General features: G+C 36.0%; 2 non-coding genes across 2 annotated transcripts; both read left to right on the plus strand.

Annotated features, from left to right (window-relative positions):
- Positions 1–35107: 35107 nt before the first annotated feature.
- Positions 35108–35214, plus strand: LOC141722322 (small nucleolar RNA R71). Its single transcript, XR_012575342.1, has one exon. It is a non-coding gene; the product is annotated as a small nucleolar RNA R71 (small nucleolar RNA).
- Positions 35215–48241: 13027 nt separating this feature from the next.
- LOC141722548 (small nucleolar RNA R71) lies at positions 48242–48349 on the plus strand. The gene has a single exon (XR_012575564.1). It is a non-coding gene; the product is annotated as a small nucleolar RNA R71 (small nucleolar RNA).
- Positions 48350–72089: the final 23740 nt, after the last annotated feature.

Below are 72089 nucleotides of genomic sequence, written 5' to 3' on the forward strand. Positions count from 1 at the left end.
GCATAAGCCTGGAGAATCTTTGGCAAAGCTTTTCATTTGTAGAACCAAAGATGATATCATTCACATAAATCTGAACTAGGATCATATCATCACCATGCTTCTTGTAGAAGAGAGTTTTGTCTATAGTGCATCTATTAAGACCATGTTTAAGTAAGAATTCTGAGAATGTATCATACCAAGCTTTAGGTGCCTGCTTTAGTCCATTTAGAGCCTTGAGTAGCTTGTACAAAAAATCTGTAAATTCTGGATCTTAAAAGCCAAGTGTTTGTTGCACATAAACTTCTTCTTCTAGCTCACCATTTAGGAAGGCGCTCTTGACATCCATTTGATACACTTTGAAATTTGAATATGCAGCAAATGCTAGAAAAATCCTTATTGCCTCAAGTCTTGTAACTGGAGCAAAAGTTTCATCATAATCAATTCCTTCTTCCTATGAGTAGCCTTTTGCGACCAACCTTGCCTTATTTCTGGTAACTATACCATTTTCATCCGTCTTGTTCCTGAACACCCGTTTTGTTCCAATTACACTTCTGTTCTTTGATGCAGGAACTAACTCCCAAACTTTGTTTCTTTCAAACTGATTCCGTTCTTCCTGCATTACAGATATCCAGTCAGGATCCATCAGAGCTTCTTCAGTTTTCTTAGGCTCTACTTGACACAAAAAGCATGTATGTAGGCACTCATTAGCAGTTGCACTTCTAGTTCTCACACCAGCAGTTAGATCACAAATAATTGCTTCTCTAATATGACTTCTATCCCACTTCCTTGTGTGAGTTTGTTGACTTGTGCCTTCATCATTTTCTTCATCATTGGTATGACTTGTAGATCTTTCTTCTCTTTCTACCTCTGAGTTTGTGTTATCAAATTCAGGTGTTTGAGATGAGCTTCCATTTTCATGATTTTCTTGTTCAGTAATCTTTTCATTCATTATCTGTTGTGCATTGACTTCATCTTTTTCATCAGAATCACTGTTAATGTTGAGGTTTTCAAATGTAAGGGCTTTAGCTTCATTATCATCAAGGCATTTCAAGCCTGGACACTTGTCATCATCAAAAGTCACATATGTGCTTTCCATGATCTTCTTTTGATCAATTACATAGACCTTGTAGGCAGTTCTCTATAATGAATATCCCTAAAAAATTGCTTCAAAAACCTTTGAGTCAAATTTTCCCACATATTCAGAGTTATCTTTTAAAATGTAACACTTGCTTCCAAACATATGAAGATGCTTTACAATAGGCTTTCTCTTAGACATGATTTAGTAAGGTGATTTTCCATGTACCTTGTTAATGAGATATTTATTTTAAGTATAGCATGCAGTGTTAACAGTTTCTTCCCAAAAACTTGTTGGCAACTTGGCAACTTGCAACATTGTCCTAACAGCTTTTACCAATGTTCTATTCTTCCTTTCAACTACCCCATTTTGTTGAGGTGTTCTAGCAGCTGAGAATTCTAGAAAAATGCCTTTGCTTTTACAAAATTCACTCAATGTTGCATTCCTGAATTCTGTTCTATTATCACGTCTTAATCTCTTTACACAATTATGATCTTCAGCCTATTTTTCTATCTTCTTGATGTGCTCAATTATGATGTGTGGAGTTTCATCTTTAGAGTGCATGAATTCTACCCAAGTGTATCTTGAGAAATCATCCACCATCACAAGTGCATATTCATTTCTTGAAATTGATAAGACATTTACTGGCCCAAACAAGTCCATGTGAATAAGTTACAATGGTGTACTTATGGAATTCACAGTTTTTGATTTGTGACTTGATCTTTTCATTTTTCCTTTCTGACAGGCTTCACAAACTTCAATTTGAGCAAACTCTAATTTTGGCATGTCTCTCACTAACTCTTTCTTGACCTAGGTGTTGATTGCCTTGATGTTCAGATGTGAGAGTTTCTTATGCCATAAGTTGTTTTGCTCTAGAGATGCCTTGATATAGAAGCAACAAATACCATCCTCATTTGTTAAGTCCAAGTCTGCAACGAACAAGCATCCTTTCCTTGCTCCTTTTAGAGCAACTTCATTTATTTTCTTGTTGATGAAAATATATTCTTCTTTGTCAAATAAAACTTTAAACCTTTGTGTCACACCCCCAACTTAACAAACAAAATTTATAACTACTACAATATTTAAAATAAGTAAATATAACTGAATCCAAGATCTTACAGTTTAGGGTTTGGAACAGCCCAACACTACCATCTATTACAATTGATTTTAATATCGAATCCTCACACAAAACTATCTCTTATTCTACCTGAGCTCGGACATACGCATCGGCGTCACAAGTCTTACGTGATGTCTGCTTGAATCTAACCATAGCTGCTAGCTGTAATATCAGAGTTAAAGCAAGGAGTGAGCCAAATGTTCAACAAGTGCTAAACAGTGCGATACGAAACATAAATTGAGATATATATTAAAGAATGACAATGCGAGGATATAACTAATAATAACAAGGGATGAAATTTTTGGTGATGGCATCATTTGCTTGAATCAAAACATTTTCAAAATCATAACTTAATCAAAATCATTTTATGACGCTACGGATTACAGCCGGTGATCAGCCGCGAAGTAATCCCGAACCTCGCTGGGTTCTAAAACATTAATGGGATCCCTAGGCAACTTTTAAGCCTACAATATAAGTGTGGAAAGGACTCGCGTCTCAGTCCAGATCCACTATTCAAAGAAAACATTTATCCCCCTTTGGGACTGAAAACCACATTTTAATCATTTCAAAAACTGATGCCGATTTATAATAAAATCTCTTAAGGAGTAAACATTTTTTATCAAGGGATTATAGATCATCTTTGAAACACTGGAAATATGTCACCAAATTTCAGGGCCATGATCCACTAGACTTTACTATATTAGGGTAATTGAAAGGTTTCCATAAACAAGAACTTTGACAAGGCGATTTAGCAAGGCTATTGGATAATATGAAAGAGTAATGCCAAACTAGGCTTAAAGCAATGGTTTTCGACAAGGTACAAGTACTAGAACATCAAGAAGGTAAGCTTCATGAATACTAGGGGTGTTAAGGTATGAAGAAAATGATCTTTAGCTCAAGGTATATCAGGATTGTTGAACTTTAGGGTAAGAAAAAGGGTTATCAATCAATTAAGAACAACTTTAAAGAATATCTGGCTTTTAGGTATCAAGGTAAAGTTTCTATTGGGGTTCGAACATCAGGGTGAGATGTCAATATTTTAGGAATCAATAGCATGTTAATCAAGAGGATCAATCAAGTATTATATCAAATCTTTATTTTATCATGGCATTCCAATTACTTTGATATATAGGCGTGATACGACTTTTGATCTACTTGCAATATGTACTTGAGGGTTCATGGCATTTCTATATAATACGAAGATAGATTTAAGAATCGCTTGGTTCAAGTATATCAAGATAACTCAGGATACTCGCATCAATATATATGAACTAATTATCACACATTTGCAGTGTAAATGAAATACAGGTTGAATCACTTGCCTTGAGAAAGGCTGGTCTGGTCTGGCTGGTAGGAGCAACTGGAAGCTTTACTAGACCTTTATGGCAAGTTTACCCTCGTCTCGAGATCCTACATAAATAATAATAACTTCATTATAATATATTCTCACCAACTCAACCTATTTACAACCCGAAATTAAACACAAATGGTACTTAGGCTTATATGCACGCAATTTTTAATCACCTTATAAATACAATAGTACACATAGACACATATACTCACATATCATATTTTAATATCAAATAATATCACACACCATAATGCAATACTAGGCTTGGATGATCTCGATCCCCAACTAAGTCACTTGATCGCTAAACTAGATAAAGTCTTCAACTTTTGACCTCCTAACTCGATGTGCCTTTAATAACCTATCCAAAACCTATTGATCCTCACTTGGGCCTTTCACTCTACTGGTTTTATGCTATCTTGCAACTATAGTTGTCAACCTAGGTCTCACTCATAAGTGCTCTAAGACTATATGATAAGTAAAAGTGCTCACTAAGGAAAATTTCAGAATGACATCTATGGTTTCTTGAGTGTATTAGACACTCTTAAACCACAAGTTTACCTCCAAAACTTCTACAATAGACTCTTCTGACCATAAGGCATCTCCCAAACTCGATAAGGCTCAAGGGCCTAGCTTGGGCCTCATTGGGCCTAAGCTTAAAGTCCATGGTTCCCCTATTTTTCTGGGCAGAAAACGCCCTGACTTGAACTAACTTGTGACACATGGTTCTAACTCAAATCTTATGAACTATGGATGTAAAAACTCCTCTGACACTCCCTCTAACTAAGGCCCAACAGGGCCTAATGAGGGCCTACCCATGACAAGGTCAAAACTTCCTATTTCTAAGTTGCAACGAAACTGTCCCCTGCTGGACAGATTTTGTGATTCCACTCGTGCACCCAACTAAACGACTTACAAACCTCCAACAAACACCTAAAACCTTTTATATACTCCTAGTTCTAGCTTCTGGTGGCTAGGGCCTCAAAGTACACAACAAATGCTCATTCAAAACTTCCCCATAAACTAGTGCATCAAACTTGGAAAATGCAAACACTAACTAATCTCCTTCCACCTTGACTCCCGCTTAAAAACCAAGCATCCAACCCTTACCAAATCAAACCTAGTGCATTAATGTCCTAAAATAGTGCCTCAACTGGAGGGGAGATCATCTATGCCCAAGAACAACAACATGCAACTAAAAATATAACATGCAACTCATGGAAACACTTAACAAGATTTCGGCTAAAGCATAAAGTTTAAATGCTTGCAAATTCGACTTGTACCTATTACTCATCCTTAATATTCATGAAATATATCTTCTCTTAACTATTAATAAGAAATTTATCATGGAAACAATCTATTTTAAGCACACATATTTCGAATTTATAGATTTTTAGACATAACAACATGATTTCGAAAAGAGTAGCATGCAAAACATGGTTGAACATCATTTTAATATCTTAAAACTAGCATGCATGGCTAAACATGAACATATAATGAAATTTCAGTAGCATGCAAAGGATTTTAAAGCATGGTTTCTCAATAAAACACTTATTTAACACATATATAAAATGTATCTCATAGAGAGCTCTTGAATTCACAAGAATCAAGAGTTTCTCTTTGGAGATCACACAAGAACTACACATGCAACCATGAAACTTCAACTCCCAAGTCACAAAACTCTTGGGAAGTATATAAAATGAATGTAGGTAGAAGATTTACACTAGGGAAGATGAGGAATGAAATGAAAAATGGAAGGGAGTGGGGGGATGGGGGCTTCGGCCGAGAGCAACAAGGGTGGGAGGGGAGGAGAGAAAAATGAGGTGTGTTGGAGTGTGGAGTGAGTGAAAATGACTTCTCCCACTTGGTTTTTGGTTTTATGCTTTTGGGTTGACAAAATAATGAGTGGAAGTGAGAATGTACAAAAATGACCTCTAGCTAAAGTTAGGCCACTTTGCATGCAAGGTTAGTGTGGTAATTTGGTAATCAACAAATGAGTTAGTGGGGTTGGAAAGGTCTTCTTTGCCCTTTGAGAGAATAGAAGGGTGATTTGCATGCAAGGGCTTCAATGTAATTTGCTAATTATAACAAATAAAATTTGTAAAGATTTATTTTTATAAAATAAAATACAAGTTCAAAAATTATAAAATTTATACCATAAAATAACTTGGATTTTTAGAAATTTTATAAAATCACTTTTGAAATTTGTGAACAAAATAACTTTTAAAAGAAAATTTCTCCAAGGTTTAGAATATTCCTTATAAATCAAAAATAAGGGAAATAAATAAACTCTTGCTTTAAAAAATCATATACTACATAAAGCAAATTTAAAATGTAGAAATTTTCATTCACACAACGTACAACCATTAAGTATATTTACATTCGGCTCTAATATTATACCAAGTCCAAAATTAATATTACATAAAATGTCGGTCGTAACATCCTCTCCCCTTTAAGGGATTCTGTCCCCAGAATCTAAGAGAACAGATGAGGACACCGGGAATGCATATCAGACTCTAACTCCCATGTTGATTCTTCGACCTTGGGGTTCCTCCAAAGTACTTTCACTAACTTTACCGACTTATTCCTAAGACTCTTTACTTGCCAGTCGAGTAATTTGACAGGTTGCTCCACAAATGACAGGTCTGCCTGGATTTTTACAGGTTCATATTCTATCACATGGCTGGCATCAGGATTGTATTTCTTAAGCAACGACACATGGAACACATTATGCACATGCTGATACTGAGGTGGTAAGGCTAACTCGTAGGCTACCTTCCCCAATTGACTCAAAATTTCAAAAGGACCTATAAATCTAGGTGCTAACTTCCCTTTCTTGCCAAATCTAGACAACCCTTTTCTTGGTGACACCTTTAACAAAATAGCTTCGCCTACTTGGAATCTAACATCCTTACGCGCTGGATCCGCATACTTCCTCTGTCTATCTTGAGCAGCAAGCAACCTTTTCTGAATTAACTTGACTGTCTCATGCAACTGTTGTACCAATTCTGATCCTAGAATCCTTTCTTCTCCTACTTCATCCCAACTTGTCGGTGATCTACATTTTCGTCCGTACAAAGCTTCGTATGGTGGCATGCCAATACTGGAGTGATAGCTGTTGTTGTAAGAGAATTCTACCAATGGCAAGTGATCATCCCAACTTCCTGCAAAATCGATTGCACAACTGCGCAACATGTTCTTGATTGTTTGAATTGTCCTTTCGCTCTGACCATCGGTCTGCGGGTGGTACGCCGTACTCATGTTCAACTTCGTGCCAAGACTTTCTTGAAATTGCTTCCAGAATCTCGAGTTAAATCGGGGATCTCTGTCTGAAACTATCGATACGGGTACTCCATGCCTTAGTACGATTTCACGCACGTACAGATGAACCAATTTATCCAATGACGACTTCTCATTAATTGGAAGGAAATGCGCCGACTTCGTAAGGCGATCAACTATAACCCATATAGCGTCATGTCCGGATTTCATTCGCGGTAGTCCGACTATAAAGTCCATAGCAATATTTTCCCATTTCCATTATGGAATCTTTAAGGGCTGAATTAATCCGCTTGGTCGTTGATGTTCTGCCTTCACTTTCTGACAAGTATAGCACTTTGCAACCCATTCTGCCACGTCTCGCTTCATATTTGGCCACCAAAAGTTCTGCTTTAAGTCTCGATACATCTTGGTGCTTCCCGGGTGGATTAAAAATCTTGAATTGTGGGCTTCTTGTAGGATCTCATTCTTCAATTCAGGTACATGAGGAATCCAAATTCTTGAGGAAAACCTTAGTATACCTTGTTCATCCCTTTGAGTGCCAATCTTTTCTCCAGTTAGCTGATTCTTTTCTTTCTCCATTATTTCTTCCTGACATTTCCTTATCCTTTCCACTAGTGTTGGCTGAAAAGTCATTGCACGACAAACTTCTTCAACTATTCCACAATCACAAAGTTCTGATCCAAATTTCTTAATCTCTTCAGACAGTTCCTTTGGTGTTGCCATCATATTCAACCTCTCCTTCCTACTTAAAGCATCGGCTACAACATTCGCCTTTCCAGGATGATAATTTATCGAACAATCGTAGTCCTTGATCAATTCCAACCATCTCCTTTGCCTCATATTGAGCTCCTTCTGAGTGAAAATGTACTTTAAACTCTTGTGATCCGTATAGATTTCACATTTTCCCCGTAGAGGTAATGTCTCCAAATTTTAAGTGCGAACACTATGGCGGCTAGTTCCAAATCATGCATCGGGTACTTTAATTCATGCGATTTTAACTGTCTTGATGCATACGCGATCACCTTATTGTGTTGCATTAGCACACAACCCAATCCTTTATGTAAAGCGTCACTAAAAATCACAAATTTTCCTTGGTCATCTGGTAGTACTAACACTGGAGCTGTTACCAATCTCTGTTTCAACTCTTGAAAGCTATCCTCACATTCTGCACTCCATTCGAACTTCTGATTCTTCCTGGTTAACTTAGTCAATGGCGTGGCGATTTTCGAAAAATCCTTGACAAACCTTCTATAATACCCTGTCAATCCTAGAAAACTTCGCACTTCCGTAGGTGTCTTTGGCCTCTCCCAACTCATAATCACCTCAATCTTTTCCGGATCTACTGTAACTCCTTCATCTCCAATGACATGTCCCAAAAATTGAACTTCCTTTAACCAAAACTCACATTTGGAAAACTTGGCATACAACTTATCTTGCCGGAGTATCTCCAATGCTATCCATAGATGCTGCTTATATTCTTCTTCTGACTTTGAATAAATAAGGATGTCATCAATAAATACCACTATGAACTTGTCCAAATACTTTTTAAATACCCGATTCATCAGATCCATAAATGTTGCCGGGGCATTAGTCAATCCAAAAGGCATTACTAAGAATTCATAATGTCCGTATCTGGTCCTGAATGTTGTCTTGGGAATATCTTCTTCTTTGATCTTTAATTGATGGTATCCTGATCTCAAGTCAATCTTTGAAAAGCACTTTGCTCCCTTTAGCTAGTCAAATAGGTCATCTATTCTTGGTAGCGAGTAGCGGTTCTTAATCGTCACCTTATTCAACTCCCGATAATCTATACATAGCCGCATACTTCCATCTTTCTTCTTTACAAACAGAAGAGGTGCTCCCCATGGCGACGTACTTGGCCGTATCACTCCTTTATCCAACAATTCTTGTAGTTGGCTCGCCAACTCTTTCATTTCTGCTGGTGCCATCCTATATGGGGCCTTTCAAACTGGTTCTGTTCCCGGAGCAAGGTGGATCTCGAACTCAATTTGTCGATCTGGCGGTAAGCCTGGTAGTTCATCTGGAAACACATCTGGAAACTCGTTAACTACGGGGATATCTTCTATGCTGGGGTTGCCCTTTTCTGAATCCACTACATAAGCTAGGAACGACTCACAACCTTTTCTAAGTAGCTTCTTAGCCTGAACGATTGTAAGAAACAGTTGCTCTTGCCTCTGTCCCTTAAATACTACCTTCTCTCCACTCTTCATCTTTAAATACACTTTCTTGGTCTTACAATTAATCTGGGCGTTATTCTTCCCTAACCAATCCATACCTAAAATTATATCGAACTCTCCCAACTTGAAGAGTATCAAGTCGGCTGAAAACTTATGCCCCGAAATATCAATCTCACACTTCGGACAGAATTGATTCACAGGAATCTTCTCTTGGTTCGCAATTACCACATTTACTACCTCGCTCATAATCATTTTATCATATTGAAGTTTATCAACAAAAGTTTCTGATATGAAAGATCTCGTTGCTCCCGAATCAATCAATACTTTAGCTTTGACATTATTTAGTAAAAGTGTACCTACTATCACCTCAGAGTTCTGAACAGCGTCCTTCATTTTCAAATCGAATGTCCTTGTTGTTGCTTGTGGAGTTGTTGTAGGTGGTGGAGGTAATGCCAATACCTCGGCTGGCACGCTTGCACTGGTACTTGCCACATTCATTAGAGCTTTGACTGGTCTGGTTGTCTTGCACTCCCTAGCTATGTGTCCAGTCTTTCCACACTTGTAACATGTAACTCCTGGCTTCGACATCTTACACTTGTTTGCCAAATGTCCCTTCTGGTTGCACCTATAGCATGTCATGCTCAGGTTATTACACACTCTGGGGTGCCTTCTTCCACAATGCTTGCATTCCGGTCTCTGAAATCTATTTTCTCCAACTTGTCCTTGGCTTGCCTGGTTGTTCCCCTTTGATTCTTTTCTTTTGCTCAAATTTCCCTTCTTTTGAAAATTTCCGCCCTTATGGAATCCCATCCTCTTTACATTCCGATCTTGTGAATTTCCGGCTTCAGACTTTTCTCCATAAAATGGAACCTTTCTCTTCTTGTTATCCCTTTCCTTTCTTGACTGCATCCCGTTATTCTCAGTCAGAGCAGCTTTCTGTACTACTCCCGCATAAGTATCAAGCTCAAACATAGCCACTCTATCTCTGATCCAAGGCTCTAATCCTTGTTGAAATCTCTTTTCTTTTTCCTCCTCACTGCTGGTATACTTTGTCACAAACCTTGACAACTCTGTGAATTTCTTTTCATACTCCAGTACAGTCATGTTCCCTTGCTTCAATTCAAGAAATTTAAGCTCCATCTGATTCTGCATGTACTTAGGGTAATACTTTTCCAGAAATAACTTCTTACATCTTTCCCAAGAAACTTGCTGAGTTGCTTCCATAGCTTATACTGATTCCCACCAATAGATGACTTCGCCCTTCAAGAAGTAAGTAGCATATGGTATCTTCTGATCGTCCCCTAACTGTACCAACTCAAAAGCCCTTTCCATTTTCTTAATCCATGTGTTAGCTATTATTGGATCAGTGGTATCATGAAATGCAGGTGGATTCACATTCTGAAAAGCCTTGAAAGTGACAACTTGTCGAGGTGGTACTGGTGGATCAGGTGGTTGGTGTGGTTCACGGTTATTTTGGTTTTGAAATCGTTGTTGAAGAGTTAGTTGTTGTTGAGCTATATCATTGGTTTGCTGTTGCAAGGTTTCCAGTAATCGAAGAATATTTGGATATGTGGTAGATGTGGTTGTTGGGTTCTTCTTTTTGGGTGGCATGATCCTGAAATAAGAGTTATGTCAAAACAGATATGAATGATGAAATAATTCGAGGGTATCGCATAGCATTCTTATTTACATATGAGGTCAAGTTTCAAATTAAACAGATATGGTGATGCATATAAAGACGTAAGATAACAGTTGATAGCAAATGGAATGATAGTGCATAATATTGGAAATCTAAAGGTCTCATTACATCAAGATCAGGATAAAGTCTGATTCTAGGAATAACATGCTTATTTAAAGGAAATAACTTGGAATTTCTATGAAGTCTGATAATACTACAACATGGAAGGTAGATAATGGAAAGAACTAAGGCTCCACTCCATCGGAACGAGGCTTGGTAGTCTTCTCCTCTCGAAGCGTCTTCACAATGCTCTAGAGCTCATCCGCCACCATCTGGATGATATACTGACTGGTACGGTCTCGGTGTGATGGCATTTCCTCAAGCTTGGTGTTGACGTACTGAACCAAAGTCTCAAGTCTCGCAGTCATCTGCTCCTTAGGCTTCCCTTCATAGTTTCGGCTGTCCGGATACACGTTCTTCAGTCGGTCTATCAGTCGGTCGTACTTGCCCTGAAGCATGTCAAACTCGCGCCTCAACTCAGCATACACGGAGAAAGCAATAGTGTCGTCTGACTCAGAGGATGTCGAGGAATGCGACCTTTGCTGACAAACCACTAAGATGAGTATTAATAATAAATTTACTTAACCTACTCTCTCGCATATTATCTATAACCTATACATATATCCTATAACCTATTTGGGCTGTCCAGGGACTCTAAACCGTAGCTCTGATACCAAAACCTGTCACACCCCCAACTTAACAAACAAAATATATAACTATTACAATATTTAAAAGAAAGTAAATATAACCGAATCCAAGATCTTACAGTTTAGGGTTTGGAACAGCCCAACACTACCATCTATTACAACTGATTTTAATATCGAAACCTCACACAAAACTATCTCTTATTCTACCTGAGCTCGGACATACGCATCGGCGTCACAATTCTTACGTGCTGTCAGCTTGAATCTAACCATAGCTGCTAGCTGTAATATCAGGGTTAAAGCAAGGAGTGAGCCAAATGCTCAACAAGTGCTAAACAGTACGATACGAAACATAAATCAAGATATATATTAAAGAATGACAATGCGAGGATATAACTAATAATAACAAGGGATGAAATTTTGGGTGATGGCATCATTTGCTTGAATCAAAACATTTTCAAAATCATAACTTAATCAAAATCATTTTATGACGCTACGGATTACAGCCGGTGATCAGCCGCGAAGTAATCCCGAACCTCGCTGGGTTCTAAAACATTAATGGGATTCCTAGGAAACTTTTAAGCCTACAATATAAGTGTGGAAAGGACTCGCGTCTCAGTCCAGATCCACTATTCAAAGAAAACATTTATCCCCCTTTGGGACTGAAAATCCACATTTTAATCATTTCAAAAACTGATGCCGATTTATAATAAAATCTCTTAAGTAGTAAACATTTTTATCAAGGGATTATAGATCATCTTTGAAACACTCAAAATATGTCACCAAATTTCAGGGCCATGATCCACTAGACTTTACTATATTAGGGTAATTGAAAGGTTTCCATATACAGGAACTTTGACAAGGAGATTTATCAGGGCTATTGAATAATATGAAAGAGTAATGCCAAACTAGGCTTAAAGCAATGGTTTTCGACAAGGTACAAGTACTAAAACATCAAGAAGGTAAGCTTCATGAATACTAGGGGTGTTAAGGTATGAAGAAAATGATCTTTAGCTCAAGGTATATCAAGATTGTCGAACTTTAGGGTAAGAAAAAGAGTTATCAATCAATTAAGAACAACTTTAAAGAATATCTGGCTTTTAGGTATCAAGGTAAAGTTTCTATTGGGGTTCGAACATCAGGGTGAGATGTCAATATTTTAGGAATCAATAGCATGTTAATCAAGAGGATCAATCAAGTATTATATCAAATCTTTATTTTATCATGGCATTCCAATTACTTTGATATACTAACATGATACGACTTTTGATCTACTTGCAATATGTACTTGAGGGTTCATGGCATTTCTATATAATACGAAGATAGATTGAAGAATCGCTTGGTTCAAGTATATCAAGATAACTCAGGATACTCGCATCAATATATATGAACTAATTATCACACATTTACAGTGTAAACGAAATACAGGTTGAATCACTTGCCTTGAGAAAGGCTGGTCTGGTCTGGCTAGTAGGAGCAACTGGAAGCTTTTCTCGACCTTTACGGCAAGTTTACCCTCGTCTCGAGATCCTACATAACTAATAATAACCTCATTATAATATATTCTCACCAACTCAACCTATTTACAACCCGAAATTAAACACAAATGGCACTTAGGCCTATATGCACGCAATTTCTAATCACCTTATAAATACAATAGTACACATAGACACATATACTCACATATCATATTTTAATATCAAATAATATCACACACCATAATGCAACACTAGGCTTGGATGATCTCATCCACAACTAAGTCGCTTGATCGCTAAACTAGACAAAGTCTTCAACTTTTGGCCTCCTAACTCGATGTGCCTTTACTAAACTATCCAAAACCTATTGATCCTCACTTGGGCCTTTCACTCTACTGGTTTTATGCTATCTTGCAACTATAGTGGTCAACCTAGGTCTCACTCATAAGTGCTCTAAAACTATGTGATAAGTGAAAGTGCTCACTAAGGAAAATTTCAGAATGACATCTATGATTTCTTGAGTGCATTAGACTCTCTTAAACTACAAGTTTACCTCCAAAACTTCTACACTAGATGCTTCTGACCATAAGGCATCTCCCAAACTCGATGTGGCTCAAGGGCCTAGCTTGGGCCTCCTTGGGCCTAAGCTTAAAGTCCATGGTTCCCTTGTTTTTCTGGGCAGAAAACGCCCTGACTTGAACTAACTTGTGACACATGGTTCTAACTCAAATCTTATGAAATATGGCTGGAAAAACTCCTCTAACACTCCCTCTAACTAAGGCCCAACAGAGCCTAATGAGGGCCTACCCATGACATGGTCAAAACTTCCTATTTCTAAGTTGCAACAAAACTGACCCTTGCTGGACAGATTTTGTGATTCCACTCGTGCACCCAACCAAACGACTTACAAACCTCTAACAAACACTTAAAACCTTTTATATACTACTAGTGCTAGCTTCTGGTGGATTGGGCTTAAATGTGCAGAACAAATGCTCATTCAAAACTTCCCCATAAACTAGTGCATCAAATCTGGAAAATGCAAACACTAATTAATCTCCTTCCACCTTGACTCCTGCTTAAAAACCAAGCATCCAACCCTTACCAAAGCAAACCTAGTGCATTAATGTCCTAAAATAGTGCCTCAACTGGAGGGGAGATCATCTATGCCCAAGAACAACAATATGCAACTAAAAATATAACATGCAACTCATGGAAACACTTAACAAGATTTCGGCTAAAGCATAAAGTTTAAATGCTTGCAAATTCGACTTGTACCTATTACTCATCCTTAATATTCATGAAATATATCTTCTATTAACTATTAATAAGAAATTTATCATGGAAACAATCTATTTTAAACACACATATTTCGAATTTATAGATTTTTAGACATAACAACATGATTTCGAAAATAGTAGCATGCAAAACATGGTAGATCATCATTTTAATATCTTAAAACTAGCATGCATGGCTAAACATGAATATATAATAAAATTTCAGTAGCATGCAAAGGATTTTAAAACATGGTTTCTCCATAAACCACTTAGTTAACACATATATAAAATGTATCTCATAGAGAGCTCTTGAATTCACAAGAATTAAGAGTTTCTCTTTGGAGATCACACAAGAACTACACATGCAACCATGAAACTTCAACTCCCAAGTCACAAAACTCTTGGGAAGTATATAAAATGAATGTAGGTAGAAGATTTACACTAGGGAAGATGATGAATGAAATGAAAAATGGAAGGGACTGGGGGATGGGGGCTTCGGCCGAGAGCAACGAGGGTGGGAGGGGAGGAGAGAAAAATGAGGTGTGTTGGAGTGTGGAGTGAGTGAAAATGACTTCTCCCCTTGGTTTTTGGTTTTATGCTTTTGGGTTGACAAAATAATGAGTGGAAGTGAGAATGTACAAAAATGACCTCTAGCTAAAGTTAGGCCATTTTGCATTCAAGGTTAGTGTGGTAATTTGGTAATCAACAAATGAGTTAGTGGGGTTGGAAAGGTCTTCTTTGCCCTTTGAGAGAATAGAAGGGTGATTTGCATGCAAAGGCTTCTATGTAATTTGCTAATTATAACAAATAAAATTTGTAAAGATTTATTTTTATAAAATAAAATACAAGTTCAAAAATTATAAAATTTATACCATAAAATAACTTGGATTTTTAGAAATTTTATAAAATCACTTTTGAAATTTGTGAACAAAGTAACTTTTAAAAGAAAATTTCTCCAAGGTTTAGAATATTCCTTATAAATAAAAAATAAGGGAAATAAATAAACTCTTGCTTTGAAAAATCATATACTACATAAAGCAAATTTAAAATGTAGAAATTTTCATTCACACAACGTACAACCATTAAGTATATTTATATTCGGCTCTAATATTATACCAAGTCCAAAATTAATATTACATAAAATGCCGGTCGTAACATTTTGTCTGCAAACTGGCTGACACTGAGAAGATTTACTTCAAGACCAGCTACCAATGCTACATCATCAATGAAAATATTTCCAGAAACAATCTTGCCATATCCCATTGTGAATTCTTTGTTGTTGTCTCTGTCACCAAGGGGCCACCTTTCTCCTCAAATTGTGATAGCAGGGCCTTATCACCTGTCATATGTCTGGAACATCCACTGTCTAAGATCCATATGACCTTCTTCATTTTTCCCGGCACACAATGAGTTTTAAGTGTGTTTAGCAACCCAAGCAGTGTTGGGCACTTTCTTCTTGTTAACTGATTTAGGAGAAGTAGAATGAGCTATTTCTGATAAAATAGAATTCATTGATTGTTGTGCAATTTCCCTATCTGTTGTAGACCCAATTTTTGTTTCTTTGAGGTCTATTCTCAGCTTGTGGCAGCTTTTCATCACTTTCAAGTTACAAGGGATGCAATCAAACTTATCACAGAATGAGTAGGGATCATTTGCATCTGCTTCATTGTATTTGTAGGCTCCTTTAACTGGCTTAATAACAACCTTTTTACAAAGGTGAGTTAGGTGATTCACAGAGCCACATTTCTCATATTTCTTTCTTTGAGCATCTGCAATATAAACAAAATTATTGCTTTTGTTTATCCCAATCTTCCCATTTCTATTTTTCTTCTTCTTTCTTGCATCTGCAACTTTTGTTTCTTTGACAGGTGTCTTCGAACCTTAGTTGTCCATGAGCTTCACTTCAGCTTTGGAAGATTGAGTTACTTCTGCATTTCTCTTCTCATTATCTTCATCAACAATTTCTTGCTTTATAATCAACTCTTCTTCACTGAAGTTAACTTCACATGCCTTGAACATAGGTGAAACAACCTCTTTCAGCATAGTTGGAACATTTTCATTTTCTGTTGCTTTTCCTTTGTCACCTACATCTTTCTTCTTACTGTTTAAGGCGTCATAATCAAGACCAATAGCAATATTTGCATATGGCTTGTTCTTCTCATAGTATTTTCCAACCAACTTAGATGCATTTTTGAAGGAATTTAACTTGACTTCATTCTTTTCTAGCTTCTCCCTTAACACTGCTTCAATCTCACTTGCACACTTGAGCTTGTTCTTTAGATATGCATTCTCTTGTTTCACAGCTTCAAGCTCTACCAACAGCAACTCAGTTTCTTGTTTCTCATTTTCAAGCTTCTCATTTATGTTTGTCAGTCTACTAACCTCTTCATTAGCAGCAACCATACTTGTATAAATGTAAAATATTTACGTGCTCATCTTTTCTACAATTTCTTTATATTGGCTCATATTTAAATCAATGGTGGTAAGAGTTGGTACCTGTGATTTTGATAAGGATGACTCTCCTTGTTCCAAGGCCATTAGTGCATAATTTCCAACTTCCCCATCTTCATCATTATCAAAATCATCACAACTCTTTCCCTCTGTAATATAGGCTTTGCTTTGCTGTTTCTTCAAAAGAGCTTCATACTTTGCTTCCAGTTCAAGATAAGCTTTGTCTTTCTTTGCTTTCTTGGGTTTCCTGCATTCTGTAGCAAAATAGCCTAACTCATCATAGTTAAAGCACCTTATCTTTGATCTGTCAACAGATCCAATTTTGTAACCATTCTTGCTATCAGATGTGTACTTCCATTTTCCTTTTCAGCGGTTGTCTTTGTTGAATGATTGTCCTTTAGCCTTGAAGAATCTTGGCTTCTTTACTCTAATGCTAGAGAACTTTCTTGCCAGATAGGCCATTGATTTATCTAGCTCATCAAGTTCATCCAGGGTGTAGAACGCATCATCTTCCAATTCCAGTATGACTTGTTCCTGTGAATCATTGTTCCTTTGCTCATCATTAGAGGTCTGATTTTCATTGACAATTAGAGCACTTGAACCATCTACAACATGCCCTTGACCAGCTCTTAATGATTTCCTTTGAATCATTTTTAATTCATAAGTTTTTAAGATTCCATATAAAACTTCCAGAGTTATTCTACTCAAGTCTCTCCCTTCTCTGATATTCTATTCCAAATGGTCAGGGAGTATAAGCAAAAACTTCAAGTTCACTTCTTCAGTTTCATAGTATTTGTCATACAGCTGCAAGTCATTTATCAACTTGTTGAACCTTTCAAATACATCAGTGATACTTTCTTTTGGCTTAGCCATGAAACCCTCATAATGTTAAATCAGTATCCTTCTTTGATTAGATTTAACTTCCTCAGTTCCTTTACAGAGTATTTCAATCTTTTCCCAGATCTGCTTAGCAGTGTCACAGTTGACAATGTTATTGAATATTACATTGTCAAGTGACTCTATTAGGATTAACTGCAAGCCACTATCCAGGGAGACTTTTTCTTTTTCAGGCTCAGTGTACTGAGAAGGATCTTTAGGAGCATAATGAGTTGGGATGACCATGTCTCCATCTGTAGATTCCTCAACTCTAACCATAGGAGTGAAGGGCCCATTTTTGAGAACCTAAATGTATAGTGGATTGGCCATCCTGATAAACTACAACATTTTCTTCTTCCAAATAATGTAGTTAGTTTTATCAAAAGTAGGAATTTTGATGCTACGGATTTTCTGTGTATTCATTCTTCCAATATCTTGAATCTATTTGCTTTCAGATTTTTCTCTAATACCACTTGTTACATAATGAATTACACACAGGGGGGGTGAATGTATTTTTGTGTTTTTATGCTTTTCTTCAAGTTTTTATGGTTGTGAATAAATAAATTAAATCTTGCAGTGAGATGTGTTAATACTGAAATTAAACAAGCAATAATAGTGAACATAAATCTTTCAAAACTCACTTAATTTTATATTAAAATTAAGAATGTTTTGCTACAAAATTTCTAGGCTCTTTGTTGCTAAAGAGCTTAGCTTCTTCCTTAAGAGAAAACAAGATTTTTCTGATCTAAATTCTTACACCTAACAAAGGACCAGTGTTAACTTTATATGATAGTTAACTACTGGTTTATACAGTGTATAATAAGAGATGTTATTCACTTTAGTAAACTGTCACAAATCATTCCATTTTAGGAAAAGTATATCTTCCATTTCTGGCTTAGCATATCTTTGCATACTGTGTTAACTTTGATCTTCCTTTATCAGTTAATCTTCACCCTTGATCTTGGACGCCTCAAGCTACCTTTTTTAGACTTGTCAATCCAACTGAGTGGATTGTTTGTTGATTGTTAATCTTGGATTGAACTGGTCTTCATTTTGTACTTTGAGTTTTACCTCGAGATCTCTAGTTTGATATATAGAGAACTTGACATCTTGATAAGTATATTTGTTTATCGAGATCTCTGATTACTCTATAGTTGCTTTGACTTGTAGAGGTCTCTGAGTTCTCTATAAGAGAATTTAGCTTGTTAATATCTCTTCACTTCATGTCTTCACTTTGGCTTATAGATATCTCTGAGTTCTCTAGTGACTAATTGACTTGTCGATAACTCAACGTTCTCTAGTGATATTGGACTTGTCAATATCTCAGAGTTCTCTAGTGATATTTGACTTGTCGATATCTCAGAGTTCTGTAGTGATATTTGACTTGTCGATATCTCAGAGTTCTCTAGTGATATTTGACTTTTCGATAACTCTGAGTTCTCTAGTGAAGAAATGACTTGTCGATATCTCCAATCTTCATGTCTTCAATTTGGCTTGTCGATATCTCTGAGTTCTCTAGTAGCTTTCCTGACTTCTCTATAAGTCATTCCAGAGTTCTCAAATGACTTCTCTATAACACTAAATCTGTGACTTGTAGAGATCTTGACTTGAAACATTTTTCTTAAAACAGATTTATTCAACTCCAAGCTTCTTCATAATTCTTCTGAGGCATGATCTTCTTGATCTTCTTCGAGATAGAATTCTTAGGCTTGATACTATTTAAAATAAAAAGACTCCAGTCTGCTCTATGACATTTTTACAGACTTTTAATATTACAATACACTATGCAAACTAAGATTACAATATAACTTACTTAGGGTTGTCAATTTGACTTAGTCTTGTTATTGTACAGGCATGTCTTGCACAAAAAAACTTTTGTAGAAAAATATCATGAAAACTTTTAGTAGAACAAGCATTATAATACTACACTGATGAAGAAAAATAATCAAAATAACTTTTAGTTGAAGAAAGGTATTTCCAAGGTCTTTTCAGAATCCCGCTCCGCTTCAGTAAATTATTGTTCCTTGTATGTCTTCTTCTCCGCATCTTTAATAATCGACTACCATTAAATCGTAATGGCTTTGTAAGATTTAGTCGTAGATATTGTTGTTCGCAAGTAGTGTGGCCACCTTGATACAATCTGAAGTCCCATTTAGCTTGACATAACCTGATGCCTTATCCAGCTTTGCCCAATCATCGTCATTGAGAACTAACATTCTAACATATTCACAGACATTACCTCTAGCAATCGAACTCAACTCTACATACACTTTATCATTCACTTCTCATCCATATACAGAACTTCCTCCTCAGACTCAAAACACACTCATATCTTTACATCTACTCTTTATATCTTAAGCAGAACAATAACCAACTTTCCAACATTTCAATATTACTAGGCCATTCTAGATCATACAAGAATCTTTACAAATCTTAATTCAATTACTTACTATCAAGATTCTTTAAATAGGTCTAACTCTGACCCTATCAAAATACTATTAATCTAATTTGATCTACTTACTAAAAACTAGACTATCAAGAATTAGGAATCACAATCTCTAAGACACTCAACTTAATCGTCTAATAATCTTAACTTAACCATTTAATATTCTTAACTTAACCGTCTAACTTGATTTTATTACTCTCACACCTATAGACTAGTCCCGGTTAGTCTTATTATACCTCTATGTGAGGTTACACAATATTTTTCTTTTGTATTAAACTTATTATTACAACCTATATTCTAATTTCAATAACTTATAACTTGTAACTCTAATACCAACTATGACGCCCCACAAATCTGAGGGTCTGGATTTGATGTTACCACACGAAAACACTTTTAAAACACTTTTTAAAACCTGTATTTTTGAAAAGATAATAAAAATCAAAGAATTTAAAACTTGGAAGCTTTAATGAAACATTTAAATGAAAAACAGTTGAACCCCCTAAAACAAGATCGCATACAGGTTACAGCATTGAAATTAGAATCAACCACTATTATTAATAAACAACATCCTTTACAACATTAGATCATCTTCGATAAGAAGAACCACTGATACTTCATTTATAAACCTGATTTACAATTGAATCTCAATAAAACCACTATATCTCGAACCATCCTCATCAATCTTTCGGGACCTTCTTGACATCTGGATAACTTAACCATTCTTGATCTCCATTTAGTTTTAGCCATAAATGCTATCGTACCCGAGCAACTCATCTTTAAGCCTTTCTGGAATGGTTAGAAGAAAAGAAAGGGTGAACAACAATGCTCAGCAAGTACCAATATAGTAATAACAATCAGAAATAGTTTACCAAGAATTCATAAGCTCGGAGTATTATACAAAAGGATTCATCAATATTTATATCAATTGGAAACTAGGAAATTTAATCGTTCAAAGGAATTATTGAACTGGACTTATCTCATTTTAACTAAAAACCAAAGGTTAGGCTGCTGATCAGTCACACACTAACCCCGAACACGGTACACAGCCATGTTCTCTATACTGGATCCAAGGCACACTTTGGCCTACATTTGACCACGAATCTGGTCCATATTTTTTATAAAAATAATCCAATTCTAATAATTCAATTCAATAAAAACATTCATTTCCATAAACAGAATCATAATCAGCAGATATAAAAGCTTTTAACTAAAACAACATTTGTATTTGATAATGAAATCCTGTATGAAAAAGTTTCAACTTTTTAATAACAAAGGTTTGGTATTTATGAAAAGAAATCAGGTATACAAAGGTGTGTATTCATCGAATGAAAGGAATGTGGTGATTTTGAAGTGGTATCGTATCGTAGGGTATGTATTCATAGGGTATGAGAAAGTGTTTGGCTTTTCAGGGCTTGAAAGAAAAAGGAAATTATAGGTTTCATTCTCAGAAGTAAAGGTTTACCATATGTAATTCACAACATAAATATAATCCATAATTTTGAAAGAAACATCAAAATCTTTGCAATATATATAAGAAAGGGATTTAGGAAACTTGCCTTAAATCCGATTCCAAACTCACAACTCAGTCTCATACTTCATACTTCATAATCTATGCATATCATAATTCACAGATAACCTCTGATTATATTCTATCTACAACATATCATTTCTTTCTCGACTTATTCCTTATTCGCTTTGTGACATCATTTGACCTTTTGTACGTCTTCGATATTGCACGTCTCGTCCAGATCCTTTACGAGAATAAGACAATACTATAATCATTAAACATTCTATCGATTTTAACTTATAACTATCAAACTTTGTATCTATAACCCTTTGCATATATATATCACGTATATCGATAAACACTTAACACATAATCAAAATTCAACTCATATAACTCCTTTAAACTTATCATATATCACTTCACGTAATCATGCTTTGACTCTAATATATAATAAAGTCCTTCTAAAATAAAGTCCTTCTAAACACAACTATTCTATAAATCAATACGAGTACAGATTATATTGAAAATCGGACATTATCTTGTCTATTTAATAGATTATCCCCCTTGTCATTCTATTTCAAACAACAATCAACCAACTAAATATGACTTCGCAACTCATCACATAATTCTCCAACACCAAACAAAACATAGTATCATCTTACTCAAATCATCTATCATATTTGTAAAACAAGAATTACATATATATTTCACATATTTGTTCATTTATAAGAAAATATATCACATATGTCTATATTACACATGCTTATGAACAAATATTCACATTTTAGACTCGGATATATTATCATATTAAAGTTGACTTTATAAGCTTCTATCCTATTTCGTTTCACTAAATTCTGAATTATAAATCAAAAGATATGTTCAAAACAGCTTTCCAACTCCCCTAACAACATATAACACACCAAATAGATAGCATACATCACATGGCACATGACTCAAATCGTCAAAACATTCGACTCGATAGGCTTAAACTGAAATCGTGTCCAAATAAGACTTTTCAATAAATACACGACTCAAAACTAACTTGCAACATAAAGGACCTTTCGAACCAAAAGGATTTGTGTCTCGAAAGTATTTTTTAATGAAAGCAAAATATTTTTTTGAGTCTAGACGCGTTCGTTTCGTATTAAACGGATGAACGATGTATTTATTACTAATAAAATAACAATAATTCAATTAATAATAAACTAATTAAATATTCAATACCTTTATATATTTTTAAAAGCTCAAAATAATTTTTAGAATATTATTTGGTTTAATTATAAATAATTACATTTTAACTTAACTATTTATAAATAAAATTAATTGATTGAATGAATTAATCAATTAATTAAATCATAAATAATTAATCAAAACAAATTATAAATAATTAATCAAATTATGATTTTTGAAAATAATAAAAGAAAATAAATTTTGAAATTAAAATAATTCAGTAAATTATTTAAAAATAATTAATCAAATTAATTTTTGAATTTAAAATCAATTTTTGGAATTAAAATTGAATTTTTATTTATTTAAAAATAAAATTTACAGAAACAGATTTTAGGGTTTCCTTTTTGCAGAATGGATCAAAAGGATATGGAGGTTGAAGATGACCGTAATTCTCAAGAACACCCAAGAATTCTGCAGAATCCGACGACCTTTCAAAAATCCGGTCGGCTCCGGTTAGACGCCAACAGGGGCAAAAAACACTCCTTTCGATCCGGTTTTTGCACCAAATCATTTTTAAATCAACCCCATTACTCAATTTCACGAACAAGCATCACAAAAAACCAACGTAGCTCTGATTCCAGTTAATATTAAAAAAAACCGGCGAATGAATCCGGCAAAAACACGACCAACACTCAACCTTTGATATCTTAACTATGCTAGATGTTTAGTAGAACATCTTAAAGCTCATAACCATTACAAACTAACCCAAGTAATTTAACAATCAACAATCAAGAACAACTCAGAGAATTAAAAACAAAAAAATCAATTTAAGCAAAATTCGAATTAACACTTCTGGTAATCGTTTGTTACAAGTAAATATATGTATCAATTGCAAATCACATCAGGAAGCTTAATCAAACATCAAAATCAATCAATAACCCCAGGAACAAAAAGCCCTAATTCAATTGAAAACATACCCTCAAGAACCCTCATTTTACCATCTGAGAATCAAACTCAATCTTGCACATGTTAGGGAACTCCAAATCACACATATGACCTATCAAAATGATCAGAATTCAATTATCTACAACATGCAATCATCAAATCATATCAAACACTTCAAAATTTGAAAACCCTAATTTAACCTTATTTAATTTGAATTTTTGTAAAAATTATAGAAAATTACCTATGATATTTACAGTGTTCTAGTTAGTATGGTTGCGTGGTATGTCTCGAGAGTTCGATTTGACTACTTTAGCGTTGAAATCTGACTTCCCTAAAACCTTCAAATCTTGGTTTGATTACGAAGAACGCGAAGAACACTTATCGGTTTCTCTCGATAATTATGAAATTTTACTGTATAAAATATTTATCTGTACAAAATAAAGTACGGTAAATGCTATTTGTAATTACCAGAAATTGGGAACCTGTTGGATCATACCGAATATAAAAAAATCCAATACTTAATAGCTAAGAATAAATAAAACTGATCCAAAAGGACCCAGTTTTAAGATAAATATTAAAACTGAACAAATTAATAAAGGTTTGGGGTTCCGAGCCCCCAGATGCACGTACTTTAGTAAAAACTAATACTTTAATCTAAATATATTGGATAACGAAAATATCTAGGTTGCACGTATATCGAGATAATAAAATAATATTTTAATACCCGTAAAATCGACCTGAAATCTTTAGAGATAAATCCGTACTCCGGATAGAAATAGTCAAAACACAGAAAGTGTTTGAAATAATCAAATTAAGCTAGAAATCATTTTTCCAGTAACTTTGGGGTACCATAAATGTTGAAACCGTTACGGTTAACGGATTTTCGAATACTCAAAATAATTAATATTAATTAGAAAAATTATCAAATACATCCGTAAATTTTTTATAAAAGCATGTAATACTAAATAAATATTTTGAAGAATATCCAAACAATAAATGACTCATTATGCGAATATAAAAATTTTAGACTCACATTTCTAACACATATAAACAACAATTTCAAGAAATCATTTAGCATAAAAATTCATTCAAAAATTCATATATATATACATATAATATTCACAAATGACCATAACTAATTATACAAAAAATAACACATGAAGCTCTTAATCGCGTAACAATTATATTCACATAACAATCATCTAGATTTTACAGAAACAATATCTGAAATAAATTTGGAAAGACACTCATACATCGATAATACAATAACCCGTAATTTAAATATAAAATTTTGAAAACTATATAAGCTGGAATAAAATATTAAATTTTATTCATTTCTTTTTAAGGAAATCACTTTTATAATAATAAATACATTTTGAAAAGTCTGGATCATTACATTTATCCTAGCTTCTTGATGGTTAGATACATACTCTCTAGGATTTTTAGCTTCTAATTCCATGCCTAGATATTTCAAACAATTCATTAAAGAAGATGATGAATAGTAACTTTCAAGAACTAACTTTGATTTCTTGATTTTATTTGTAAGATCAAGGTTGTTTAAGCTTAGGTCAAGGCTCTTATAGGCATTCCAAGATTCTTGTATTGTGTAGAAGCTCCAAGAAAGGTATAAACAAGCTTTTCCCCATTTGTTTTAAGTTATAAACTTGTATGAGTTTAGATATAAATGGATGTTTTGATGGTTGTAAGTGAATGAGAGGGTTAATCATGTATAGATGTATATATGCTAAGTTATTGTTGATTTATTGTTGGAGCCATGGATAATACTTGTTGGATTTGAGGTTCTTGATCATATTTTGATTTAGTTTAGTTGTAAAATTTGAGGTCTTGAGTTATGGTTGGATTGGAAATGTATTGATGTTGAGTGTTTGTGAAATTGGTTGGTTGATTGGTCCGTAAAATTGGAAATCGTTAAGTTATAACCGTCGTAATGCCCAATTTTCCAATGACTATTTTTGTGTATAATTTTTGGGCTCAAAGCCCTTATTGTTAAAACTCACCACTGCCATGATTAGCTAGATTATGTTTTAAGCTTCATTTTGATATCTAGATCGCGTTAATCGGATATACGATTTAGGAGAAACGATCATTTTAAGTAACAACGTAACGCGAACCCACCCCGGCATTTCAAGTAACTTGGAAGCTGTTTTTAAGACCCTTAAAAGGCTTGTCGGATCATGAAACTTTAATGTAAAGTGTCTAAGGCAGTTTAGTAAGGCCCTCGCGAAGGTTTCACGTTAAAATATTTAAGTGTAAATTTTCTAAAAATGTTGGAGCAGAGGGTGCACGAGCGAGTAATGTTAAGTAACAACTTGAAAATGAGCATTACTGTTTGTGAGAGTAAGCTTAGTTTTATAAGCGATCGAGGACTAATCTAGAGGCATGTTATTATTTATAGGTTATCACCGATCCTAGAAACACTACCACCCCCGAACATTCAGGTAAGTCTTCGAACCCTATTACTGTTGTTGTGATGATAACATGCTATACCTTGAGATAAAATGCATGATTGTTTGAAACATAGTTTTGGGATATAAATGCATGTATGATTTTGAATTAATTCTTATGACATATATGCATGCATGTTTTGAAAGTATGATATTTTGATAGTGACATACAACTGTTTAAAGTAGAGCTTATGAGCTACATAATACCTATGCTAGAGATAAGCTATATTTTGCGCATACCTTTAGTATACAATATACGATTGGAACTTTGTACTTTAAACCGGGAGGCGATGTTCCCGAGTATATTACGTATAGTTTCAAAAGCAAATAATCGAATAAGGTTGATTCGATAGTTTTAAATAGTAAATGAATATTATTTCGAATATTCTATTTATATTTTAATTACGATTAAAATATTATTATTGAATATTATTTTGAGTATTCAAATAAAGGTTTTACTTTGAATATTTGTATTATTTATTAAATGAATATTAGTTTTGAATATTCATTTAAGAACTTTTAACTTCGATTATTTTATTTAAAAATATTCTTTAATCATTAATATTTAAATAATATTATTTAAAGATTTATTCAATATGTTGAAAGTGATTTATATTATTTATATCCTTTTTCCTTAAACATTTTACGAAAAATGTTTTCAAACCTTATAAGTGGTTTTAAAAGTAAAGAGAGGATCCCAAACCCGTTTTCAGATTTGAATCTTCCTTTCGAATGTGATTTAAATACTCGCTCAAACCATGAGGGATCCGGCTCAGTGTGGTATTTTATATTCGCAACGAAGTTGCTGAATAGATAAAGAGAGTTTTGATTACTTGCCCAACATTCGGGAAGTAAGTCATGGAACAAGTTTAATCCATTAACAAGCATCGCTTGGAAAATATTGGTGAGTGATAAGTGGATTTGTTACGTATTGATTCTCAATGATCAGAAGAAGCTTAGGATCTGGCTGTTCGGGTGTCATCAGTAGTTGATGTGTCGTCAGGATTTGACACACCATCAGCATTTGGATGTCATCAGTATCTGGAGACAGTCATCTTAGAAGATTTGTTCTATTCCTTGTATTGTGGAGTAGATATCTTTTATATCTGAGTTATAGGACTTTATCTATTCAGTTGAAGATATGTATCAGTTTCGGTTAGCTTTTGATAATGCATATCTTAGATTGTTTAGTTGTAGTTGTGTAGTATACAAACATAGTTTAGGTCATCACATGGTGTATTGGATCTCGAGCCTCATACGACCTAGCAGCTCTCAAGAACATCAGTATTTCTTTAGAGAGTTTTTTAACAGTTTTTTATCAGATATATAAAAAGATATTATATTTTATTACTTGTTCGAAACATTTATACAATTGTATCCAACCCCCCTTAAACAATTATATATTTACTGGGCAACAATTGGTATCAGAGCAAACTGATATAACTTACAATCAGAAGCGATCTAAACATGTCTCTGAACAAATATGAAAGTATTAAAATCCCCATTCTGAAAAAGACTGAATATCCTACATGGAAGGTGAAAATGCTCATGCACCTGGAAGCTACAGATCCAGATTATCTCGATATAATTAATGATGGACCTTATATACCAACAAAACTGGTGCCTACAACTCCTACTATTGTTGAACATTATCAGTTGAAGGAGAAGAGTGAGTGGACACTAGAAGAGAAAGTAGTTGTGCTAAAAGATGCAAAGGTAAGAAACATTTTGCATAATAGTCTTGATTCTGTGATGTTAAACAGGGTTATAGCCTAAAAGACTGCCAAAGAGATCTGGGATGCTCTTGAAACTCAATGTCAAGGAACCATGGCCATCAAGAAGAACATAAGGGTTGTTCAGATTCAAGAGTATGAACACTTCGAAGCCAAGCCTGATGAAAGTCTCACTATCATCTATGACATATTTCTGACCCTGCTCAACAATCTTTCTTTAGTGGGAAAAGTGTATGATCAAGAGGATTCAAACACCAAGTTTTTGAGAGCCTTGAATGAAGAATGGGAGACTCAGACTTCAATCATATGACATCAGTATGATTTGGAAATAATTACTCTGGATGAATTTTATGGCATGCTGAGAACTCATGATTTGGAAGTCCAGCAAAGGGAAGAGAGGAAAAGCAACAAAGGAAAATCAGTTGCTTTGAAAGTGAATGATAAAGCTTCAAAAGAAAGGTATGTTGAAGTTGTAAGGAAGAAGTACAATCTGCCAGAATCAGATACTGATAATTCATCATCAAATCCTGATGATGATACTGATTCTGAAACTGATGAGAACATGACAGATTCTGATGTCATGCAAATGGCTGCATTACTGGTTAAGGGCTTCAAGAGGATGCAATTCAGGAAGTCTAAGAAGAATAGAAGCTTCAGGAAGAAGTTCACTGGAGGTGAAAGGAAGTCAACTGGAAGAAGAGATGGAAAGGACTCTAAAGCTGGAAAGGTGGACAGGACAAAAATCAAGTGCTACAACTGTGATAAACCTGGTCATTTTGCTATAGAGTGCAAGAAGACAAAGCATGACAAAGGGAAGAACAAAGCCCTGATTACATCAAGCAAGAATTAGATGGACTTATCTGATTCTGAAAATGAAGACACATGCTATGCACTGATGGCTAGCTTTGATGATCCTACTTCCTCTAAATCAAAGGTATTAACTCCTTTCTTCTCTTTTGATACTGAAGATATATCTGAATTGAAATCTATTCTTAAATTTCTACATAGTAATTTTAAGAATAAGACTCTGGAAAATGATAGACTTATAACTGAAATTGAGATCTTAAAATCTTGGAATATACAGTTAGAGTCTGACTTAATAAATCAGATTGATTTGAAGAAAGAATGTGAGAGAGCTACACATACAGTAAGGATCCTTGAGGCTAGATACAGTATGTTATAAAAAGATTTAGAAAATTAGAGGAAAACCCTTAAAGCCTGGACTGATTCAGGAAAAAGGTTCATGAGATGATCTCAAAGAAAAACTGGAAAGAATGTCTTGGCTATAAAGATGGAATTAAAGATATTGACATAGCAAATAAAATTTCCCTTAAGACTCATGTTAAGGTTATCTTTTCAGAAGCTGATGAACCTAAATCTATTTTTGAAAAGGGTTCAATATTAGGATCACAAGAAAAATTAGTAAGTAATAAATCTCAAAGAAAGGATATCAAGGAAACCATTAAAACTGTTAAGAAAGAAAAGAACATAGGACTTTTGTCTAAAAGACAATTGAAAAAGAAATTATCTGAGGTTACTGACAAACCTCAAGTAAAGAGTCCTAAAAGAAACAGGAATGGTAAGCAAGGTATTTCTAAGGATTATAATTATAAGGTTGTTCCCAATGCTCCTAAAAAAACTTGTTTTAACTGTGGAAATACTAATCATCTTGCCATTGATTGCAGGAGGAGTAAGAAAAAAAAACTGCTATTCCTGAGTCTGATGTTGGGGGTAGATCAGTATTTTATAAACCACAAAATCCTTGTTTTCATTGTGGTAGTAGTTGGCATTCGATTTATACTTGTAGTTCCTATCATAAGCTATATCACAACAATTATGAACCTTTGCCTAAATTTAATAAAGTTGCTTTTGTGCTTAATTCTTTTGGTTCTACTAAATCTGCTTCTGACAAGACAAATCCTGACAAAGGAAAAACTGTCAGAAGTACTCCTGACACACAAAGGCTTAGGTTGTCCAAAAAGAGGGCCCAACAAGTGTGGGTCCTTAAAAATGCTTCTAATTAATTATTCTTCTGATTGCAGGGTAACAAGAAAAATACACTTGTCTTAGATAGTGGATGTTCAGGACACATGACTAGAAATAAATCCCTGCTGTCAGAATTTGAGAGGAAGTCTAGCCCAGATGTATCTTATGGAGATGGAAATGTAGGACACACTCTGGGATATGGAAACTTGATAATTGGAAAGGTAGCAATAGAGAATGTAGCTCTGGTGGAAGGACTGAAGCATAATCTTCTCAGCATCAGTCAAATCACTGACAGAGGTTATCATGTGGTATTCTATAACTCACACTGTGAAGTTGTTCATAACAAGTCAAAGAAAATTGTTTTGATAGGATACAGATATGGTAACATATATGAAGCAAGGCTACATGAAAGTCTTGAGAAGGAAGATACTTGCCTTATCTCTAAGGCATCAGTAGATGAGAGATGGAACTGGCACAAGAAGCTCTCACATCTCAACTTCAATTCAATCAATGAACTTGACAAGAAGGAGCTAGTGTTAGGGCGAAAACACGCGCTAATATTCACGCAAGTATACGCGTTCGCAAGTAGTATAAGATATAAATCAGATTCATTCCCACGGAGACTGGTTTAGGTTAAGTTCAATTTATGCACCTATGCAACAATGTATGGTTATCGCTCAATGCTAAGACAAATAACAAATTGGATTTTTATTAAACTAAGAGATTATACTAAATAACATTAACTAAGAGAATTGAGGTTGAATTACTATATATGACAAACATGGAATTCTAACTTCATTACTACTTCATTCAATAGCCTTCTCGTTCTTAACCTTAGCATGTGATGGTGAAGACACTAATCAGATAACACGAAACTGATAAACGCCAACTTTCGTTGCACGAGTACCATTCTACCAGACATCCACAAAAGAGATAGAAGCTAAATAGGCACCAATTATATTGAGACCCTATATGTCTATAGAATTTGACAACATAACGGTTTAAGCACAAGTTATCTGTCTTAATTACGTAGGGCAAGTAAAACGGTTAGAGTTACCTACGAATCATGCATACACATACATGAACCTATGCTAGAATGGCAAGTTCTAAACCTCTATATTCACTGTCATTTCAATAGAGATTAACACGCTATCTTATATGTTAGCTACGCACATAAGACGAATAAGCACAACCAATACTAGGATATCAATCAATCACCACACACCAAGATATGGAAACAATTAACTATTGAAATTCATAAGTAAATCCGCTAGAACCCCATGACAACGATTAGCCCATAATCGAACTCATCGTCACCATGGGTTCCAATGAATGCATGGTATAAACAAGGTCTTAATAAACTAAATAATAATCAAAGTACGAATAAACGAGATCTAGGTTCAACAAGAACGAAAACGAGCATCCAAAGTTACAACTAATTCAAAGAATCACAAGTTGAAAACAAGATCTTCTTTTTCAGAGTTGTTCTGTGCTTCTAGGCCTTCTCCTTGGTATCCCAATCTTCCCGGATGATGAAAACCTTTTTTTTTAAGTATATATACGCCCCTAGTGGACCTGGACCCTTAAAATCGTCAAATTCTACTCAAAAAAGGCTTTTTCAGCGAAATCAGCGACCAGCCGCGCCCTGAGCGGGCGCTCAGCTCTCCTGAGCGGGCGCTCAGCTCTCTGAGCGGGCGCTCAGCTCTGCTGAGCGGGCGCTCAGCTACTGACTGGAAAAATATTCTGATGAATCTTGTTTTGACCATAACTTGAGTTCTACTCGTCAGAATTAGGCGATTCAACTGCCCACGCGAAGCTATTGAGATTCTCTACAACTTGACAATGGCCTTGGCTTCCAATTCTGATCACTTTTTATCATATTTCCTTTAAAAGCTCTTTTCTTCATTTAACTGATACCTGAAATGCAATAACACAAAAACACATCAAAATACCAACAATTTGAGTCCAAAACACCAATTTAAGCTTGTAATAAAACATTCCAAGTGGATATAAAATCCACTTATCACACCCCCAAACTTGAATCGATGCTTGTCCTCAAGCATAAACAGACTCAAAACTACAAAATAAACCTAATGCATGAATGCAACTACGTGAATGCAACTAAATAAGAATGCAATCGATCCCCTCAGAATAACCATAACCAAGTGAATAAACCAATGCCTCTAAGAATCCAATAACTTGAAACAGAGTTCAAATAAATCCCACAAACCAACTCACAAACCAGAAACGTGCGGGTGTGGATGCTTAACAGATATACTCTCGATACTAGATCAATAACCCTAACTTATCTATCATTGAAACAATCAAAAGTTTATAAACAGAATAGACAATAAACGCATTATGACTCACAACACCTCCTTTCTACTAGAGTTATACAAGGATTCACACTATTATTGAACACATAGCAAAGATGCTTATTTGATCGTGCAATGAATGAGGTCCCAAAAGACTTATACAATAATACCCATGTAGCGAGCGTTAGGTTAGCGGATCCCAGACTATAAAAGCCTTAGGTCACTAGGCACAAAGTCCCCTAGAACTTAATAACTCGAGTATTAAAGAGCTCACTCTTGATCAATTATGCATAAACACATACTTTTTTTCTTTCTTTTTTTTCTCTTTTTTCTTTTTTTTTCTTTTTTTTTCAACAATTTCTGAATGAGTGCGTTTCGCTCCATCTCATTCAACCCTAGACTACTCATAAAAATATGAGCCGGCTACTAGCCATTTGACACCTAGCCTTACAACAACTAGCAATGAAATCCAAGTTTTTCTCCAGATAAAAGAAAATCAGTGTTTTTACGTCATTACGAGAATATCACAAATTCTAAATATAACCAAGTGATTAAATCTCAACAACAAACAAGTATGATCATGATCTAGATCAAAAGCAACCCTATAAGACTTTGTGAAAATATTTATTTCTGGCATGCAAATCAATTCATTAAGACTTAAACATCCCTCTATTCCTCATCAACACACTCAAATCAACATCAACTTATCCAATATCATAGTTCATCTTAAGGGATCATGCTAAATATGCATGCAAATGCAACTATATGAAATTACATAAAAACAAACAAATATGTCCTAAATGAACAATCATGCAAAAATATGAATGAACTACAACTAAACATGCAACATAAATCTATATGAATCTATATGGACACACACTACTAATCCTTACATTATCACCCCCAAACTTAAAATTTTCAATGTCCTCATTGAAGGCAATAATAAGGATTTCAGGCATACCTAATTAGCGGAAGATTCACCCTCGTTGGGTGGAGGATCAGGTGGCCAATCAACCTCGCCACTAGTGTCTCGGAAAATAGTACCGAAAGCATGTGTCAAATCTTCAGCAAAATGACGGTGAATGTCGTGCATGGCCTCCATACGCCTAATTACTCGCCTGTACTGCTCGTCACCAACACCAGTCCTATCAACTACCTGCTGCACATGAGAAGAACCCTCTATAGGCACTGGAGGATCCATTCGGCTACCCTCTACATCATCAAAGATATATCCCAACCCCTTGTCAGGGGGTGCACCTAAGAATGAATAACTCAAGTGATTTGGTAGTGGGTTGAGCTCAAGTGTAGGAGCATCTTCAATAGACGACTCGAGACGATCCTGAGAAATTTTCAGCTCTGCTAACCCAAGAGAATCGAATGGCACATCCTACTTCCTCTTCCACAGAGGTGCATTCAAAACTTGAATTTGCTCTACTTTAAAGCACTCCTCTTTAGCTGTGGGTAATTTTATTTCCTTGAACACATTGAAAGTGACCTTCTGATCATGAACCTTCATCGTAAGCTCTCCTTTTTGCACATCAATCATAGTTCAGCCTGTAGCCAAGAATGGTCTTCCCAAGATAATGGGAATCTTCTTATCTTCCTCGAAATCAAGAATTAGAAAGTCAGCAGGGAAGAAGAGTTTATCCACCTTGACCAAGACATCCTCCATTATACCTCGTGGATAAGCGATGGAACAGTCAGCTAGTTGCAATGACATGTATGTTGGTTTCGGCTCAGGCAGACCAAGCTTCTTGAAGATAGATAAGGGCATCAGATTGATGCTAGCTCTTAAATCACATAAACACTTGTCGAATGACAAGTTTCCGATGGTGCAAGGAATAGTGAAGCTTCCAGGATCTTTAAGCTTCGGAGGCAACTTCTGTTGCAGCACAGCACTGCATTCCTCCGTTAGAGCAACGGTCTCTAAGTCATCGAGCTTCACTTTCCGAGAGAGAATACCTTTCATAAACCTCGCATAGCTAGGCATCTGTTCAAGAGCTTCAGCGAAAGGTATGTTGATATGAAGTTTCTTGAACACCTCCAGAAATTTCTCAAACTGTTTATCCAGCTTTTTCTTCTGCAGCCTTTTAGGAAAAGGAGGTGGAGGATAAATCTGTTTCTCCCCTGTATTACCCTCAGGAGGAGTGTGTTCCACAGTAGTCTTTCTTAGTTCCACCTCTACTTCCTTCTGCACATCTTCTTCAGCCACAACTGCATTTTCTGAATCTTGAGATTTTTCTGGCTCTTCGTCTTGCTGAACTTGGGGGCTTGCGACCTTTCCAGACCTTAAGGTGATGGCGTTCACCTGTTCTTCAACTTCCCTCTTGCCTGGATTTGTTTCTGTATCACTAGGAAGCGTTCCTGGTGGTCGATTCAATAAGGCATTAACAATTTGCCCTATTTGGTTCTCCAGATTCTGGATAGAAATAGCCTGGCTTTGGCATATAAGAGCCTGGTTTTTGTACATAAGCCTCAACTCCTCCAATTCATATTTTTCATTCGAAGATAGACCTGCATCATTAGTTTGTTGTTGAAGTTGGAGTTATTGTCTTGGTGTAAATTGTTGCTAAAAACCAGGAGGGTTAAATAGCTTATTTGCAAACTGCTGGAATGGCTGTTGCATCGCATTCTGATTGTTGCTCCAGCTGAAGTTAGGATGATTCCAGTTGTCAGGATGATAAGTGTCTGGAACTGGTTGCTGCGATCTCTGAAAGTTGCTCACAAACTGAGCTGAGTCGCTAGATATAGCGCATTGTTCTATCGCATGTGGACCTGCACACAGCTCACAAACACTAATTATCTGCTTAACACCATAGTTAGCCAGAGAATCGATCTTCATAGACAACGCCTTTAGTTGAGCAGTGATAGCCGTAGCTGTATCCACTTCAAGAACTCCTGCTACCTTGCCCTGTGGATATCTCTGGGTTGGATACTGATATTCATTAGCAGCCATCAGTTCAATTAGATCATAAGCTTCCTTATAGCTCTTTGCCCATAATGCTCCGCCTGATGCTGCATCAAGCATGGGTCTGGACTGTGCTCCCAACCCATTGTAAAAACAAGTGATGATCATCCAATCAGGAATTCCATGATGAGGACACTTCCTAAGCATCTCCTTGTAGCACTCCCAAGCTTCACTTAGCGATTCTCCCGTTTGCTGCGCAAATTGAGTAATAGCATTCCTGAGTGCAGCTGTCTTCGCCATAGGGAAGAATTTAGTAAGAAACTTCTGAGCAAGATCTTCCCAAGTAGTAATCAAACCAGTTGGTAGAGAGTGTAACCAGCTCTTAGCCTTGTCCTTCAGAGAGAATGGGAACAGTCTCAGCTTCACAGCATCTTCAGAAACACCGTTGAACTTGAAGGTGTCGCATATTTTAATGAAATCCCTAATGTGTGTATTGGGATCTTCCGTTGGAGAACCCCCAAACTGGACTGAAGTCTGTACCCATTGAATTATGCCAGGCTTGATCTCAAAGGTATTAGCTGTGATAGCTGGCCGGACAATGCTAGATTGAATGTCATTGATCTTGGGTTGAGAAAAATCCATCAAGGCTTTCGTTCGTGCTGCTGGATCTCCCATTGTAATGAGTACCTGAAACACAAACAAATAAACCATGAAAGTAAAAGAATCCGAGTCAGTGAACTTTAACGACCACTGATGACAAGCATATAAACTAAAAATTAACACCGAGTCCCCGGCAGTGGCGCCAAAAACTTGTTAGGGCGAAAACACGCGCTAATATTCACGCAAGTATACGCATTCACAACTAGTATAACATATAAATCAGATTCGTTCCCACAGAGACTGGTTTAGGTTAAGTTCAATTTATGCACCTATGCAACAATGTATGGTTATCGCTCAATGCTAAGACAAATAACAAATTGGGTTTTTATTAAACTAAGAGATTATACTAAATAACATTAACTAAGAGAATTGAGGTTGAATTACTATATATGACAAACATGGGATTCTAACTTCATTACTACTTCATTCAATAGCCTTCTCGTTCTTAACCTTAGCATGTGATGGTGAGGACACTAATCAGATAACACGAAACTGATAAACGCCAACTTTCGTTACACGAGTACCATTCTACCAGACATCCACAAAAGAGATAGAAGCTGAATAGGCACCAATTATATTGAGACCCTATATGTCTATAGAATTTGACAACATAACGGTTTAAGCACAAGTTATCTATCTTGATTACATAGGGCAAGTAAAACGGTTAGAGTTACCTACGAATCATGCATACACATACATGAACCTATGCTAGCATGGCAAGTTCTAAACCTCTATATTCACTGTCGCTTCAATAGAGATTAACACGCTATCTTATATGTTAGCTACGCACATAAGACGAATAAGCACAACCAATACTAGGATATCAATCAATCACCACACACCAAGATATCGAAATAATTAACTATTGAAATTCATAAGTAAATCCGCTAGAACCCCATGACAATGATTATCCCATAATCGAACTCATCGTCACCATGGGTTCCAATGAAAGCATGGTATAAACAAGGTCTTAATAAATTAAATAATAATCAAAGTACGAATAAACGAGATCTAGGTTCAACAAGAATGAAAACGAGCATCCAAAGTTATAACTAATTCAAAAAATCACAAGTTGAAAACAAGATCTTCTTTTTCAGAGTTGTTCTGTGCTTCTAGGCCTTCTCCTTGGTATCCCAATCTTCCCGGATGATGAAAACCTTTTTTTTAAGTATATATATACGCCCCTAGTGGACCTGGACCCTTAAAATCGTCAAATTCTACTCAAAAAAGGCTTTTTCAGCGAAATCAGCGACCAGCCGCGCCCTGAGCGGCCGCTCAGCTCTCCTGAGCGGGCGCTCAGCTCTCCTGAGCGGGCGCTCAGCTCTCGGAGCGGGCGCTCAGCAGACGCTCAGCTACTGACTGGAAAAATATTCTGATGAATCTTGTTTTGACCATAACTTGAGTTCTACTCGTCAGAATTAGGCGATTCAACTGCCCACGCGAAGCTATTGAGATTCTCTACAACTTGATAATGGCCTTGGCTTCCAGTTCTGATCACTTTTCATCATATTTCCTTTAAAAGCTCTTTTCTTCATTTAACTGATACCTGAAATGCAATAACACAAAAACACATCAAAATACCAACAACTTGAGTCCAAAACACCAATTTAAGCTTGTAATAAAGCATTCCAAGTGGATATAAAATCCACTTATCAGCTAGTAAGAAGGTTACCAAATATGCTATACTCATATGATGGTCTTTATGATGCTTGCCAAAAGTCCAAACAAAGAAGAGTATCTTTCAAAAGCAAAATAGAATTCTCTATTTCTGAGCCATATCACATGCTACACTTGGACCTCTTTGGACCAGTGAACATAATGTCCATCAACAAGAAAAAGTACACACTCGTAATTGTTGATGATTTCACTAGATATACTTGGGTTTATTTTCTACACAGGAAGGATGAAACTCCAGAAATTCTTCTGGATCACATAAGGCAAATTGAAAATGGATCCACTTTTAAAGTGAAAATTCTGAGAAGTGATAATGGCACTGAGTTCAAGAATTCAAAAAAGGAGGAATTCTGCAAGTACAAAGGCATACAACAACAGTTCTCGGCTCCTGGTACACCTCAACAAAATGGTGTTGTTGAGAGGAAGAATAGAACTTTGATTGAAGCTGGCAGAACTCTGCTAGAAGAAGCAAAAATACCCACTTACTTCTGGGTTGAAGCAGTAAACACATCATGTTATACTCAGAATATCACTCTGATAAATGGACATGTGTTACTCCTTATCAGATGCTGAAAGAAAAAAGGCCCAGTCTCAAACATCTTCGTGTATTTGGATGTAAGTGCTTTGTTTTAAGAACTCATTATGATCAGCTAGGAAAGTTTGAATCAAAAGCTGATGAAGGAATCTTTGTGGGATACTCACCATCAAGAGCATACATAATTTTCAATCTGAGAACAAATACTGTAGTTGTCTCCATAAATGTATCTTTTGATGATAGGAAGATTCCTGGTTTTGAAGAAGACACTCATGAAAATCTAATCTTTGCAAATGAAAATGCATTATTGGAATCTGGATCAAACTTTAATGAACTATCAAATCCTGATAATCCAAATCCTGATACTCCTTCAGATTCTAAAGATAATCATTGTACTAATGAACCTGCACATGTTGAGGGGGAGCAACAACAAGGGTCAGCTGATGGTACTAACACTGAAGAATCATCTCAAGGTTCTTCTCAATCTAATCTCTCAGAATCCAATGTTGATTCAACATTAGATGAACATGAGTCAAGTCCCAATATTTCATTAGGAGATAACATAACAGATTCAGGGGGGGCCTCAAATGCATTTGATGAGGCATACAATTCAGGGGAGAGCATCTAGCTCCAGAAGGGCACTTCCTAGTGCCAGAAAATGGACTAAAGATCATACTCCTGATCTGATCATTAGAAATCCTGATGATGGTGTAAAGACAATGAGTGCTACTCATAATGAATGTTTATATCACAATCTACTTTTAAAAGAAGAACCAAAGAAAGTAGAAGATGCACTCAAGGATGCAGATTGGGTCATGGCTATACAAGAAGAATTGAATGAGTTCGAAAGAAATGAAGTATGGAAGCTGGTACCTAGACCTAAGAACAAGTCAATTGTAGGCACAAAGTGGGTCTTCAGAAATAAGACTGATTCTGATGGAACAATCATCAGAAACAAGGCAAGATTGGTGGCTAAAGGTTATTCCCAACAGGAAGGTATTGACTATGATGGAACATTTGCTCCTGTTGCTAGGCTGGAAGCAATCAGAATCTTCTTGGCATATGCTGCTCACAAGAAGTTTAAAGTCTTCCAGATGGATGTCAAGAGTGCATTTTTCAATAGAGAACTTGAAGAGGAAGTCTATGTTGAACAACCACCAGGATTTGTGGATCCTAAACATCCTGACTATATTTACAGACTTGATAAAGCACTCTATGGACTGAAGCAAGAACCTAGAGCATGGTATGAAACCCTTGCTCAGTTTCTACTTGAAAGTGGATTCAAAAGAGGTACAATAGATAAAACCTTATTTTATCTGAATAAAGGTAAAGATTTGCTTTTAGTTCAAATTTATGTGGATGATATCATTTTTGGATCAACTAATCAAACACTATGTGATAAGTTTTCAAAGTTGATGCAATCAAGATATAAAATGAGTATGATGAGAGAGATGAGCTATTTCTTAGGTTTGCAAATTAAACATTATTAGTCGCTAAACACGCGCTAATATTACACGCAAGTATATGAGTTCGCAAGTAGTATAAGATATAAATCAGATTCGATCCCACAGAGACTGTATTGGTTAACTATCTAAATTACGCACCTAAGCAACAATGTATGGTTACTATTCAATGCTAAGACTATAACAAATTAAGGTTGGTTAACTAATATTAACTACGAGAATTAAATACTTGCATTAATCAATATTAAACACACTTGAGATCCTAACTTCATTACTACTTCATTCAATAGTTATTGTTATTAATCTTAGCATGTAATGGTGATGATATTAATCGAACAACACGAAACTGATAATCGCCAACTTTCGTTGTACGAATACCATTCTACCAAACATCCACAATTTAGATAGAAGTTGAATAGGCATCAATTATGTTAAGACCCTATATGTCTACAGAATTTGACAACATAACGATTTAAGCACAAGTTATTCACGATGATTACAAAGGGCAAGTAAAACGGTTAGAGTTACCAACTAATCATGCATATAGCACATGAACCTATGCTAACACGGCAAGTTCTAAATCTCAAGATCCACTGTCGCTTCACAAGAGATTAACAGGCTATCTTACATGTTCGCAATGCATATAGGATATCATACAATCACCACATACCAAGGTATTAAATAATTAACTAAAGAATTCCATAGTAAATCCGCTAGAATCCCATGATCATGATTAGCCCATAATAGAACTCATCGTCACCATGGGTTCATATGAAAGCATGATAATAACACAACGATATAAGGCTGAAAAATACTTAATAAATAATGAAGTACGTCACAAGAGTATTAAGGTTCAAAGAATAAAGAGAACTAGCATCCACTGTTACAACAAACTAAAAGAATCACAAGATAAACTAATGCTTCCTCTTCTTCGTTGTTGCGTGCTAAAATGGTCTTCTCAATCTTCTTGTCTACACTTCCGTTGAAGAAAACGTCTTCCCATAAGGTTTATATAAGAGTCCAGGAGTCACCGCGCCAACAGAAGTCCAAACAGAATTGTAAACAAATAAAACCAGAATCTGAAATTTTGCACGCACACGGCCGCTTGCTCCCTACACGCGGTCGCCTGCTCCTAGCGTGCGGTCGCGTGCTACCCTTCTGGAAAATTCTCTATTTTGCTCCTGTTTGTGCTGATTGTTCTGATCATCACCCCTAGACTGATTCCAAGCATTTCCTTAAGCTTTATTTGATGAAAACCACCTATCTAAGCAAGTTATACCCTGAAATGCAAAAACACTAGAAAACGCGTCAAATACACAAAATACTTGAGTCCAAGAAACCAATTCAAGTTGTTATGAGACGCTCTAAGTTGTATAAAATGCCACTTATCACACCCCCAAACTTGAATCGATGCTTGTCCTCAAGCATCACAGACTCAAACTCAGAATAAAATATGCATGAATGTAACTATATGAATGCGGTGATCCCCTCGGGATGACTAAACCAACCAACACATGACATATCAACAAATGCAATTAGGAGACTAAAGATCAATCAAATCACGCAAGCTAACATACAACTAGAAACGTGGTGTGTGCGAATGCTTAATAGATATGCTTCGAAACTAGATCAATCATTATAACTTAATTATCCTCAAGGCAATCACAAGCTTATACGAAGAATATATTCTAGACACAAAATGACTTATAACACTAAAATATTATTAGAGTTTATTACAGATTCATGCTTTTATTCAACACATAAAACAAATGCTTATTTGATCGTGCAATGAGTGAGGTCCATAAAAGATTTATACAATGGTACCCATTTAGTGAGCGTTAGGTTAGCGGATCCCAGACTATAAAAGCCTTAGGTCACTAGGCACAAAGTCCCCTAAGAACTTAATAACTCGAAGACCAAAGAGCCCACTCATGATCAATTATGCATTAAACCATATTTTTTTCTCTTTTTTTTTTCTTTTCTCTTTTTTTTTCTTTTTCATACATATATTTTTTTTCAATTTCTGAGCAAGTGCGTTTCGCTCCATCTTGCTCAACCCTAGACCACTCGTATACAATACGAGCCGGCTAGTAGCCAATTGACGCCTAGCTACAACTAGCAATGAATTCCAATTTTTTATATCCAATTTTTATCTTTTCATGTCTTTTATCATTAAGAGCCTATCATGCATTTTAAGTATATGAAATAGATTAACCTCAAAAACCATCAAACCATGACAATGATCTAGTCCTTAAGCATACTCTAAGACTTAGTGAAATTACAAGGGTTTCTAGCATGCATGTCAACCTAAAAAGTTTCAACATCACTCTAACGCTATCACTACACTCGCATCAATATCACATATTAATCGGTAAAGCAACACAAAGGGATCATGGTATATGCATGAGCTATATGACATGATAAATAAAGTTATAAATAAAAAAACCTATATGGAAAAAATATGCAACTATATGAACTAAACTATCATGAATATGCAACTACATGACACATACATAAATATGTTCCTTAACTACTACCCCCAAACTTAAAATCTTTATTGTCCCCAGTAAAGGTAATAGAAAGGAACACAGGGCATACCTACTCAGACGAATCATCATCATCACCCTCATAGGGTAGAGTGTCAGGAGGTGGATAAGCAGAATCCTCACAAAAAATGGGCCACTAGATGTTAGCTCCAAGGCCTCTAAATGCAGTCCCAAGTGCCTGGGTGAGCTCCTGCATAAACTGACTCTGCGACTCATACATCGCATCCATCCTCCTCGAAAGCCTCATATACTGGACATCAGCCAATCCCGAACCATCTCTTACCTGGGCTCTCGAAGAGCCTGCCTCTCCATGAGCCTGACTGGGCCTAGCCATGGTAGCACCGGCTGCTGGAACTCCTCCTGGAAGATTTTACCCCAAACCATGTGACTCGGGCTCTCCACCCGTCCACTCCTGCATCGCATTCAAAGTCGATGAATTAATAGGAGCGGTCGGCATCTGCAACTGCTCATAAAAAGGCCACTGAACTCCAACTGCCTTACAAAGCTTCGTGACAATAGAGGCATACGGGATAGAGTATTGTGATTTCCCCCTCAAAAAATTCAAAATCCCATGGTAGATGTACTCACCAAGGTCCACATATTTATCATTTAGAATCCCCCATAACAACCTCGCCCTCTTCGCTATAACCTCATGTGCATGCAAAGAAGGAAGAATATTAGCACATATATACGCATTCCAAGCACGAGCATACATGTTCATCGCGACAGCAGGGAAAGTATGATAATCGTTGGATCCCTTTTTGAACTTCCACACTGTGCCCGGCTGATAAAGAGTAGCAACAATCAAGTCCAAATAAAAGTCCTCATGGGCCTTTGAATTCCAGTTCTCCTCATGTGGTTCCCTTTGTCACTGTCCAATCACACGGTGAATCGCCTCGGGCTGATAATCAACAGTAAGCCCACGAACAACAGAAAACCCATTCTTCTTGGCCTTGGCGTTCGCATAGAACTCGCGAACAATACTCATTGGAACCGCCTCAGGTGACTCACAGAATGTAATCCATCCCTTCCCAGCAATCATCGACAGCAACTCACCGTCCCTTCCTGATGCCAAGAACCCCCTCTCCCTCATAATAGGCTTAATCAGAAGCTTGGCATACTCTTCTTCAGCATCCCTATCAAATAATCGGGGCCTCACAGCAGTATTCCTCGAAAAATCAACAGCAGTCGGATTGGTGCTGCTGCTACCCATAGTTCATGATCTCTTTGGGGCCATGAGAACTGAGAATAAGAGTTGGAGAGTTTGTGTTTGGTGTGTAGGAGAGATTTTATAGAGTTGAAAGTGTGTGGGATGTGTATGGAGAGGTTGTATGTATTTATAGGGCAAGATTAGGGGTTAGAATTTGATTAGGAGTGGGGATTGTGGCTAAGTAGGGGAAGAAATCGTGGTTTAATGGGTGATATAGCTTCTGGAACACTCTTGATAAAAACTTGATTTTTTTGTGAATTTTTTTTACAGTAAAAACGATTTTTCAAAAGTCAGGGTCGCACGCGGTCGCGTGATACCAGCACGCGGTCACCTGTTGGCACGCTGTCACGTGCTCCTAGCGCGCGTCGCGTGCTAGGCTATTGGGAAAAAAAATTCTGCAACTTTTTTCGGATTTTTTTTTGGGTTTTTGGATAAAGTACTATATTCTAAGGTGTCCTATGGTCTCATATCTTGGGTTGCCTCCCAAGAAGCACTTCTTTTATGTTATTAGCTTGACGTGGTGTTATGCGATCAAGTTGATAATAAAACGGCACTAACCACTTCACGGTTTGCCGTATCCCCATAATAGTGCTTCAATCTATGACCATTTACTTTGAATGCTTGGCCCGGGTCGTTTTCAAAAATCTCCACCGCTCCATGTGGAAACACAGGTTTGACGATAAATGGTCCAGACCACTTTGATTTCAACTTTCCAGGAAAAAGTCGGAGATGGGAGTTGAATAGAAGAACTTGTTGCCCTGGAATGAATGACTTAAGTGATAGCTTCTTGTCATGCCACCTTTTTACCTTTTCCCTTGTACATTTTGTTGTTTTCGTATGCTTGAAGTCGAAATTCATGAAGTTCATTTAATTGAAGCATTCTCTTTTTCCCAGCTGCATCTAGATCAAGGTTTAACTTCTTCAATTCCCAATAAGCCTTATGCTCAAGCTCCGCAGGTAAATAACATCCCTTACCATAGACAAGTTGAAATGGGGACATCCCAAGCGGAGTCTTGTATGATGTTCTATAAGCCCAAACAGCTTCATCGAGCTTCAAAGACCAATCTTTCCTTGACGGACAAACAACTTTCTCTAAAATGCGCTTGATCTCTCTATTAGACACTTCAGCTTGACCATTAGTTTGTGGATGATAGGTAGTAGCAATGCGATGATTCACATTATAGCGTTGCATCATAGAAGTGAACTTATAATTGCAGAAATGCGACCCTTCGTCACTTATGATAACTCGTGGCATACCAAACCTTGTGAATATCTGCTTATGAAGAAAAATCAACACTACCTTTGCATCATTAGTCGGTAGAGCTTTGACTTCTACCCATTTTGAGATATAATCGACTGCCATCAAGATGTACTAATAATTGCAGGACGAGATAAATGGTCCCATGAAATTGATTCCCCAAACATCGAAGACCTCAACTTCCAGTAGCCCATTTAAAGGCATCTCATCCTTGCTGGAAAGATTCCCCACTCTTTTGCAATGATCACACCTTAAAACAAAATGATGTGCATCCTTAAACAACGTAGGCCAGAAAAAACCTGCTTGAAGAATAAATGTTGATGTCTTTTCACCACCATAATGTCCATCATAAGCTGTGGAATGAAAGTCTCGTAATATCCCCTCCGTCTCACAGAATGGGATACATCTCCTGATGATCTGGTCAGCTCCCTGTCTAAAAAAATATGGTTCATCCCACATGTACCACTTCACCTCATGCATAAACTTCTTCTTTTGATCCGAATTCATATTATGAGGCATTATATTGCTAACAAGATAGTTCACAATTTCTGCGAACCATGGCTCTTCCTCCTGAATTGTGAACAATTGCTCATCAGGAAAAGATTCGTTGATCAATGTCTTATCATGTGAAGTATAATCGGGATTCTCCAATCTAGAGAGATGGTTAGCTATTTGATTTTTAATAACTTTTCAATCCTTGATCTCTAACTCGAATTCTTTTAGTAAGAAAACCCAACGAATAAGTCTAGGCTTCGAATCCTTCTTTAAGACCAGATAGGGGATGGCAGCGTGATCAGTGAACATTGTCACCTTTGTCCCAAGTAGATACGATCGAAATTTCTTAAAATCGTAGACAATAGCTAAAAGTTCCTTCTCTGTAGTAGTATAATTCAGTTGAGCACCATTTAGAGTCTTACTAGCATAATAGACCACATGAAATATGTTGTTCTTCCTTTGCCCAAGAACTGCTCCAACTGCATAATCACTTGCATCACACATCATCTCAAAAGGTTCATTCCAATCGGGTGTAGTTATTATAGGTGCCGAGATTAAACTCTTCTTCAATGTCTCAAACACTGCAAGGCACTCGTCACCGAATTTGAAAGGAACATCTTTCTCTAGTAAACTGCACAATGGCTTTTAAATTTTTGAGAAGTCTTTTATGAAACGCCTATAGAAACCCGCGTGACCAAGAAAATTACGAATTCCCTTAACAGAAATAGGTGGAAGAAGATTCTCAATGACCCCACCTTAGCCTTGTCCACCTCAAGACCCTTATTAGAAACCTTGTGCCCGGGAATTATGCCTTGACGCACCATAAAGTGACATTTCTCCCAATTGAGAATCAGATTGGTCTCAACGCACCTTTTGAAGACATGTCCAAGATTTTGTAAGCATTCATCAAAAGAATCGCCAAAGACAGAAAAGTCATTCATGAACACTTCCACATTCTGGCCAATCATGTCAGAAAAAATGGCCATCATATATCGCTGAAACGTGGCTGGTGCTCCGCACAGACGAAAAGAAACTCGTCTAAAGGCGAATGTACTGAATGGACAAGTGAAGGTAGTTTTCTCTTGATCCTCTGGAGTGATACAAATCTGATTATAACCCGAATACCCATCCAGAAGACAATAATACTCATGACCAACCAACCTGTCAAGCATCTGATCAATAAAGGGCAGGGAAAAGTGATCCTTTCTAGTAGCTTTGTTCAGCTTCCTATAGTCCATACAGACTCTCCACCCCGTGACTGTCCGTGTAGGAATAAGCGCATTCTTCTCATGTGCTACCACAGTGATGCCACCTTTCTTTGGCACACATTGAATTGGGCTTACCCATGAACTGTGAGAGATAGGATAAATAATCCCTGCATCTAGCCACTTTAGAATTTCCTTCTTCACTACTTTCTTCATGATTGGTTTCAGTCTTCTTTGCTGCTCGAGTATAGGCTTACTACCTTCTTCTAGCAGAATTTTATGCATGAAGTCCATCCAATTGCCGATTTGAACTCTCTCAGAATTCTCAAAAGCTTTTCCTCATCACTACCTGAAAGGTCAGATGCAATAATAACAGGCAGAGTTGATGCATCACCTAAAAAAGCATACCTTAAATGTTCAGGTAAGGGCTTAAGCTCAAGAGTAGGAGCTTCCTCAATAGAAGGCTTGAGGCGTTTAGGAGCCTTGCCCAATTCTTCCATTTGAAGAGATTCAAAAGGCATATCAATCTTCCTTTTCCAGGGAGACGCATTCAAATATTGCAATTGCTCATCTCCTTCATCATCTTCACTGTATGAATTTCCCAACAAGGTTTTTTCTAAGGCATCCGACCTTAGCATTTGATCAAGTTCCGATGTGACCACCGAATCGACCAACTCAACTTTTAAGCACTCCTCATTATCAGTAGGAAATTTCATAGCATTGAACACATTGAAAGTCACATCCTGATCCAACACTCGCATTGTAAGCTCACCATTCTGCACATCAATCAAGGTTCGGTCAGTTGCCAAGAAAGGCCTTCCCAAGATTATGGGAATCTTCTTATCCTCCTCGAAATCAAGAATGACGAAATCAGCAGGGAAGATGAGTTTATCCACCTTGACCAAGACATCCTCCACAATACCTCTCGGATATATAATAGAACGGTCGGCCAACTGCAAGGTCATGTAAGTTGGTTTGGGATTAGGTAAGTCCAACTGCTTAAAGATTGGTAAAGGCATCAGATTGATGCTAGCTCCCAAGTCACATAGGCATCTGTCAAAAGACACCTTCCCAATAGTACATGGAATAGTGAAGGTTCCTGGATCTTTAAGCTTTGGAGGCAACTTCTGTTGCAGCACAGCACTGCATTCCTTCATGAGAGTGACAATCTCTAAATCATCTAGCTTCACTTTCCGAGAGAGAATACCTTTCATAAAATTTTCATAACTAGGCATCTGCTCGAGAGCCTCAGTGAAAGGTATGTTGATGTGAAGTTTCTTGAAAACCTCCAGAAACTTCTCGAATTACTTATCCAGCTTTTTCTTCTGCAGCCTCTTATGAAAAGGTGGTGGAGGATAGATCTGTTTCTCCCCTGTATTACCCTCAGGAAGAGTGTGCTCAACAGTAGTCTTCCTTGGTTCCACTTGTTCATCCTGCTGCTCTACTTCTTTCTCAACTCCAGCTTCCTCAACCAACTCTTAAGTTTGTTCATGATTAGCAACCTTCCCAGACCTCAAAGTGATTGCCTTTACCTGCTCCTTAGCTTCCTTCTTCCCTGGCACTTCAGTGTCACTAGGTAGTGTACTAGGTTGACGATTTAACAAGGCATTGGTAATTTGCCTAATTTGATTTTCCAAGGTCTTGATAGGATCAGCTTGGCTCTTGCACATAAGCTTCAACTCCTCTAATTCAGATTTTTCATTAGCTTGCTACAGCTGGAATTATTGTTTTGGCGCATATTGTGGTTGCTGAAAACCAAGGGGGGTTGTACTGCTTGGCTGAATACTGCTGATAAGGCTGTTGAACCGCATTCTGAGCATTGCTCCAACTGAAATTAGGATGATTGCGGTTGTTTAGATGATAGGTGGTTGGCACAGGTTGCTGCGATCGCTAGTAATTGCTCATGAACCGAGCCGATTCATTAGAAATTACGCACTGATCAGTTTCATGGGCATCGGCACAAAGTTCACAGACACTAGTGATTTGATTAACTCCATAATTAGCCAAAGTGTCCACCTTCATTGTCAAAGCCATAAGTTGGGCAGCGATAGCAGTTCCTGCATCCAACTCCGGAATTCCTACAACTTTTCCCTGAGTCAACCTCTGGGTAGGATTTTGGTACTCATTAGCAGCCATCAGTTCAATAAGTTCATAAGCTTCATCGTAGCTCTTAGCCTATAAGGCTCCTCCTGATGCTGCATCAAGCATGGGCCTTGAAGTAGGACCCAATCCATTGTAGAAACAGTTGATAATCATCTAATCAGGCATGCCATGGTGTGGGAACTTCCTTAGCATCTCCTTATATCGATCCCAAGCCTCACACAGAGATTCTCCAGTTTGTTTGCACAAACTGGGTAAGAGCATTCATGATTGCTGTTGTCTTCGCCATGGGAAAGAATTTAGTGAGAAACTTTTGAGCAAGATCTTCCCAAGTTTCTATAGACCCTGATGGTAGAGAGTGTAACCAGCAGTTAGCTTTGTCCCTCAGAGAGAATGGAAAGAGTCGTAGCTTGATAGCATCTTTAGTCACACCATTGAACTTAAAAGTGTCACAAATCTCGATGAAATCCCTGATGTGCAGGTTGGGATCTTCGGTAGGAGAACCCCCAAACTGAATTGAGTTATGTATCATCTGGATCGTGCTTGACTTGATCTCAAAAGTGTTAGCCGCGATGGCTGGTCTAATGATGCTAGACTGAATGTCATTAAACTTAGGCTTAGAATAGTCCATCAAAGCCTTCGGATTTGTTGCTTGATCACCCATAGCTGCTATAATTGGCTCTTCAACTTTCTCTTCTTCTTCTTCTACCTTCTTTTCTTCCTCAAAAACTTCCCTGCGAATTACCACAAGTTCTTTCTCGACTTTATCCAGTATTCTCTTACGAGTACGCGAACGCGTATGCATACACCCTCGCTAGATCACCTGAACAAGACAAGGAAACAAATAAGTAACAATGTTTGAGTCAATGAACTTTAACGACCACTAATGGAAAACACATAAACTAGTAATTAACACTGCAATCCCCCGGCAGCGGCGCCAAAAACTTATTAGTCGCTAAACACGTGCTAATATTACACGCAAGTATACGAGTTCGCAAGTAGTATAAGATATAAATCAGGTTCGATCCCACAGAGACTGCATTGGTTAACTATCTAAATTACGCACCTAAGCAACAATGTATGGTTATTATTCAATGCTAAGACTATAACAAATTAAGGTTGGTTAACTAATATTAACTACGAGAATTAAATATTTGAATTAATCAATATTAAACAAACATGAGATCCTAAATTCATTACTACTTCATTCAATAGTTATTGTTGTTAACCTTAGCATGTAGTGGTGATGATATTAATCGAACAACACGAAACTGATAATTACCAACTTTCTTTATATGAATACCATTCTACCAAACATCCACAATTTAGATAGAAGTTGAATAGGCATCAATTATGTTGAGACCCTATATGTCTACAGAATTTGACAACATAACGATTTAAACACAAGTTATTCACGATGATTACACAGGGCAAGTAAAACGGTTAGAGTTATCCACTAATCATGCATACAACACATGAACCTATACTAGCATGGCAAGTTCTAAATCTCAAGATCCACTGTCGCTTCACAAGAGATTAACAGGCTATCTTACATGTTCGTGATGCATATAAGACGAATAAGCACAACCTATACTAGATATCATACAATCACCACATACCAAGGTATTAAACAATAAACTAAAGAATTCCATAGTAAATCCGCTAGAATCCCATGATCACGATTAGCCCATAATAGAACTCATTGTTACCATGGGTTCATACGAAAGCATGATAATAACACAACAATATAAGACTAAAAAATATTTAATAAATAATGAAGTACGTCACAAGAGTATTAAGGTACAAAGCGTAAAGAAAACTAGCATCCACTATTATAACGAATTAAAAGAATCACAAGATAAACTAATGCTTCCTCTTCTTCATTGTTGCGTACTAAAACAGTCTTCTCAATCTTCTTACCTTCGCTCCCGTTGAAGAAAATATCTTTCCATAAGGTTTATATAAGAGTCCAGGAGTCACCGCACCAACAGAAGCCAAACAGAATTGAAAACAAATAAAACCAGAATCTGAAATTCCGCACGCACGCGGACGCTTGCTCCCTACACGCGGTAGCGTTCTGGCACGTTGTCGCGTGCTCCTAGCGCGCGGTCGCATGCTACCCTTCTGGAAAATTCTCTATTTTACTCCTGTTTGTGCTGATTTCTCTGCTCATCACCCCTAGACTGATTCCAAGCACTTTCTTAAGCTTTATTTGATGAAAACCACCTATCTAAGCAAGTTATACCCTAAAATGCAAAAACAATAGAAAACGCATCAAATACACAAAATACTTGAGTAAGACACCAATTCAAGCTGTTATGAGACGCTCTAAGTGGTATAAAATGCCAATTATCAAACATACTGATAATGGCATCTACATTAATCAGTCCAAGTACACAAGAAATCTACTGAAGAGGTTTAATATGCAAGAAAGTGCAACTGCAAGTACTCCTATGGCAACTGCTACAAAACTTGATCCTCATGAAGGTACAGCAGTTGATGTCACAACCTACACAGGTATAATTGGTTCCCTGTTATACCCAACTGCTAGTAGGCCAGACATTATGTTTGCCACTTGTTTGTGTGCAAGATTTCAGGCAAATCCAAGGGAGCCACATCTAATTGCAGTAAAGAGAATTTTCAGATACCTCAAGGGTACTGTTTCACTTGGTCTCTGGTATGCGAGGGAAGCTGATTTTGCATTATGTGGTTATTCAGATGCTGATTTTGCTGGATGCAAAATAGACAGAAAGAGTACATCAGGAAGCTGTCAGTTTTTGGGAGGCAGATTAGTCTCATGGTTCAGCAAGAAGCAGAAATTTATTTCTACTTCGACTGCTGAGGCTGAATATATTGCAGCTGGGAGTTGTTGTGCTCAGTTGTTATGGATAAGAAATCAACTCATGGACTATGGATTATCATTTTCAAAAATTCCTATTTATTATGATAATCAAAGTGCTATTGCTATGATAGGAAATGCGGTGCAACACTCTCTTACTAAACATATCAACATCAGATATCACTTTATAAGAGAGCATGTTATGAAAGGAACAATTCAGCTTCATTTCGTTCCTACTGATCTGCAGCTGGCTGATATCTTCACAAAGCCATTACCTGAAGCAAAATTTACAAAGTTTATCAATGAACTTGGTATGGTTAGTTGGGACAAATAAATTCTTTTCAATTTATATTTGATCAAATCCTGATGTATATTGATCAAATCCTGATATGTCCTAAATGTTGTTCTAGATATTAAGCTAGGAATATTTTATGTATTTAATTATATGCATGATAAATTAAGTGAATTTATTTTCTAATTGTGCATGTATGAATAAATATATCATTGTCATCATTACAAATCAGTCTAGGAAGACGCGCCTTAATAAGACATCTTTTGGTTAAATCATTAAGTTAACTCTACACTTAATAGTTGATCAGTCCCCTAGTCCTTTGATATTCCTTTGGTTATTTAAACCGTCATTTCAGTTTAATTCAATCATCTCCACTCAAACACAAAACTCTCTCCTCACCATTGTTACTCATATCTCTTTCTTATCAAACATGGCGCATTTCTCCTAGTTTTACAACCATTTTACCAATATTGTGACTATCTTTAATGATGGAATGCAAACTCCATATCACATCAATGCCATCTCAAACGATATATGGATTCAACTTCCAGAAGCCATCAAAAATGATCTTCTGGGATTTCAAAAAGATCTTCATCTCCACACTCTTTAACAGCAAGAAAAAGTCATTCATCTTGATGTTCTCTTTGTTGAAAGTAAGAAGAAGCACTGAACATCCTCCAACCATTTTTGCACCATCAGCTTTGTCTGGCTTCTTAGAACAAGGATGTTGATGTTCTTCTTAGACTAAGACTATCATGTAATTTCTTTTGCATGTAATCCACAAATTTCATGAAATGTACTCATCTGATATATTAATGAAATTTCTTTTGATTGCAAGTTTTAGTCTATGTTTATTTCGCAATGTATGCATGTGAATGTTCTTATTTGAAGCATGTTAATCTTTACATCATCCACTTAAAATGTATACTTTGATGATTGTTTTGATTAAAATTGTGGTTTGCTAATAATTTGTGATGCTTTGACAAATAACTGTTGAATTTGAATCGACATATCCTGATTCTGTCAAATCCTGACAGAAAAGAGGTCTCAAACACTAATGACAGGTCAACATGTTCTAATTCAGATTATTAGTCTTAATTAATTTCTGAGTAGTTTTATTGCTACAATTAAGTGTCTCACTTAATTAATGGTTAATGGTGGATTATCTGATAAACAAATTTCTACAGTTGTGTCTTGACAAATCTTTATGTATTTGGTCTTTCATTCCGCAATTTACTCCACCGTCAAATTCTAGTACTCAGTAATTGTTACATGTCCGAAGTCAAATTCACTAAATTACCTTCTTCATATGAATGTGTTATACATACTCCAGAGTAGCAAAGCTATAAAACCATAAGAACTTATGTGACACAATTCATCATACACATAGCTTCATTGTTCACATCTCACTTATACTCTCTCTCACAAGCTATAAACATCATGACATCGTCTGAAGTTTCACCACTTTTCAGCCAAACCATAATCATTCATGGAAATACATTTAGCACTAATAATTACTTGGCTCTGCTTACACATCAGCAGCTACCATCATCTTTTCATGATATTTAGGATTTTCTACTCCAATGTCCAATTGGGTATGCTCTTACAAATCCTATCAAGGTGTCATACAGGGCTGTAATGCAGGTGTGGAATACAGCTTTGGTTAATGCAACAAATACTAGCTTTTCTTTTGAGTATGAGGGCCACAGGTATGAGGTTGATGCTGATGTTCTGCTTCAAGCTTTGAGATTGCCTGCACTTGATGGTGCTCCTGATACTCATACCACTGAGCAGCTATTTGATATGCTAAGGACTTTAGGCTATCAAGGAGAACTCATAACCATCGAAAAACTGGCAAGGACTAAACTGAAAAGAGAATGGAATTTTTTCTTTGATTACATCAGTAGGTGTTTCTTGAACAAAACAACAAATTTTGATGCTCTTCCATCCACTTCTCTGAAAATTGGGCACTCTCTTCTTTACTCTGGTAATTTTGATTATGGTAATACTATACTACAATTCATAGTTACTAGGAGAGCAGATGCATCAGGAGTAATAGGGTATACTAGATTTCTACAACTGATTTTCAATTTTCTATGCCCTAATGCTATTTTTGATGATGATGAATTACTTCCTATTTTTCAAATTTCTGAAAAAGCAATCACTGATCATATTAAAAGGGATGAAAAGAATAAATTTTCTGGACCTCCCTATCTGCCTAGAGAGGTCAGGCAATTTCTGCTGAGAAATAGACCTACTCCTACACAAGTGCCTGCAAATCCTGATGCTGGCTCCTCTATCACAGTTTCTGATGCTGAGAATCAAGAAACCACCCATCTTGTTTCTAACCCAAGCATTTTTTCTTCCAAATAGCAAACACACCCAGCCTCTAAATTAGCCTCCTCTGATGTCTCTCAAAAGACATCAGTTGTAACAAAGAAAAGGCTGGTTAAGAAATCTGTCACATCTGGACAGAAAGCTAAACAAGCCTCACTGAGTGAGAGTGGAAAGAAAGAAGACTATTTTCCAATCAGGAAAAGAAGACTGATCCTACGAGATGATTCTAACTTCGATGATCAGATGCCAATAGGGTCTTTGTCGACAACCGAGCAATCCACTGTTAAACATCCTGATGACTCTGTTGACACTTCAGGAACCAAAGAGCCAACTACTGATGCTAGTGCTCTGCTCAACAAGCTTCCAGTGATTAAAGCAACTGCTGAGCTCAAGACGACTGCAAAGAGCAAGTTGAAAAGAAAAAGTGAAGAAGTAGTTGGGTACATCAGAAAGAAGAAAAAGACTCAGCCTCTTGCCAAGGATGTTAGTACACAAGAATTTAAGTCTCAAAGGGATTTAGCAACTGGAATACATCCAGTCATACAAGAACCATCTTCTCAAAGGGAAGATGCAGACAACGAGGCTGCGCAAACCATTGTTAATATTGTTCAGAGTGATTTTCTTGCTGACTATGTTCAACTGCTACAGGAAAAGCAAGCTCATCATGAGGTACTGTCAAAGGTGGAGGTAATCATCAATGATCCTATTTTTGAGAAGAGCACACAAGAAACTTCACCAAGCATTGTTGAAGCAGCTCACATTTCTCAGACTTCACAAGAACCATCAGTTCAAAGTACTGATGCTGGTCTCTCACCGCCTCTTGACAGGTCAAATCCTGATGTTACAACAGCTTCTACTGAGATTCATCTGTCAACTGAACTAGTTACTATTGATGATTCTCTACTAATTGCTAGTTTGCAAAAGCATCCTGATGTGTTGTTTGTTCCTTCACTATCGTCACTTCTGAAAGAGATATGTCCTAAGTCCAATCATGTATGAGGATTTAGGAATAACTTTTATGTAATCTGTTTTGATTTCATTGATATTAATAAAAGACTTCTTTTGTTTTTATTGCGGGCCCTATCTATTTAAATGTTTAAATAAGATATACCACAGTATAGAATAAAGCTTTTTATGGATTGTGATGAGATCATAATAATGAGACCTAAAAGATGATAACTCTAAACTTAAATAGTTCCTGGTCGTAGGGTTACTAACTGGTAATTAATAATCCGCAAAGATCGGTACATACTATGCTTGCTTCATTATGAAGGATGTCGGTTCTCATAGACATTTGTGTGGTGACACTATAGCTAGTATGTAGGTGCTTATTATAGAATAAGTTCACTTAACATGACTCACACAGCTGAACAACTGATGGAGTTCACTCACGTGTCAGCAGTTGTTCACATTCTGATAGTTTTACAAGTATCCTTAGACTTGAGGTCATCATAGTCATCTTGTGTACACTGAACTATGCTTTGGTTTAGTTCTTAGTCTCAAGGGACAATTATAAGGGCTCTACTGTGTATAGGAATTTGTACACGAAGATAGTGTATGATTAATAAAGGATCTACCCCTTCCAGTGAAGAGAGAGAATGTTTAATGCTGATCCACTTATGCTAGTTCAGGAATCTCTGTCCAGAGTGAATGAAATTAGAAAGGAATTTCTAATTTACATTAAATAGAACTAAGCATAGTGAATGGGAAAGCAAGTGATTAAATAAGATAGGGTTGACACAAGTTCCATGCCTTATATTTAATCGTGACATTGCAGGGTAGAAGGAATTGATTGTACGGTAACTACTCACTGAATAGGTTCTTGGTATTCTAAGCAGTGAATTCGTATTATCCAGATAGTCGCGATATGCTGAGAAGTATCCCTCATGATGTAGAATAAATATGATTAATTAATTAATCATATTTAATGAATTAGAGAATTTATATAAATAATGATAAAATAGTTTTATTTGTATTTATTTCTACTACCGGCTTAATATTGAACCTACAGGGTCACACCATAAAAGAGAATGATTTAATGGTGGAGGAATTATTTAATAATGGCTGATAATTATTTATTTATGAAATAAATAATTAATTGGCAAATTTAATAATTGATTAAATGAGATTTAATTGATTATAAATTAATTAAGAAACGGTTCTTAATATTATTAATTAAGAATTTAATTTTTGGAAATTAAATCAAGTGAGAGAATTATTTCTAAAGAGTTTAGAAAAAAGATTAAAAATTAAAAGGTGTTTTAATTATTAGTGAGAATAATAAAGGGTTAATAATAATAATATTTTATGGGAAAATTTTCAGCTGAAAATTTTGCCTATAAATATACTATTATAGACCCTATTTTTGCCTCAACCAAAAAGATTTACAAAACCCTAATTCTCTCCATCTCGTCCATCATTACATCGTTTTCTTGGTGGATACCGGTGGAGTGCTTCACACTTGAGGAGCAGCTGCTAAGGATCTCCGTTCATCATTTTTGGATCGCCATTAAAGACCTCCATTTTTCCATTAACGTAAAGCTTCTTAAGGTGAACATACTGAACTACGAATTAAATATTATTTTTCGCATGGATCCTACGGAGGGTTTCAGTTTTTTTAAGATTTAAATTTACGTTTTCGCTGCGTTTATGTGCTAAAAACCCTTCAATGGCATCAGAGCTACTTGCGAAAAGTTTTTAATTCATTTATGTGTTTAACTGTTTTCGATATATGAGCATGTACGTGATTCGCCATGATTTGATGTTGATATAATATGCTTATATATGTATGGTTTTGAATATATGATATTCATGTGAGTTGTATAATCATAAGATGATTATATAATCTGTATATATACTGATGTATACATGATTTATGTTTGTTCTAATTATGAGAATCATATTAGATACGGATTCTGAATTGGCTGCTGCAGATTTGCTGAAATCTGGGTCTGATGTCCGATTTACGCAAACGAATACCCTATTTCATAGGTAAACGAGCGTCTGAACAAAACTCATAGTTAAAGCTATCAACGACTCATCTGTAAGGCGTTTGACGTCGTTTACTACCCGTAAACAGTGATTCTTGTTTTTTGATTTGATTCTGATTTTTCTGATTTTTGTCATATTTTCTTTTTATGATTAGATCATGGATAATATGATATGTTAAGATCAGATTATGTGTTTTAACATGATTTTATGTGTTGTATGAGCATGGTGGATGGTTATGGCCTTTCGACCTTAGTGTAATGGTTTTGGTTTTGGTTTTAAATACGACTTGCATGTCGTCAATCTTTGTAATCATAAATCTCGAATGTAACACGAGTTATTCTTGTAAGTTTATTAGATTAGTTTTACTTTCAATCATGTAATGTAATTGAAGACTCAAGAAGGCTATCCAATGGAGGTGATACAAAGAAGAAGACGAGGCATACAAGAAGTCTAAACAAAGAAGAAGACTTATGTAATAAGTAGTTGTATTTATTTCCATCATCATATTAGATTGACCTTGATCTTTATCATGAGCTTGATAAAGATCACATAGGATGGGGCCATAACCAAACATATTTAATTTATTGCACTTTACATTTACTTGTTTATTTAATTTTATATATGAGATATATGCCTATGTTTACCATGCGATGATAGATTTAGGTGAACTTAAATCAATATAAGGCGTGCTCTAGAAAATCTAGAATAGGAATCGTTTCTTGCCTTAACAATAAATATTATGAATACGATCATGAGATTCTTGTGTTTATGAAACACGTAATTGAATATGAATTTTCAATATTGAGAGAAAGGATGATTCTGTCAACAACAGATTTTTATCTGTAAGAAAGGGTTATTAAGTGACGCCTCTTGACAATGCTCCACCCGATCTGGGAATCATCTGATTATCGATTATTGATTTGAAATATTTAATTTTAAAGGAAGAATCTCTTTATAATATGATTATTATTGTAACATAATATAATCCCTCTAAAATTAAATAATATCAAGTAGTAATTGGCCAATGACACAACGGGCTTGTGTCGGTCATAGCCTTCCAACATGGTAGAAAGTGGTTCTTATTTTTAAATCATTGTCGTTTCGTGTTACAACCGAGGGCTTTGATTTCGAAATAAAAAATACTTGTCTATTACATAGAGATGTGTACATTAAATTAGAATCTAAAGGCCGGTACGTGCTACAGCCGTGGGCCATTGGAGACTGATTCAATTGTACGAAATGTTGGGTTAGACTTGACTTAGAATATTGAGTTTATCGTGCCACAACCATTACTCCATTATTCAAGAGGCTAAAATTATATTAGGGAATAACATAAGATGTAATTGACAAGAGTTGTCTGCCTATTGAACATCACATGATGTTTCGTGCCACAGCCGAGGTTGTGTGATGGAATGTAGGATCCCTATTGCCACTAGTATTATGAATGCTTAATTTTCACTTAGGGGGTTGAAAAAATTAGATAAACTAGTGGCAGACACTTATGAATAAAGACCCGATTCATATAGTGGTTTGAAATGAAATTGAATATTTGCTAAGTGTTGTTATGTGTTTATCATTTACAGATTTACTATATTCGTCATGTCTTCTGCACTATCACTCCGGAGCATACTAGATGCTCACAAGTTGACTGGTCCTAATTTAGCTGTTTGTTTTCACTGTAACAAGTTGGGGCACTGGAAGAGGAACTGCAAGGTTTACCTTGCAGAATTGAAAAAGAAGGGTAGTGAGACTACCGCTTTTGATTCAGACATGTTCATGATCGAAGTTAATATGTCACTAGGTCAAATTTCTACTTGGTATTAGATACCGCCTGTGGTTCTCATATTTGCAATTCGTTGCAAGGACTAAAGGGAAGTAGGACTCTTGAAAAAGATGAGGTGATTCTACGTATGGGCAATGGAGCAAGGGTTGCGGCCATATCTGTATGATCATTTAGTTTACATATGCCTACGGGCAAGACTATTATTTTGAATAATTATTATTACGTTCCCTCTATTGTGAGGAATATTGTTTCTATTTTCTATGTTGGATGTGGATGGTTTTTCATTTATTATTAAGAATAATGAATGTTCTATCCTTAGAGATAATGTTCTTTTTGGACGTGGCATTTTAAATAATGGTCTGTATGTTTGTGACTTAGAGCATGATTTACTTCAGATTGAACAAACTAATAAAAGAAAACGAGATGATGAAAATCTGACCTATTTATGGCACTGTAGGCTAGGTCATATTAGTGAAAATAGACTGCGGACATTGCATACGGAAGGGTTACTTGACCCCCTTGATTTTGAATCATATCCTACATGCGAGTCTTGTCTATTGGGTAAAATGACCAAATCTCCATTTAGTGGACATGGAGAGAGGGCTGCAGATTTGCTAGGATTGGTACACACAGATGTATGTGGACCAATGTCTACGTAAGCCATGGGTGGATTTTCGTACTTCATTAATTTCATAGATGATAGATCTAGATTCGGATATATGTATTTGATGAAACACAAGTCTGAAGCCTTTGAAAAGTTCAAAGAATATAAGTATGAAGTGGAGAAACAAACCAAACATAGTATTATAACTCTTCGATCAGATCGAGGTGGTGAATACTTGAATGGAGAGTTTCTAGATTATCTCAAAGAAAATGGTATAGTCTCCCAGTGGACTACTCCATATACTCCACAGTTGAATGGGGTATCTGAAAGGAGAAATCGAACTTTGTTAGACATGGTTCGCTCCATGATGAGCTATGCGAATCTTCCAGTATTCCTATGGGGTTATGCATTGGAAACCTCAGCATATTTACTGAATAAGATGCCTTCCAAATCTGTTCCTCAAACACCATATGAGATATGGAAAGAAAGGAAACCGAGTCTTAAACACATTAAGATTTGGGGATGTCCAGCTTATGTCAAGAAAGTTGACCCAGATAAGCTGGAATCTCGATCCGTAAAATGTAATTTTGTGGGATATCCTAAAGAGACTTTGGGGTATTACTTTTACACCGATCATCGGGTGTTTGTCTCCAGACATGCTACCTTCTTGGAAAAGGAGTTTATCCTTGAAGGAAACAGTGGGAGCAAAATTGAACTTGATGAAGTTCAAGAAGCCCAAACTACTACGGATCAAGTGGAAACACCTGTTTAGACTGAACAACCTTCTGTGGAAAAGCCCATTCATAGGACAGGGAGAGTGTCTCATCAACCTGAGAGGTATTATGGCCTTGTCATTGAGAATGACAATGAGTTGTCAATCATTGATGATGACGACCCTGTGACCTATAATGAGGCTATGAGTAGTGTTGACTCAGAGAAATGGCATAGTGCCATGAAATCCGAAATGGAATCTATGTATACCAACCAAGTATGGACTCTGGTTGAGGCGCCTGAAGGTGTTAAGCCTATTGGGTGCAAGTGGGTATACAAAAGAAATATTGGAGTAGATGACCAGGTGGAGACCTATAAGGCCAGACTCATGGCAAAAGGATTCAAACAAAGGCAAGGGATTGACTTTGATGAAACTTTTTCGCCTGTAGCCCTGTTAAAATCAATTCAGATTTTGCTTGCGATTGCTGCTTACTACGACTATGAGATCTGGCAAATGGACGTGAAAACGGCCTTCCTCAATGGGGAACTTGAGGAGGAAGTGTATATGACACAGCCAGAGGGTTTTCTTTCCAAGGGAAATGAACACCTAGTGTGTAAGCTGCTGCGAACCATATATGGTTTAAGGCAAGCTTCTCGTAGATGGAACATCCATTTTGATGAGACAATCAAAGAGTTTGGTTTTATAAAAAACATAGATAAACCATGTGTCTACAAGAAGGTTAGTGGGAGCGCGGTAACATTTCTTGTATTGTATGTGGATGATATACTTCTTATAGGAAATGATATACCGATGCTACAATCAGTCAAAGAATGGCTATCAAAGAACTTTACCATGAAGGACTTGGGAGAAGCATCCTACATTCTCGGTATGAAGATCTATAGAGATAGATCTAGAAGAATGATAGGTCTTACCCAGGGTACATACATCCAGAAAGTGCTTAAAAGGTTTAGCATGGAAAACTCCAAAAGAGGTCTCATACCAATGAGCCATGGAGTGTCCCTTTCCGAAAAAATGTCTCCTAAGACACCTGAGGAAAGAGAGCGTATGAGTAAGATTCCTTATGCTTCAGCAATAGGATCTATCATATACGCGATGTTGTGTACAAGGCATGATGTTGCTTATTCAATTAGTGTGACGAGCAGATATCAGTCCAATCCAGGTGAAGACCACTGGAAAGCAGTGAAAAACATCCTTAAGTACTTGCAAGGACTCAGGACATTTTTCTTATTTTTAGTGGTGAATCTGAGTTGAAAATAGAGGGTTATACTGACTCTAGTTTTCAATCAGAAAGTGATAGCAAATCCATGTCAGGGTACGTATTTACTCTGAATGGTGGTGCGATTAGTTGGAAGAGTACCAAACAGTCTACAACGGCTGATTCCACAGCGGAAGCAGAATATATAGCTGCAAGTGAGGCTGCAAAAGAAGCCGTTTGGATGAGGAAATTTGTTTCTGAGTTGGGAGTTGTTCCTAGCGTTGAAGAGCCTATTGTGTTGTATTGTGATAATAACGCAGCAATAGCACAAGCCAAGGAACCTAGGTCTCATAGAAATTCCAAACATGTCCTGCGGCGCTTTCATCTGATTAGGGAGATTGTTGAAAGAGGATATGTCAACATCGAGAGAGTTGACACACATAACAACGTAGCAGACCCACTCAAAAAGCCACTTTCTCAGAGTCACTTTGATCGTCATAAAGACAAGATGGGTATTAGATACCAGAGTGATTGGCTTTAGTACAAGTGGGAGATTGAAAGAGATATGTCCTAAGTCCAATCATGTATGAGGATTTAGGAGTAACTTTTATTTAATCTGTTTTGATTTCATTGATATTAATAAAAGACTTATTTTGTTTTTATTGCGGGCTCTATCTATTTAAATGTTTAAATAAGATATACCACAGTTTAGAGTAAAGCTTTTTATGGATTGTGATGAGATCATAATAATGAGACCTAAAAGATGATAACTCTAAACTTAAATAGTTCCTGGTCGTAGGATTACTAACTGGTAATTAATAATCCGCAAAGATCGGTACATATTATGCTTGCTTCAATATGAAGGATGTCTATTCTCATAGACATTTGTGTGGTGACACTATAGCTAGTATGTAGGTTTTTTTATAGAATAAGTTCATTGAACATGACTCACACAGCTGAACAACTGATGGAGTTCACTCACGTGTCAGCAGTTGTTCATATAGTGATAATTGTACAAGTATCCTTAGACTTGAGGTCATCATAGTCATCTTGTGTACACTGAACTATGCTTTGGTTTAGTTCTTAGTCTCATGGGACAATTATAAGGGCTCTACTGGGTATAGGAATTTGTACAGGAAGATAGAGTATGATCAATAAAGGATCTACCCCTTCCAGTGAAGGAAGATAATGTTCAATGTTGATCCACTTATGCTAGTTCAGGAATCTCTGGCCAGAGTGAATGAAATTAGAAAGGAATTTCTAATTTACGTTAAATAGAACTAAGCATAGTGAATGGGAAAGCAAGTGATTAAATAAGATAGGCTTGACACAAGTTCTATGCCTTGTATTTAATCTTGATATTGCAGGGTAGAAGGAATTGATTGTACGGTAACTACTCATTGAATAAGTTCTTGGTATTCTAAGCAGTGAATTCGTATTATCCGGATAGTCGCGATATACTGAGAAGTATCCCTCACGATGTAGAATAAATATGATTAATTAATTAATCATATTTAATGAATTAGAGAATTTATATAAATAATGATAAAATATTTTTATTATTATTTATTTCTACTACCGGCTTAATATTGAACCTACAGGGTCACACCATAAAAGAGAATGATTTAATGGTGGAGGAATTAATTAATAATGGCTGATAATTATTTATTTATGAAATAAATAATTAATTGGCAAATTTAATAATTGATTAAATGAGATTTAATTGATTATAAATTAATTAAGAAAAGGTTCTTAATTTTATTAATTAAGAATTTAATTTTTGGAAATTAAATCAAGTGAGAGAATTATTTTTAAAGAGTTTAGAAAAAGGATTAATAATTAAAAGGTGTTTTAATTATTAGTGAGAATAATAAAGGGTTAATAATAATAATATTTTATGGGAAAATTTTTAGTTGAAAATTTTGCCTATAAATATACTATTATAGACCCTATTTTTGCCTCAACCAAAAAGATTTACAAAACCCTAATTCTCTCCATCTCCTCCTCCTTCATTACATCGTTTTCTTGGTGGATACCGGTGGAGTGCTTCACACTTGAGGAGCAGCTGCTAAGGATCTCCGTTCATCATTTTTGGATCGCCTTTAATGACCTCCATTTTTCCATTAACGTAAAGTTTCTTAAGGTAAACATACTGAACTATGAATTAAATATTATTTTTCGCATGGATCCTACGGAGGGTTTCGGTTTTTTTAAGATTTAAATTTACATTTTCGCTGCGTTTATGTGCTAAAAACCCTTCAACTTCCACTTGAGGACCCACCTTCAGGTATTTTTATATTTCTCATATATTCTCATGTTTGTATGATTATAAATAGTCTCTTCTCTGAGGTTACCTCTATTTATATGACAAGCATACGACTCTTCTCAGCCATCTCTTATTTCTTTGCTAAATGTGTAATTGAGCCTTTTTGTGAGACTGTGTGAAAATATCATCTGAGAAAATTAAAATGTTGAGTGGCAGTCTCCTATACTGGTAAAAGGAGAGGTAGCTTGAGACAAGAATTTTATAAGTTTTTTTCTTACTTATAAAGTTTTTTCAGTGAGAACCATGTTACTCTTAAAAGTAATATATTGTGTGAGAAGTGATGAGATCACTTAAAAAGAACAGAGAGATTTAAGTGTTACCATGTTTCTGTTTCAGGATCTCATCAGCCACAAGCACCTATTGCAAAGGATTTCTGCAAAGTCAAGGCAATTTTACCTAATTCTGCAAATTCTTCTGGGGTCTGTCTGATTCTGATGATGACAGTTGTAATAGGCCCAAAATTTTGAACCTTTTTGTAACCCTTATGAATAGTGTTTTTGCTGATTATGCTGAATAAGAAAACTTTTCATGCGACACTATGTAGGGGTTCTTTTATTATTATTCTGAGATCTTATTAGTACTCTATATGGTATATAAGTGTATGTAAAGATCGTCAGAATCCAAATTCGAACACTTTGATTTTTCCCGAAAATCCACCAGATACCGAAAGAATTGAGTATAAGGTAACAGGATAAAAAGGATTTAAATTCAAGGATTATAAGAGAGGATCATAAAAGGAATATAATGTATTGAGAAAGGTTAAGGGAACCCAAGTAATAAGATCCCGGGTATGATCCCTCAAACGATAAACGAAAACGAAAGTTAAGCAAACCGTATAACAGATCAGCGGTCATTAGCCAAGTAATTAGGAGCTAATCAAAGAGGTTAGTGAGGATGATGTCATCAAACCAATAAGAAGAGGACAAGCATGGGAAGATGACATAAGAATGATGACCTAAGCATGACCAAAAAGGAAGGACGGTTGGTTGATTATAAACCACAAAAAATTCACCATGGTTAAAAGGTAATAAATCTAAACAAAAGTGGATCAACCAAGCCAAACAAATCAAAAAACACAAAAACAAAGTTGACTCTCATTATTCAAGAGAAGCTCTCGGCTTTTCTTGTTTTTCAAAGGGGAAAATTTCAAAATCCAAGATCCAACCATTGTTAAATTGCAAGGTAATTATCCAAGGTTCCTTATGATTAGTTATGGTTATCCTAGGAGTTTAAGTTCCAAATTCCTTCACAATCTCTTTCAATAAATCATTTAAGAAGAGAGTGAATAGTGTTTTCAAGAAATTTAAATTGTTTGATCTTGTGTTTTTGGTTAGATTAAGCTTTGGTAATGACTTTCAAGGGTGATTCCAAGCTCCTTAGTTACTCTTACTCACCAAGGAAGGTATAATCTCTTAACCTAGAATTGTTATTGAATATTAAGATCTTATTATGAGTAGGATAGTTCATGAGAAGCATGGTGATTGAATATGTAGAGATTAGTTGGTTTTTTGATGTTTTTGGAGTTGTAAATCTTGGTTATTAGTTATTTAACTTAAGAATAGTTTTAGTTCATGTTTGAGAATAATATAAATTGGAGAACTTGGGGTGTTGGGGCTGTTTTAGTAATGTATGGATGGAGTTTGGTTGTATGGTTGAATTGTGGTTGATTGTGGATTGATTTGGAGTAGGATAAAATTTGGTAATCGCGTAAACATAGCCGTCGTAATGCCCGATTTACTTTAGACTGTTTTTGTTCTTAACATCAGGACCCATGAACTCACTGTTAGGTTCTGACCATTACCATGATTAGATAGTTCATGTTACGAGCTTCGTTTTGATATGTGGTTCGTTTGAATACGATGTACGATTTAGGAGAAACGACTGTTTTAAGTAACGGCGCTTCGCGACCGAACCATTACCCCTCGCCTTACTTTGAAACCTTGGTTAAGGACTTTAAATGACTAATTGGGGTATGAAACAATTATTTTAAGTGGATTAGGCAGTTGGTAAGGTACTCGTGAAAGAATCGCCTTAAAACTCTTAATGGTTAATTTATTAAAAATGGTGGAGCCGAGGGTACTCGAGCGACTTAAGTGAATCGTTAAGCGCGAAAGCGAACGTTAGGGCTCTAAATGGTTAAAGTCTAGTTTCTCAAGCGACCGTGGTTTAATTCTGGCTTATGTTGTTGTTCATAGGTTACCGGACCCACTCTAAGCTTAAGTCTACCCCGGAACACTCAGGCAAGTTTTCTACCCGTTATACTGTTGTTGTGATGTATACATATGTATATGCATTATCTTGTGATAGATGCATGATGGTTAATTAGCAAATTTTGCGATATATTGGAGCATGTGATATGGTATATATGCATGTCTGTTTCGTAATCTTGATATATATCTGTTGATTCAAATGCTTATTAGTTGCATAATACCTATGCTAGAGATAAGCAGTAATTGCGTATACCCTTAGTATAGGGGACCCAAAGGTGAACATTTTCTAAAATCAGGAGTCGATGTTCCCGAGTATATTATATATATATATTTATATATATAGATATAGTTTTCAAAACTATGAATCGAATAAGGTTTATTCGATAACTTTATTTTTATTAATGAATATTATTTTGAATATTCATTCAAGGGCTTATGACTCCGTTTATTCATATTAATGAATATTATTTTGAATATTCATTCGAGGACATATGACTCCGTTTATTTTATTTAATGAATATTATTATTGAATATTCATTCGAGGACTTATGACTCCGCTTATTTACTAAATAATATTCTTTATTTTATTAAAGAATAATGTTTCGATAATCAAACTTATTTTCGATTATTCAAATAAAGATCATACTTTCGTATAAGTATATCTTTGGTTATTTATTATTCATTTCAAGTATGAGTTTTAAAACTCCTACCTCGATTATTTTTATAAGGATCACCCTTATGGGAATATTATTTAAATAATAATATTCAGATATTTTCTAATATACCGGGACTAATTTATTTTATTAAATCAGCATTACTCCAAACATTCTTAAAAATGTTTTCGAGTCTTCAAAATGATTTTTAAAAGTTAGGGCGGATCCCAAAAACCATTTTTATATTTAAGGTCTTCCTTTCGAAGGGGATTTAAATACTTGTTCAAAACCTGAGGGATCCGGCTCTGTGGTGTATTTTATATTCGCAACAAGGTTGCTATTTTGATAAAAGAGTTTTTGATTACTTACCCAACACTCGGGAAGTAAAATTCTTGGAACAAGTTAATCCATTAATAGGCATCGCCTGGGAAATATCGGTGAGTTTTCCTTTCCAACTAGATACGACTTCTTGGTGGAGCCGTATCAACAAGTTTCTACTTGGGGAAAGGGGGGACGAGCTTTACGTTTTAGAGTCATGGATTTCATCTGAACTAGGAGTGGCGTAAGTGGTCGAGTGGCGCCGGCCTAGCCTTATTATATTGGCCCAAATGGCCTGGAAGTTCCGATAAGACGGTTCATTCCTTAGGAGTCCAGTGTTCGGTTGACAAGTAAATCCGACAGGTTCTCCTCTACATGTAGAAAATGGTGGGGTTGCACTACTGCGATTGATCATCGTAAGTGGTCTTCCTGGCGCGGAAAACTCCCTTAATGAGTTCATCATCCAGTTGGATATTTCTGCAATACTACCCGGAGCATTTCGATCGAAAGGCTACGAATGGGTGATTATCGAAGCATTAACAAGGGTCAAACAGTTATAATGGTGTTTCCATTGAATGAAGTATCTCGTAACTTCATTTCCTTTAAAAATATTTCAAAGATTGAATCTATTCAAGTCTTTTCTTGTAGTCTCATCGATGTGATGAACTTTTGAAACTGATGATACTTTGAACGGTGGTAGTTCAAGTAGTACCCGGAAAAGATATAAGCATATGGGAGTATCTTGTAACTTCATCTTTTCAACTTATATCTAGTAAATGATTATCTTATGCATGACAAAGATTTTTAGAAAAATGTTGAGACAAGGTTAGATATATGAGATCACCTTGCAGCGATATTTTATACAATTATAAACGGGAACTCTGTGTATATTATACATGTCAGAGGATTTCAAAGATTTGAGAAGTATATATATATAATGAATATTTTGCGACTTGGTCGCGTTAAGATATCAGCTTGGTTCATTTCTTTTGACCAAGACTTTCATGAGTACTATGAGGATGCTCATATATTGTTAATTATTATACATATTATTTCGGTGGGCTTGTTGCTCACCCTTGCTTTCTTCTTTCATCACACAACATCAGATAGACAAGATGAACAGGATCAAGTTCCAATTTGCGAGCGGATAGGAAATGTTCCGCAGTTTGCTGCAGGCGTTGATGCCGCTGTAGCTGAGGTAAAAATTACCAATAGGCTAGGCTTTTAACTTCTGATGTACCAGACTTATGTATCTATATGAATTGTAATAATGGCAAAGAAATGTAAATTTATTCAGATACCCTTTTAAGGTGTAATGGCATATAATTGTGGAATAAAATGACTCGTGTTATTTTTGGATATTCATCTCTGAGACTATAACTTATGGTGTGTGTGTTTATTGTGGGGTCACAGTACGGAGTAGTTGATTGTTTATTAAGATTGGGTGTTATTAAGGGAAATGGAACTCGTGATAACCCGAATCCCCGACCCCGGATTTGGGGGTGTTACAACAGTGATAAGGATGATTCTGACACAGCTCATCTTAAGACTTCAATTGATACATCTAAGAAGTCCAATGCTGGTTCTTCTTTACACTTCAATGAAAATCCATCTTATTACAGTGCTGATGCTGAGCATTTTCGACAGACATAATGGGATTATAAATGGAGACTTGCAAATACTTCTATCTCATCTATTGTTAGCCTGCAACATATTCATCGCGCCTATGATGAAATTCAAACTTCTGATCTGAAGTTGTATCTTAAGGCCTCTACTATTTCTGTTAAAGGAATTCACTCTAACCTTGATGAAATGAAGAAGTCTTATGCTACTGTCAAGGATAAAATTGATGAATTTATGCTTCACACACCCACCTCAGCGGAAATCAAGAGTGTGAAAAATACCATTACAGACGTTGTTAAATCTCAACACAGCATGACCTCTAGACTTTCCTCTTTAGAAGATAAAGTCTCTTCTATAGCTGACAAACTGGATGCTCTGTTTTCTTTTTTTCAACTACTGATGTCAAAAAGGGGGAGAAGATAGTTGCTACAAAATGTACACCAGATTCTATTCAGATAAAGGATAAAGATATTGATGACGATGGTGATAAGAATCCAGTTACAGACGTTCAAATTACTTCTACTGCTTAACAACCTCAATATTCCAAGAAGACTGGTTCTTCAGGACAAAAGAAGTCTACTGGTGCTCATAAAGCAAAGCACAAGACTACTACTGATGCTCCTGAGGATGATGATGTTACAATCTCTAATTTAACAGATGCTAAAGGGTTATTCTTTCCTTATGGACATAAGGAAACAGGTGAAGAGATTATCTTATACTACAAAGACAAGAGGTTTGAGCAAAAGAATGCTAGGAGTGCTCTTGGGTCTATAACTGAAGAATTTCCTGATCTAACAGTCGAAGAAGCAGTTATACAACAAAAGGAGTTAATGGCTCAAATCGAAGCTAAAGCTAACACTTCTAAATGAAGAGGAAAAAGAGGTGGAAGATCTACAAGAGGTAGAGGAAGGGGAGGATGAGGAAGGATTTCTAAACCAAGTCAAGTGACTGCATTTAATTCTGTATTTCTGAATGTTCTATCCAGAGAAGGTTATGTTCCTGTATAAGGACATAAAGAAGCTGAAGAAGTTCAAAAGCCAGAAGAGTTGATCATTCAAAGGAAGAAAAGATCAGCCACTGACATTGATCAAGCTGATACAGCAAATCAGAATGTAACTCCTGAAGCAGACACAAATCCTGAGGTTAAAGCAGATCCTGATGTTGTGAACCTGATAACTGATTTTGACTCTGATGAAAAAGTCATCGAAGCATTAAATGAGTCAGCCTTTACTACAGTAGACCCTCCTCATATTTCAGAGGTTGATGAAAAAGAAAAGGTTGACAGAAGGGAATTTAATCAAGCATGCAAAGATTATGTGCATAGAGTTTTAAAATCAAAGAGAGGGCCATGGCATAAAGCCAAAGGGAATATTCATGTTTTGTCTACAAGTTATGCTCCTCTCAGCAAGAAGGATAAAAGATGGAAAGACATTTATACATTTGATTATCCTAAAGGGTTTAAGCATGTTGAATTTGTGTCAACGTGTTAAGAGATTCTATTTCAGAACAGGGAGATGTTGATAAGTCCATCAAGAAACCTTCTTGGGTGGAATATAATGAAAAACTGAAACTTGTTAAATCTCGAACCAGAGGAGTTGGTCATTCTGATATGGAGATTCTAAGATTTGATCTGCTGGATACAAATACTCTGACTGAGAATCTTGGTGAAAGAGTTTCTCCTTCACATCTTGAGAAAGTTGAAGCTGTGAAGATTGTTTATAGAAAGATAAATGATAATGATGCCAGAGAAGAGATTATGTACTTTTTGAGGGATGGTAAAGTAAAGAGCTTTACATTGCAGCAACTCTTAATGAAGACTATGACAGAATTGAAATACATTCACTATCTTCTTAGAGTTGAGAACAGTGTCACCAGGAACTGATCTTCTATGATACTTGAAGTCATCAGAAGAAGAGTTATGACAAAAGATGATAAATACAATGGTGATTATGTTCATGTGTTATCAGAACTTATACTGGTCAGGAAATGAAGATGGAAAAGGGAGCTACAGTTCTAAAAGTTTTTCTCAATAGTCCTCAGTTATCTTTCAGTCCTGATCATGAAGATGTCAGTTTAAGTTTCATGTTGATTGGGGATCTTGAGATAAAAAAAAGCTCAATTTCTAAATTAACATCAGCCATCTATCATCTTGGAGAAGACACTGAAGAGAATAAAGAGTTGAGCAAAAAGCTTGTTAAAGTCCTAAAGGACAAGGAGGAAGAAAGATTGAAGAACTTTCTGGAAACAACTATCCGTTATTAGAAGATACTGAAGTAAGCTTTACTCCTTGTGCATCTTTTAGTTGGTTTTAGCATCATTGAGAATGGAATTTGTGCTTCATTATATTAAGCATAAATTGGGGGAGATTGGTACGTATTGATTCTCAATGATCAGAAGAAGCTCAGGATCTGGCTGTTCGGGATCAGTATTTGATGTGTCATCAGGATTTGACACACCATCAGTATTTGGATGTCATTAGTATCTGGAGACAGTCAGCTTAGAAGATTTGTTCTGTTCCTTGTATTGTGGAGTAGATATCTTTTACGTCTGAGTTATAGGACTTTATATATTCAGTTGAAGATCTGTATCAGTTTCGGTTAGCTTTTGATAATACATATCTTAGATTGTTTAGTTGTAGTTGTGTAGTATATAAACACAGTTTAGGTCATCACATAGTGTATTGGATCTCGAGCATCATACGACCTAGCAGCTCTCAAGAACATCAGTATTTCTTAAGAGAGTTTTGTAACAGTTTTTTATCAGATATATAAAAAGCTGTTATATTTTATTACTTGTTCGAAACATTTATATAATTGTATCCAACCCCCTTAAACAATTGTATCTTTACTGGGCAACAGGGTTATATATCTACTTAGAATGCTTCATACAAGTTTGAGTTGGTGTTTTGGACTCAAGTTGTTGGTATTTTTAATGTGTTTTTGCATTATTGCATTTCAAGCATCAGTTAAATGAAGAAAAGAATTTTTCATGGAAATATGCTGAAAAGAGATCAGAATTGGAAGCCTAGGCCATTCTCAAATTGTAGAGAATCTCGTTAGCTTCACGTGGGCAGTTGAATCGCCTAATTTTGACGAGTAGAACTCAAGATATGGCTAAGGGTCAAGCGTTCAAAGTAAGGTTTTGAAAATGAAGTATCTTGTAACTTCATCTTTTAAAAGATATTTTAAGGATTGATTTTACTTGAAGGGACAAGGGCCCTCAAGAGTTTTACAAAAATGATTTATACAAGACTCAGCTTGTAACTTCATCTAAGTGATGAACTTTTGAAAACTAGTTATACTTTGAGAAATAGTAGTTTTCAAAAGAGTTATGTAACAGTTTATATAAATATAGTGAAGTATCTAGTAACTTCACCTGTTAGGAACTGTCTATGTTAGGAATCGGGATTTATCAAGGCGTTAGGATCTGACAGAGAAATCATGATATGATCAATTGTTAGGATATGATTATCCGTTGAAAGCTTGATTATCATCCGTTGACAATCTATCCAGTCATCCGTTGATATCTACATATGAATATCCATCGAAGCTATAAAATATATCTGTTGATCAGGTTATCCATTGAGAATGACTTGGATCACAAGTTAGAACTGCGAGATAAATTAGAAGTTGTTGATTTATAGGATCGTAGTTGATTTAGATATGTATAGAAAGTGGTAGAATTATACTATAACATATCTTGTGATTGATAGTTGTAATATCTGAGATATATCGTGTAATTATTTTGGTTAATAAATAAATATTATGCATGTTCAGTATTTATTCTGTGAATTATATGTTAAGTGGCATATGTGTTGGAATATTTAAATTTGATATAAATTGAGTATTTTAATTTTTATATGTCCAAAATAAAATATAGATAATTGTCAAATCTTCCTATTTATTTTTATGTTGATTCATGATTTTATAGGAAATTTATGGATTTAATAAATTCTTTTTCCGAGTATTTATAAATCATTTTATATAATCGGGAACCGGCCGACCACCCGTTTTTTACGTTTTTATAACCCGAAACTCTTCCGAGAACTCCTTCCTAACCTAATTGCAATATTTCGAGCATTTTCCATGTTTCGACTTTTACGATTCCGCG

The sequence above is a fragment of the Apium graveolens genome, chromosome 4 (genome assembly GCF_009905375.1).
Source record: "Apium graveolens cultivar Ventura chromosome 4, ASM990537v1, whole genome shotgun sequence".
NCBI classification, from domain to species: domain Eukaryota; kingdom Viridiplantae; phylum Streptophyta; class Magnoliopsida; order Apiales; family Apiaceae; genus Apium; species Apium graveolens.